At 54.4% G+C, this 69770-nt stretch overlaps 1 protein-coding gene, 2 long non-coding RNA genes and 1 other non-coding gene across 5 annotated transcripts; 2 read left to right on the top strand and 2 right to left on the bottom strand.

Annotated features, from left to right (window-relative positions):
* The first annotated feature begins 9154 nt into the window (after window positions 1-9154).
* LOC123361267 (protein FAM170B-like) lies at window positions 9155-11891 on the top strand. Its single transcript, XM_045001349.1, has 2 exons — window positions 9155-9454; window positions 10187-11891. The coding sequence occupies exons 1-2, from the start codon at window positions 9385-9387 to the stop codon at window positions 11080-11082; spliced, it is 966 nt and encodes a 321-aa protein (XP_044857284.1). The 5' UTR covers window positions 9155-9384; the 3' UTR covers window positions 11083-11891.
* A 1163-nt stretch (window positions 11892-13054) lies between these two features.
* Window positions 13055-24603, top strand: LOC123361268. The gene is made up of 3 exons (XR_006576132.1): window positions 13055-14029; window positions 21949-22059; window positions 23501-24603. It is a non-coding gene; the product is annotated as an uncharacterized LOC123361268 (long non-coding RNA).
* A 2193-nt stretch (window positions 24604-26796) lies between these two features.
* LOC123361269 lies at window positions 26797-33321 on the bottom strand. Of its 2 annotated transcripts, XR_006576134.1 has the most exons (5): window positions 33198-33321; window positions 32661-32782; window positions 30849-31038; window positions 29343-29410; window positions 26797-26931 (listed from the first exon to the last, which is right to left on the bottom strand). It is a non-coding gene; the product is annotated as an uncharacterized LOC123361269 (long non-coding RNA). The 2 variants fall into 2 exon arrangements; XR_006576133.1 differs by lacking the exon at window positions 33198-33321 and having other exon boundaries at window positions 32661-32955.
* A 20206-nt stretch (window positions 33322-53527) lies between these two features.
* LOC123361274 lies at window positions 53528-53713 on the bottom strand. The gene has a single exon (XR_006576136.1). It is a non-coding gene; the product is annotated as a U2 spliceosomal RNA (small nuclear RNA).
* Between the last annotated feature and the right edge of the window lie 16057 nt (window positions 53714-69770).

Below are 69770 nucleotides of genomic sequence, written 5' to 3' on the forward strand. Positions count from 1 at the left end.
GCGAACATCTGTTCTCACTTTCAGGTGACATTGTAAACAAGAAGCGGGCAGCATCGTCTCCCATAAATGTAAATAACTTGTTTGTCTGAGCGATTGGCTGAACAAGAAGTAGGACTGAGTGGACTTTCTAGGCTCTAAAGTTTTACATTGTTTTATGTTTGTGTCCAGTTATGTAGCAAAAAAAAATCTACATTTGTAAGTTGCACTTTCACAGTAAAGAGATTGCACTATGGTACTTGAATGAGGTGAATTGAAAAATATTATTTCTTTTATCATTTTTACAGTGCAAAGATTTGTAATAAAAATAATATCAAGTGAGTACTTTACACTTTGTATCCTGTGTTGTAATTGAAATCAATATATTTGAAAATGTAGAAAACCATCCAAAATATTGAATACATTTCAATTGGTTTCTATTGTTTAACAATCTGATTAAAACTGATTAAGCATGATTAATTTTTTTAATCGGAATTAATTTTTTTTTAGTTAATCGTGTGAGTTCACTGCAATTACTTGACATCCCCAGTGATTCGTTTTCAAATGATACCTCTTGAGGCGTGTTTTGTACGAAGATGATCACAGTAGCAGGGCAGGTCTGAATACAAGGCTGCATTCGGGCACAAAGAGCCTCCCATGGGAAGCCCCATATCCAATGCAGAGGGCAAAATGTAACCGCTGCCAATCGCTCCAGTAGCAACAAGGGCCGGGTCCTTATTTTAGGGGACTTCCTACAATTTCTTCCTTTTTTGGCTCAAGACCCCACCCCATAATGTGAGAACCTATAAGCCGGGTGCCTGTGCTAGGCAACTCCATCCCCTCTTGCAAGCACAGAGGTTTAAACAAACAAACTTTATGGAGGGGACCGGAGAAAAGGGACAGGCCAGGCTGACCTGAGACAAATAGTTACACTTTAACGCCTCGCACCCCCGGTTACCTCACGGTGCACAAGTCACCGAACCAAACAATTGGACCCTGAGTGGCTGGTGCCGTTTTTGGCCTCCCCCTCTCAGTTCAGGGCCCCCCGATTTCCTCACTCACAGTCTGGGCTTCCAAGAGTCCAGGACAATCAGGGGCCCGGTTTGGTAGCCAGCTGGGGCTCCACCCCCTGCCCTGCTATAATGATGTTGGCGGGTAGGCCAGTGTGGCCTCACCAGAGTCACTAGGCTGATGTAGCCGGTCGCTGTGAATTCCTCTGCTCCCGCTGGCGGCACCCACCTGCCCTCACTCTGACGCGCCATCTGCTGGAGGCTGTGGCCTGAGGCTGAATCCAGCCGCGCTTTGTGCTGCCTTCTGGGGGCTGTGGCTGGGCCTAGGGCTGCCTGGCTCTGCCTGCTGCTCAGGGGAGCAGAACTGCCAGACACCTGGCCCCTCTGGTGAGCTCTGCCCGCATGCAGCAGGGACGGCTCATGGCTCAGATCTCTCAGATAACGGGATCAGTGGCCTGGGGAACCCATCAGGGTCCCTGTCAGCCCCCAGAGAGGTGTTCCCAGCAACAAGCCTCTCTCCCCCTTCCCTATATGTCTTGCCCCGTTATTTTATCCCTTCCTTTCCCTTTCCCTCTGCTCCCATCTCTTCCACTCCACTCTCCTTGTCTGAGCGTCTGTGTGCGACAGTTATGGGTGCTCCCGAGATCCCTCAGATCCCCTCCCTTCAGCCAGGGCGGAGGGCCTTGTGGCCAAGGTGCTCAGCTGGACGCGAGGAATCTATTTAGCTCCCCGAAGAGAGGGGTTAAGTGGCCACTTGATCTCGGTCTATAAGTACCTACACAGGGAGAAGTTACCTGATCCTACGAGGGGGCTTTTTAGTCTAGCAGACCAAGGCAGAATGAGATCCGATGGCTGAAGGAAGCTAATGTGGGGCCAAGATTTTAAAAGAGTTAACAGGCTGACCCGGGTAATTATAGGCCTGTCAGTCTGACATCGATCCCAGGCAAGAAAACGGAGCAGCTGATACGGGACTCGATTGCTAAAGAATTCAAGCAGGGCAGTATAATTAATGCCAATCAACATGGGTTTATGGAAAATAGATGCTGTCAAACTACCTGGATATTTTTTTTTGATGAGATGACAAGTTTGGTTGCTAAAGGTAACAGTGTTGATGTAATATCCTTAGACTTCACTAAGGAGTCAGGCTTGGCAACATGTGAAATTTTGATTGAAAACACTGGCTCACGGATAGGTCTCAAAATGAAATGGTAAATGGGGGATCATCATTGTACAGGTGTGTTTCCAGTCGGGGTCCACAGAAATTGGTGCTTGGCCCTGTGCTATTGAACATTTTTATTAATAACCTGGAAGAAAACATGAAATCATCACTGATAAAGTCTACAGAGGACGCAAAAACTGAGGGTTGGTCCAAGAGGACAGGTCACTGACGCGAGCGAGCTGGATCATTTGGGAAACTGGGCACAGTTTTAATATGGCTAAATGTAAACGTGTCTATCTTGGAACAATGAATGTCAGACACCCTTACAGGATGGGGGACTCTATCCTGGGAAGCAGGGATTCTGAAATAGACCAGGGAGGGGGATGAATAATCAGCTAAACATGAGCTCCAAGGGAGACATTTCAACTGCCAGCCATTTACCTTTCTCCGCTAGACTGAAGAACCCATTAGTAAATATTTTTTCCCCATGATTAAGTCACTCCTTGAGTCTCTCGCTATACGGCATGTTTTTTAGTCCTTTCATCGTTCTTGTGGCTCTCATCCGAACTCTCTGCAATTTATCAACATCCTTCTTGAATTGCAGACACCAGAACTGGACACAGGATTCCAACGGCAGTCGCACTAGTGCCAAATAAAGAGATGAAATAACCTCTCTGATCCTGTTCAAGATTCCACTGTTTATGCCTCCAAGGATTGTATTTGCCCTTTGGCCACAGTTAGAATAATTAACCATGGGAACAGTTTACCAAGAACTGTGGTGGATTCCCCATCCCTGATAATTTTTCAATCAAGATGGGAGGTTTTTTTCTAAAAGATCTGCTCTAGGAATTATTTGGGGGCAGTTCTCCGGCCTGGGTTATGCAGATGGTCAGACTAGATGATAGAATGGTCTCTCCTGGCCTGAAAATCTACTAACAGGACCCATATCTTGGATGGGGCCTCAAACGATAAAATAGAGTGATCGCCTTTTTCCCCTTCCCACCATTGTTCTCTTTTCCTCGGCGTGAAAACCTTCACCCAGCCAGCTGTGAGAGGTTTCACGTGTGTGGTAGAAACTACAAGTGTGAAACTGGAGCGGGTTGCTCATGTCACTGGAGCTGGGAGAGGCCAGGGCAGCTGTTAGATGCATGCAGAGCAGGAGGGCCTGTGGGGTAGCAATGAGAGTGCTGCAGAACCCAGATCGCTAGAAATGGAAGCAATCTCCCCATGTCTGTCTTTCCACCACTGTCACTCCCTGCCTGAAAGTCCTCGAGCTTCCCTGATCAAACAGCACGCTGGGTGCTCTCTGGGGATGGCTGCCAATCCATGTCCAGCCTGAGACAGGTGAGGCATCCTGGGAGTCAGATGACTGCAGTGCATCAAGGGAGATGTAGTCCAGCCAGGGAGCTGAGCCCTTGGGGAAGAATAAGGGAATGAGGCACCCAAATTACGAGTCCTAGGAGGCCTGGTGGCAACTGGGGCAGATGCAGTTTTGTGTCAACCTGCCCCAAGAGGAATGCTTCGGGACTTTTTGTTCCATGAATAATTTCCATATTTTGACTTTTCGTCCTGATCTGGGACAGGAACAAAGGTCGAATATTGGGATTGACCATGGGACAGAAATTCAGATTTCTCTCAGCTCTGGTCCCTCCCTCAGGAATTCCATTCCAATGTCTTCAGCCCTGTTTAAAGGCTCGTTCCGGGCCACACGGGACCACGTCTGGGCCTTGTTTGTCACCACGATGCTCGTGGCTGATCTGCACTGGCCAGGCAGACTATACTGCAACACCTGGCCAGCAGGAACTGCCCTGAAAGCCAGCTCAGGTCACGTGTTTAATTTCTGGTGCGATGGGCCCCGGCATGCCTGGCCTGCTGGGCCTGGGGCCGGCAGAGAGAAGAAGCACAAAGATCTCAATGGTTCTGTATGGCACAGAAATGGGGTGGGAGAAGGGGGAGCCGGGGGGTGGGGAAGAGCCCCCAGATCAAGACATGACAGCCCTGGGCTCCTGTGTGCATCTCCAGGAGCTTGGGGCAGGAGGGCGACACAGGCAGGATGTGGTAGTTTCTGATCGCTCAGAGGAACCGCAAGAGAGGAGCCAAGAGCAGAATCGCTCCTTTGATCTTGGAAACCCACAAACAGAAAAGACACCAGAGTGAGACTCCCCCACCCCAACCCCTCAGGGTGCCAGAAGGAGGGAGGGGGAGGGAAGGTGCTGGTTGAGTCACTCCTTCAGGTGACCTTCGGCAAGTCACACAGGATACGATGACTCTGCACACAAACACTCACAGCTGGCCCCTGCCAGCTGACTTGGGCTCGTGGGGCTTGGGTGGAATTGTGGGCTCCTAGACCTCCATGTCTACAGTGCAGTTAAACAGCCCCTTAGCCCGAGCACAAGTCAGCTGTCAGGAGCCGGCCGCAGGTGTCTACCTGCAGAGTAGACATACCCTCAGCCGCTCCGTGCCTCAGTTTCCCATCTGCAAAGTGGAGATAATGGCACAGCCATGCTTCAGGAAGGGGGAAATTCATTAATGACAGAGAATTGCTATGGCGATGGGGCCCACAGATGGAGCTAGGAGGTTGCATGGCTAGTCTATAAGGACATAGGAACAGGGGCTGCTGCTCCGTCCAGAGCTCAGTATCCCAGCACATACGGCGGGTCCCTGCTCCTGCTCAGCGACCCAGCAGTACGGCCAGCTAAGGATGGGGAGTATTGTTACAAGTGTGCACACAGTGCTGTAAATGTGCACAGCCCTCTGCCAGACACAGCCCCTGCCCCAGAGAGCTCAGAGTATAAAGCCCCAGGCCAGTTCCCAGGGACGTCAGTGGGCATCTTGCTGTTGACTTGACTGGGGTTAGAACGGGCTCTTCCAGAGCATCCAGCCTCGCAGTGTCGGGTTCCCTAATTCCTAGGAGGGCAGGTTTGCTGGATCAGCACAGATCTGCTCTGCAGCTGGTCTGGCATCCCAGCTCCTGCTGTACACAACACTCCACTGGCTATCACCGCCTTCTCTGACAGCATCGCAGGCTCCTGGTCTCACCAGCCCACTATCATCCCTCCTCAGAGCCCAGGGACAGCTGCAGGCCCCAGGAGAGATCAGGGCCCCATGTGCCTGGTGCTGCACGTACACAAGGAGAGGCAGCCCCTGCTCTGAAGAGCTTCACTCTAAGCCAGGGGCGGGCAAACTTTTTGGCCTGAGGGCCGCATCGGGTTTCGTAAATTGTATGGAGGGCCGGTTAGGGGAGGGGGTCATGGTCCAGCCCCCACCTCCTATCTACCACCCCCCCCCGGCCAGGACTCCTGCCCCATCCAACTGCCCCATTCCCTGATGGTCCCTCTGGGACCCCTGCCCCATCCACACACACCTGCTCCCTGTCCCCTGACTGCCCCTGGGCCCCTGCCGCCCCATCCAACCCCTCCTCTCATTCCTGACGGCCCTCCCGGGACCCCTGCCCCATCCACACCCCTTCTCCCTGTCCCCGACTGCCCCCAGAACCCCTGCCCCTCACTGCCCCCTGCCACCCCACCCAACCCCCCTCCTTCCTGACTATCCCCCGGGACCCCTGCCCCCATTCAACCCCCTGTTCCCCCCAACCCCTATCCACACCCCCGCCCCCTGACCACCACCCCGGACTCTCCTGCCCTCTATCCAACCCACCCTGCTCCCTGCCTCCTTACCGTGCTGCCTGGAGCACCAGTGGCTGGCAGTGTTACAGCCGCGCCACCCGGCTGGAGCCGGGACATGCCACCACCGCCACCGCGCAGAGCACTGGGTCAGGCCGGGCTCTGCAGCTGCACTGCCCAAGGAGCTCACAGCAGAGCCTTGTGCCGGCTCCGGCAGTGGAGCGAGCGAGCGAGCTGAGGCTGTGGGCGAGGGGGAACAGTGTGGGAGGGGCCGGGGGCGAGCGTCTCGGGCTAGAAGCTCGGGGGCTCAGCAGGACGGTCCCGCGGGTCGGATGTGGCCTGCAGGCCATAGTTTGCCCACCCCTGTTCTACACTCACTTGCTATCTTGCGTTTCTTCGGTGCTGCCATTTCTGGTGACTCGTGGTAACTATTTTTCTTTGCTTAATTTTGTTTAGTGGAGAAGCACCTTTTCTGTGACTGGCTCCATCTAGTGTTGAAACTGAGAAGTGCAACAGAGTTGAGCTCAAGCGCCATGTGCGGGCCATATTCAATTATATTTTCAGAATTTGCTTCGGGCCAATAAAAACTGACCCGCGGGCCGCAGTTGGCCCGCGGGCCGTAGTTTGGACACCCCTGCTCTAAGCGATCAGGCAAGGAGTGAGGGAAAGGACGTGTCATTAATGCCATTTCACAGCAGGGACCTGAGGCCAGAGAGACTAAGGGACTGGCCCAAGGTCATGCAGGGAGTCACTGGCAGAGCAGGGAATTCACCCACAGCGCAGGGCTCCCCCTCCAGAACTGCCGTCTCCAGCTCCTGCTGTACCCAGATAGGCCCATATCCCCCTGCTACCGACCCAGCTGATACTAGCCCAGACGCAGAAGAGATTGATCCTGCTCGTCCGGCATCCACTGATCCAGAACCGCACAGGGGCCGACAGCCCCAGGAGTGTTCCTTGGGCTGGTGTGTCTGCGATGCTGTTCTCAGCTCGACACGCAGGGGGCTGGGAGAAGAGATGCAGCACAGAGCTCACAGCCCAGGGGATGGGGAGGAGGGGGGCTTTACACCACCTTTGCACCCTCCCCAGCCTCAGCTGCTCCACAGGCTGGGGCAGCCCTTGCTTTACCAGCCAGCCCTGGGAGCCTGGCTAAGTTACAGCAGCCTCCTGGGGTGCCCTAAGGGTCACAGAACTGCTCAGAATCTGCCCCATGACATGCCCGTCCCACCCCAACCTTCCCCCAGCACACCCCCTACAAGCGTGCAGCGAGCGTCGGCTGCCCCATGGCTGTGTAGGAGGAATTGGCTCCGGCTGGATGTGGGACTTCACACTGCTCCAGCCCTCTCGTGCAACGGGAAGGGGCTCCGGGGGGGGGGGGAGAATCTCCCCCTTAATCCTTTTTTGAGACCTCTCAGGCCCTTTGCCTCAATAATTGCTAGTGGCAGTGAGTTCCACGGGTTTGTTCTGTGTTGTGTACCAAGGTGCTTCCTCTTGCCTGGTTTAAATAAGTTGCCTTTTAATGTCCTTGGGGCCCCTCTTGTTCTCGAACTGTGGGAAAGGGGAAATTGGCCACCACTGCACCTACCCTTCAGAAACTGTACCCAGCCATCACCTGACACTTCTCCTTTCCAGACGAAACAGTCCCAGATCTTAACTCTCTTCTCTCAGGGGAGTTCCCCACCCTGACTGTCTGGGGCCATGATTCATTTCCCTCCCTCTTCTCTGACCCACTGACATCCTGGCAGCAGATGCACTTCTCTCCCTTCCAGCCGCTGCCGTGACTCAGAACTCCTTCGCTTGTGGCGATGGTCAGAGCGGGTGGCGAGATCAGGACGGCCACCCCCAGCGGTCCAAACTCAGGAGCCGGCCCCAACATCATGAGATTGCCCTATAAACACGGAGACCTTTTTAATGTATAAACGTTGATGTGAGGGGGTGTAGAGGGGGTGTACTCTGAGCAGGAAGGGGTTAATGGAAGCCTGTGCCCCTATCAGCCCCCCCCCATTACACCTGTATAAGGTGTCAAGGTTGTAGGGAAGGTTTAAAAGAGGGGAAACACTGTTCTGCTTCCTACAGAGGCTCTGGGCAGTGTCCCCTTATGAGCCCACCTACGATGGAGGCCTGAGAACCCCAGAGCCAAGGACTGGAAGCAGGGGCGGCTCTAGCACCAGCAAAGCAAGCACCTGCTTGGGGCAGCCCATTTGCAGGGGCGGCAGGGATCCAGCATGGGAGCTGAGAACCAACAGGTGGCTCCGGGAGCTGTAGTTCCTTGGTGAGCTCCCTGCCTATAGAGCCAGCCCTGGAGCAGGGAAAGAACTACTTTTCCCAGCATTCCCTTGGCCACTACCAACTGGAAAGGAAGGAGGGGACCTCATGCAGCAGCGTGCTGTGAGTGCTGTGGATGGCAGGGAGACCAGATTGGAACATTCACTAAACAGGACACTCCAGGGGGAGGGACGCCCCACCCTGCACCATCCACTCCCTCCGACTGGGTGGGGTTGGGTGCAGGTGGCAGTGACACGGCACTGGCTGGGGTGTGTCCCTTTGAACAGACAGCAGCGAACCTTGGCATGAGTTCAGCCTTGAGAGGCCTTGGTTGATTTGGGGTCTCCTTGGGGGGCAGCTAGATCCTGGTGGGGGTCTGAGAGGCCTCCAGGGGGAGGAAGAAAAGCAGCCAGGAGCCACCACTGGACACTCCTGAGCAGGGGACACGTGCCCCCCATCTCCCCCTCCCCACCTGGAGCCTGCAGCGCTAGTTGTGGGGTCAGGGTGGGGTGAACGGCAGCACAGCGAGCAGGCCTGCCTGGGGCCCGTGGGCAGAGGGGAGTGGTGGTTTGGGGAATTCAAACGGGGGCTGGGGGAGGCATCTCAAGGGAGCTCTGTGCTGGGGCCGCTGCCGACAGTGTGCTGGGCTCGGACTCGCTGTCTGTCTGTTTCTGTTTGTCCATTTAGACTGGCAGCTCATCGGGAGAGGGACCGTCTCTCAGTCTGGCGTGGGCAGCGCCCGGCAATGGCCCTGGTCCTGCCTGGGCCTCTCGGCCCCACCGTCACCCAAATCAACACTAATATGAATGGTCCTGCTCTTCGGTCTGTGCCAGCACAAAGCCAGAGGCTGATATGGCTCCACCCTCCCTGATCGGAGCCCGGATGGGCCCTCCCGGGGCTTGTGCAGCATAGACCCAGCTGAGTGGTTTGGCTGGGACGTCATGAACTCGGGCCTCCCTGGATGGGACTCGAGGAGGCTCTGCCGGACCCAAGGGCAGGTCGCCCGGAACTCGGCGTTGTCATCCCAGCTGGCAATGACCTCACCCAGCTCAGAACTTCTGAGCCATTCGGAGCCAAACAGCCGGATGCCGTTTGGAGCAGAACATTCCAGGGCTAATCAGACCACAACATTCTGGTGCCCCTTGGATCAAACCGTTGGCTCAGGTCAGTCGTGCTCCTGTCTCTGCTGCCTGCACTGTGAGAGTTGGAGATTTAGCTGGAGAATTGGACCAGAACCGCCATCCCTTCCCCGCAGAGACCCGGACTTTCTGGCTAGTGCTGGGACAGAGACCCCAGCAGCTTTCGAGGACTGTGACAAGCACCAGCCTTGGCCTGAGTCCCCAGAGCCAGGACCATGGTGCACAACCAAGGGCTTCCTGCCGAGGCCCCAGAGACGAACCTTGGAGCTGCCCAGGACGGGTCAGGTGAGCAGGACATTCCCTGGGCCCACAGGACACTCGGGGTCCCCAGTCAAGGAGGAACTCGAACTCTCTCTGCCTCCCCAGGGAGGTAAGGGGGAGGGGGAAAGAAACAGAGACCCCCCCCCACCAGGGCACAGTGGGGGAAACAGACTCCCCAAGTGAGGAGAGACAGAGCCCTCGAAATGGTTCAATGGAAAAGAGGAAGAGGGACACACACACACACACACACACACACACACACACACACACACACACACACACACACAGGAGATCATATCTGGGGGCACGAAATGGCTCTTCCATGTAGAAACGCCAGTGCAAAGAGTCCTGTGCCCTTGGGGTAAGGAGCCTAAGCCAGGGGCCTTGGAGATGGGCACAGCCCGGTCGCAGGCTGCCAGGGTGACAGATGTCAGGGCTGAGGCAGCCCAATGGGGCAGAGTGTCCATCCCCCCAGGGCCAGGGCAGCATGGGCACCGACAGGACGTTGTCTAGGGCTCTGTCCAGCCTAGTTTCCAGTGTGCCCAGCGAGGGGGCTCTGGCCCTTCCCTGGGGGCAGCGTGTCGGACCCCTGACCGGGCGCTCCCCTGATAGTCGCACTCAGTGAGTCCCCTTCCCCACCCCCTCCCCCTGCCCGCGGGGGGCCCCTTTGGGCCTGGGACACAGGGCTGGGAGCGGGTGGGGCACTCACCGCAGGGGGCGATGGCCGCAGGACCTGGGCTTTCATTCTGCTTTCAGAGTCGCAGAGATCAAGGGAGTCGCCCCCTCATCAGGGCGTCTCTGCTGGGAGCCCTGGTCCTGAGGACACAGCGGAGCAGGGGGTCTCTGCCGCAAGCCCAGTTCATGAGGAAACAGCAGTGGAGGGGGTCTCTGCCGGAAAGCCTGGTCCTGAGAAAACAGCAGAGGAGGGGGGCTCTGCCCCTGCTGGCCCCAGGGACCAAAGCCAGCATCCCTCTGTGGTCACATCTGTCACCAGCCACTCCTCCATCCGCGGCGTGGAACCCGTGGCCTCCAACCTCCCGTGTGTGCAGCCGCCATGTGAGCCCCCTGGCTCGGGCGAGAAGAGAAAGCGCTCGGCAGGTGGCAGAGAGGCCGAGGAGGAGGCAGAAGAAAAGGCCCTTTATTATATGAAGGTCCAGGCCGTGAATGGCGTCTCGGTGGCCTGGGAGACCGGGGCCGGCTTTGAAGCCATTCGGAAGCGGCCTCGGATCTTTAAGACCAAGTACATCGGCGGAGAAAGCTTTGCCGGCTCGGACCTGAGCAGCTCCCACACCAAGTCCGAGCTGGGGGACGTGGACTCGGAGGCAGAGTGCGGCGTTGAGGGACCGGCAGAGGAGGCGCCGCAGCAGCCGACGGGAGCGCCCCCGGAGTGGCTCCTCACCATTGAGCAGGGCGTGCGGTGCCTGGCCTGCTGCCGAGTCTTTCCCAGCCTGGAGGCCCTGACCCAGCATGTTAAGCAGGGGCTGCGCGAAGGCTTCAGCTGCCGCGTGTACTACCGGGTGCTGGGGCAGCTGAGGGCGAGAGACAGGTCCCAGCGGAGACGGCAATGCGGGGGCCGGGGACGCCAGCCACGCGTCCGGGAGTGCAGCAAGTGTGGGGGACAGATACGGCGCCCACGCAAGGCTGCCAAATAGGCCTGGCTAGGCCGTGCCGGGGGGGAGCCCAGCTGCTGACTGAGACCGGAAACGACTCTGCCAGAGGACCCCTGAAGCCACAGGGTGGCGAGTGCTGCCAGCAGCGGGTCCGGGGCACACACACTAGTCGCTGCCCCCGGCTAGGAAGCCCTGCCCGCTCCCGGCTTGCCAGCCAGACCCGATCTCCACCTGAGGCCAGGACAACGAGCTCTGGGACTCGCCGTGATACGCCCGGGTCCCTGCTTGGGAAAGACCAGCGCTATGAGCATCAGGGCTGAGAACTGGCAGCTCCAGCAGCGCCAGGCCAACTGCATCCCAGCCCAGCACTCCAGACCCGCACCGGGCTCCCCCGCCCCGGGGCCAACAGGCCGAACCGGAGCTGCCAGGCTCCCCCAGCCCGGCCGGAAGAGCCACCCGCAGCTCCCGCAGCAAGGCCCTGCGGATGCCAGCAGAGCCCCAGACAGCAACGCCGGGCCCCACCCCTCCATAGGGCTCTGGCCGACCCGGACCAGCCACCAGCGACGGCTAAAGAACTGACGGCATCAGCCAGCCCTCCCCCTGCCAAGCCCCAGCCTAAAGCCTTGGCCGCCGGCCGCCCAGAGGGATGGAGGGTCGGTAGCAGATCCACGTCCTTAGAGACGCACACGGACTCCAGCCCATCGACGGGAGGAAGGTGATGGGAAGACGTCTCTCTGCAGCATCCCCAGAGATGGACGCACGGGGTGGCTACAACACACAGCCCCTGAAGGCTGAGCCCTGGCCTCTGCCCCACCGAGCAGCGAGCTGGGAGGCGCCCGCCGGCACAGACATCAGCTAAGTGACTTACTTTGGGGGTTCCCGTCTGGGGGGGGGATGCCCTGGGGTCACGGAGCGTCTCAGGGGCTTGTGAGCTAGGGCAGGGAGCTCAATGGTCTGGGCAAGTGGCTGTAGGTCAGGAAGGTGAATGTGGGCAAGGGCTGGGTGAGAGAAAGGGGGGTGTGGGCAGAGGGCTGGAAGGGGGGATGGATGGGGTTCAGGGGGCTGGATGGGAGGAAGGGGGGTGTGGGTGGGGTTCAGGGGGCTGGATGGGAGGAAGTGGGGATGGGTGGGGTTCAGGGGGCTGGATGGGAGGAAGTGGGGATGGGTGGGGGTCAGGGGGCTGGGTGGGAGGAAGAGGGGATTGGTGGGTTCAGGGGGATGGATGGGAAGAAGGGGGGATGGGTGGGGGTCAGGGGGCTGGATGGGTGGAAGGGGGGTGTGGGTGGGGGTCAGGGGGCTGGATGGGAGGAAGGGGGGATGGGTGGGGGTCATGGGGCTGGATGGGAGGAAGTGGGGATGGGTGGGGGTCAGGGGGCTGGGTGGGAGGAAGGGGGGTGTGGGTGGGGGTCAGGGAGCTGGAAGGGTGGAAGGGGGGATGGGTGGGGTCAGGGGGCTGGATGGGAGGAAGGGGGGTGTGGGTGGGGGTCAGGGGGCTGGATGGGTGGAAGGGGGGTGTGGGTGGGGTTCAGGGGGCTGGATGGGAGGAAGGGGGGATGGGTGGGGTTCAGGGGGCTGGATGGGAGGAAGGGGGGATGGGTGGGGTTCAGGTTGCTGGATGGGAGGAAGGGGGGATGGGTGGGGGTCAGGGGGCTGGATGGGAGGAAGAGGGGATGGGTAGGGGTCAGGGGGCTGGATGGGTGGAAGGGGGTGTGGGTGGGGGACAGGGGGCTGCATGGGTGGAAGGGGGGATGGGTGGGGGTCAGGGGGCTGGATGGGAGGAAGGGGGGTGTGGTTGGGGTTCAGGGGGCTGGATGGGAGGAAGGGGGGTGTGGGTGGGGGACAGGGGGCTGGATGGGAGGAAGGGGGGTGTGGGTGGGGGACAGGGGGCTGGATGGGAGGAAGGGGGGTGTGGGTGGGGGACAGGGGGCTGGATGGGAGGAAGGGGGGTGTGGGTGGTGACTGGATGGACCCAGCCCATCCCCCCCACCCCACAAAATTCCCCTCAGTCCCTCCCCTGCCATAACCCCTCCCTCCCTTCTCCCCACCACACAATCAACGTCCTCAGCCTCCCCCCACAGCCAAACCCCTCGCTCCTCTAGGACCCCATCTGGCTCTCACTACCTGCCCCTCCCCCCAGCCCATCCAGCCACCTCCTCCCCAGTCCCCAAATACCCCTCTCCCCGTCACTGTGCCACAGAGCCCAGCTCCTGTCCTGCTCTCACCCCCAAACGCCCTTCCTCCCTCCCCACAACTCCGCTCCTCTTCCCCCACCCGTTTCCTCTGCACCCCACCCGTGGGCTGGATTCACCTGTCCCAGGTCCGGCCTTGGCTTCTGGCCACACCACAACTCCACCAGCCACAATGGAGCTAAAGCTCTGACCTGCATCTTCACTAGGAGCAGGTTGAGCTGAGCCACATTAGATCCACCTGACCTGAACCCCAGCCCGTGTCTTAGTTCAGGCAAAGGGCCCGTGTCCTCCTCAGCGCCTGGCCCAGCTCGGTCAGGTGCTCAATTGAGCGAGAGGGACATAAAAATCTGCTAGGCAGCTTTGACATGCTCAGATCCCAGCTGTAGAGCAGGGAAAACATTCCCCACCGTGCACCACACGCCACAGCCGCCCGCCCGCCCTTCAGCTGAGGGGACGAAAGGCTTTCACCAACATTCATTAATGCAGCTTCACGCCCCTTGGCAGGAGAGGTATCAGGTAGTAATTAACTCGCTCGTATTCATCACCATGCACTTTTGACAGGTTTCCACTCCCCTTTTAGGGCTCATGTCCCACCTTCCCATCCTGTTTCCATTAGCGCCAGAATGTGGTGCCATCAGCCATTTTGAAAAAAATGTGTGTGTGTGTGTTTGACTAGGGGAAGTGTTCTCTATGTTTGTGCTTGGGTACATGGAGAGAAAAAGGTTGAAAGAAGAGTGTGAAGAGGAAAAAAGAAAGTGAGTGAGGTTTAGTGGAAAAAAAGGAAATTTGAAAGAAGAGAGGTAAGTTATTGAAGAAAAGAGGCTGCTTATGAAAGAATAGAAGGATTTTTGTTTTTAAAGGGTTAGTTAGTTTGAAAGAAGAGAGATTTTTAGTGAGTTTGAGTAAGGAGAGATGATGGTAAAGGCTGAGTTTGGAGAATAGAAAATTTGGAGATAAATGTAAAAGGTGTATTAAATGTCAGGCTGGGTTAAGAAAAACAATAAATAATATTGAAAACTAGGTTTAAAAAGGGAATTTACTACGGCAAAACCTGTTTGGTAAGCACAGGATAAAAAAGTGACTAAAGAAAGCATTGAAACTATTCAATACCAGTGTAGGTTTTAAAAAACAGGTTAAAAGAAAGAACAGGGCAAGAAAAGGGAAAGAGAGCCCCCTTGGCAAAGGGCAAAGATAGACAGCACATGATGGGATCAAAAAGACGGAGAGAGAGAAAATGACGTTGGCGCCAAAGTTTGGCGCCATCAACCATTTTGACAAAAAATGGTGTGTGTTTGAATAGGGGATGTGTTGTGTGTGTTTGTGCTTGGTTACATGGAGAGAAAAAGGCTGAAAGAAGTGAGTGAAAATATGAAAAAAGAAAGTTTGAGTAAAGTTTAGAGAAAAAAGGGAAGAAAGGTTATTGGATGTGATTGAGTAAGGAGAGGGGCTGGTAAAAGCAAGTTATTCAAGAATAGAAAGATAGAACTTGAAGAAAAAAAAGAAATATTTGTTTTTAAAAGATTAGTTTAAGAAAAGAGTTAAATAATATTGAAAACTAGGTTTAAAAAGGGAAAGGCAGAGCCTGTTTGGTAAGCACAGGGTAAAAAAGTGAATAAAAAAAGCATTTAAACTATTCAATACCAGTGTAGGTTAAGAAAGAAAGAGAGAAGTAAAAAGAAAGAACAGGAGAAGAAAAGAGAGCCCTCTGTGCAAAGAGCAAAGATAGAGCACAGGGTGAAATCAGAATGAGAGAGAGAGAAGCAGGCAGAGCCCGTTTGCTGAGCACAGGGTAAGACAGTAACTAGAAAAGCATTCAGTATCAGGGTAGGTTAAGAAAAGAAGAGAGAGGTTACAAGAAAGAAGAGGGCAAGAAAGAGAGCTCCCTCTGCAAAGGGCAAAGCTAGAGAGCACGTGGTGGAATCAGAAAGAGAGCGAGAATTCCCACCTTTTCAGTCTTTCTGTAGAATGAGGCAACTCTTCTGGTTCAGACCCTCTCAGACTCGTTATCCCCGCCTTTGGATCGGCCCAGTCAGAGGTGGTTTTACAGCAGCGTCATAGAATTCATTTTCCTGAACCAATCCTAGAGTCCCAAGATTTTAAACAAGAGCCAACTCCCACCTTTCCCCCTCCCCTTTAACTGTTTTATTCTTATCTAAAGAAACGGACCCCCACCCCTGCATTTTCCCACCATGTAGCCCTTTTACAGAGGAGTTTTTATAGAAGTTAAAACCATAAGCTTTTAGTAACACACCGTTTTAAACAGTTTTTTTCCTAGGTTTTAGACTAACAGGTGTTATTTTTTAGTAAGCACAATGTAGCTGCAGCAAAGCTCCTGTTAGCAAAGCAGCCTCTGTGGGTCAGTGGATCAGAGATAAGAAGGCTGCTTCTTTCCCAACATTTTTAACAAACACAGGTTAAAGTTACATTAAGTTTTGCAAAGGGAGAATGACTTGAAAAGACAAACCTAAGACACATCCCTTTTGTAGGTGTTGTAATAAAAAAAGAGCAGGCAGAAGCACCCTAGGCTTAAAACCCCAGGATTTTAGTAACAGACAGTTTATAAACCCCTTATTTTGTAAACCATTGAATTAGAAAGAAGAAGATTGCTTCTTCCCCCACTTTTTACCAAAGAGAGGTGAAAGGCTTTCAAGGGAATAAGCACTTGAAAAGACATGCCTAAAGGAAGACACTTTTTTTTATTTAACCCGCTTGGCATAAGTGTTTCAATGAAAAAGAACAGGCAGAAACACCTTAGGTTTAAACCCCAGGTTTTTAGTAACAGACAGTTTATACACCCCTTATTTTGTAAACCAGTGGATTAGAAAGACAAAGAAGCAAAGCTCCTCTTAGCAAAGCAGCCTCTGTGAGTCAGTGGATCAGAGATAAGAAGGCTGCTTCTTTCCCAAACTTTTGAACAAACACAAGTTAAAGTTACTTTGAAAAGACAAACCTAAGACACATCCCTTTTGTAGGTGTTGTAATAAAAAAATATGCAGAACCACCCTAGGTTTAAAACCCCAGGTTTTTAGTGACAGTTTATATTCCCCTTATTTTGTAATCCAGTGGATCAGAGATAAGAAGATTGCGTCTTTACCCGTTTTTTAACAAAAGAGGGAGGAAAGGCTTGTAAAGGAATAAACAATTGAAAAGACAAGCCTATTTCAAGACCCATAACCTTCATTTAGCCCCTTAGCCATAGGGGTTTCAATAACATGCAAGTCCGCAGAAACAACCCAGGCTTAAAAACACAGAAAGCCTGTTTATAAACGTTTTTCCCTATGTTTAGGCTAGCACTGGTCATTTTTTTTAGTAAGGACAGCAGGCTTTTGCAGGAAAGCAGCTATCAGCAACAACAGCCTCTGTAAACCAGTAGGTCAGAGATAAGAAGGCTGCTTCTTTGCCTGCAATTTAACACATACAAGTGAAAGTTATCAAGTTTTGTAGAGGAATAAACACTTTAAAAGACAAGGCTATATGAATACAGAGCTCTTTATTTAACATTTTTACATGCGTGTTTTAATTAAAAAAGGAGAGCACGCAGAAAACACGCCAGAGTGAAAGCAACAGAACCTTAGTAAGAGCTAGTTTATATCCCCCTTATTTTGTAATCCAGTGGATTAGAGAGAAGTTTCTTTTCCTCCCCATATATTTGAAGCATTATGGTTTTTTTAAAGTTTATTTTGAAAAAGCAGTATCGCCTGAGCTGTAACAAAGCAAGGCCCCTCTTAGGGATATTTTGTGGAAGTTTAGTGAACTAATAAGGCTTAAGATACTAGCCTGTTCTTTTAAAATAGTTTTTTTAAAATACCAAAACAACAACTGGGTAAGACTATGGAAACTGGCAACTGAGGGGCGTTACACATGTATTTTAATAAAAAAAAACCCAATATTGCTTTTTAAAGTTTGATTTATACAAAAAACACAAGAAAGAATAGCTTCTGTAAAAAAAGTTAGCTGTTTTTTACAGGACCGGCTCTAGGTTTTTTGCCGCCCCAAGCAAAAAAAATTTTGGCTGCCCCCCCCATCTCAGCCCTGGGCTCCCCCCGCCCCCCTCTGCTGCCACAGCCCTGGGCTCCCCCACCCACACCCCCTGCTGCCCCAGTGCTGGGCTTCCCATTTCCCCCCCCAACTAGTGTCCTCCCCCCACCCTGCTGCTGCCCCAGCCCTGGGCTCCAACGTTTCCCCCCCACCAGTGCCCCACAGACACACCTCCTTCCGCCACAGCCCTAGGTCACTGGTAATTCGCTCCCAGGGCGGGTCATTGAGCAGGAATATTGGATGTGCACAAAACACTGACAGGATTGGTTCCCATATGGTTACAGAGCCGCAGTAAAGTGGAACAATTTTCAGCTGGTGTGATTGGAGGATATCTGGATGCATATTATAAGACTCTCCTCCATAAATGAGGAAAAGTTGAGCTGCCTTTATTATTCTTTTGTTCCACTCTTTCTTTCTATGGGGAATTTGCCAATGCAATATCACTGTCTTCCTTTTAAACAAACAAACAAAAGGCAATGGCTGTTGAAAATAGCAATTCCAGTCCTGATAACCACTGGGAAGCATTTCTTGCTCAATTTTATCCTACTTTTTCTACAGCAAGTTACAGTGGATCAGTATATTTGATTTGGGAGAAATGAAGTAACAGCTGCCCAAACTGAGCTGGAGCAGTCCTGAATTTTGAGGTGTTCAAATCTGGAGGGCAGGTGCTGGGGTGGGGGTGGGGCTGTGGGCTCCGTGGGGGAGCACAGCAGGATGTATGCAGCAGCGTGTCTGGAGCTGCACGGAGCCAGACACGCTGGTCTGAGTGGCACGGTAAGGGGGCTGTGGGATTGGAGAAGGGGTAGGGCGTTCCGGGGGGGCAGTCAGGGGACAGGCAGCGGTTGGACAGGCATGGGAGTCCCAGGGGTGTGTCAGGGGACAGGTAGGGGGTGGGGTCCTGGGGGGCAGTTAGGGGCAGGGGTCCTGGGAGGGGGTGATCAGGGCGCGGGGGGGGAGTTGGATGGGTTGGGGTTTCTGTGGGGGGCAGTCGGAGGGAGTGGATGGTGGCAGGGTGGGGCGTCCCTCCCCCTGGAGTGTCCTGTTTTGTGAATGTTCAAATCTGGTCTCCCTGCCATCCACAGCACTCGCAGCATGCTGCCGCATGAGGTCCCCCTCCTTCCTTTCCAGTTGGTAGTGGCCAAGAGAACACTGGGAATTGTAGTTCTTTCCCTGCTCCAGGGCTGGCTCTATAGGCAGGGAGCTAACCAAGGAACTACAGCTCCCAGGGCCCCCTGTTGGTTCTCAGCTCCCATGCCGCCCCTGCAAATGGGCTGCCCCAAGCAGGTGCTTGCTTTGCTGGTGCCTAGAGCTGCCCCATGGTTTTTTTACCAGAAATATGGAGCCTTCCTCACGCCTGCACTACCCACACACACACACACACACTTTTCTCCCCCTCCTTCCCTCTTTTTTTTCTTCTTTTTTAAAAATGTTTTTTAAAATCTAAACCAAGGACAAACTTTTTTAAAAAAAGCCAGAGCCACAGAGATCAGGCCAAGGGGTAAGAAAGCTGTCCCGAGTTTTAGGGGGCATGTTGCTAACTCTTTTAGTGAAACGGTTTTGTAGGCAGCCTGGCTGTGTACGTTGTTATGCTTTAGCATGGGCAAGCGTTTATTATTTGAAAACACTTTTCCATTTTATGAGGTATTCTCTCCCCCCATCTTACGACCTATCAGAAAAATTAACAAAAACACGCTAAAAGATACATTGTAGCAAGGACTGCAAAGGAATAGTTACAATATTGCTGATTATTACCTTGTCTAAGCGCCTGGAGAATGTATTTTGTTTTGTTTTTATAAAACACTTTTATGCAAACTGTAACCCTAGGTGATGTACAGCATTAAATAATATGAAACAGTGGATGAGAGACGTGAGACATTGTTGAAATCAGAGGGGCTATGATTAAGTCCCAATGCAGAGGGCCTTCGGGTGGAAAATGAAAAGGTACAGCCGAAGCGGAAGATGGTATGGTTTAAGAGGGGTTCTGGGGCTGCTTTGCAATGGTGCATAGGGAGCCTATAACCCTCATGCACAAACACCAGGGCTGGGTGAGGTGGTTGGGCCTTTGTTAGAGGAACAGGCCGTTTGGACACCTTTTGTTGTTGTTGTTGACAAACTGTAACCTAACTGTGCGTATACTACGGGGGCAACCTACCGCCCTTTTGACAAACCCCACATCCCTGGAACTCCATAAAAACATGCTTTACACAGTTATTTTCAACTGACATTTTATTTTACACCACGGCCTGTTTTATTCCCAAAACACCCTCTAACATCATACCATCTTCCGCTTCGGCTGTACCTTTTCATTTTCCACCCCAAGGCCCTCTGCATTGGGACTTACTCATAGTCCCTCTGATTTCAGGGTTACAGTTTGCATAGAAGTGTTTTATAAAAACAAAACTAAATACATTCTCTAGGCGCTTAGACAAGGTAATAATCAGCAATATTGTAACTATTCCTTTGCAGTCCTTGCTACAATGTATCTTTTGGCTTGTTTTTGTTAATAGGTCGTAAGATGGGGGCAGATAATACCTCATCAAATGGAAAAGGGTTTTCAAATAATAAACGCTTGCCCATGCTAAAGCATAACAACTTACACAGCCAGGCCGCCTACAAACCGTTTCACTAAAAGAGTTAGCAACATGCCCCCTAAAACTCGGGACAGCTTTCTTACCCCATGGCCTGATCTCTGTGGCTCTGGCTTTTTTAAAAAAATGTTTGTCCTTGGTTTAGATTTTAAAAAAACGTTTTAAAAGAAGAGGAATAAAAAGAGGGAAGGAGGGGAGAAAAGTGTGTGTGTGTGCGTGTAGGTTGAGCGGGGGTGAGGAAGGCTCCATATTTCTGGTAAAAAACCAGGGGCGGCTCTAGGCACCAGCAAAGCAAGCACCTGCTTGGGGCAGCCCATTTGCAGGGGCGGCATGGAAGCTGAGAACCAACAGGGGGCCCTGGGAGCTGTAGTTCCCTGGTGAGCTCCCTGCCTATAGAGCAAGCCCTGGAGCAGGGAAAGAACTACATTTCCCAGCGTTCCCTTGGCCACTACCAACTGGAAAGGAAGGAGGGGGACCTCATGCGGCAGCGTGCTGTGAGTGCTGTGGATGGCAGGGAGACCAGATTTGAACATTCACAAAACAGGACACTCCAGGGGGAGGGAAGCCCCACCCTGCACCATCCACTCCCTCCGACTGCCCCCCACAGAACCCCCAACCCATCCAACTCCCCCCCCCGCTCCCTGATCACTCCCTCCCGGGACCCCTGCCCCTAACTGCCCCCCAGGACCCCACCCCCTACCTGTCCCCTGACACACCCCTGGGACTCCCATGCCTGTCCAACCGCTGCCTGTCCCCTGACTGCTCCCCCGCACCCCTGACCCATCTAACTCCCCCTCCCTGCCGCTGACTGCACCCCCGAACCTCTACCCCATCCAACCCCCCCTGCTCCCTGTCCCTTGACTGCCCTCCCGGAACCTCCTACCCCCTCTCCAAGCCCCCAGTCCTCTTACCGTGCCACTCAGACCAGCGTGTCTGGCTCCGCGCAGCTCCAGACACGCTGCTGCACACATCCTGCCATGCTCCCCCACGGCGCCCACAGCCCCGCCCCCACCCCAGCACCTGCCCTCCAGATTTGAACACCTCAAAATTCAGGAGTGCTCCCGCTCATTTTGGGCAGCTCTTACTTCATTTCTTCCAAATCAAATATACTGATCCACTGTAACTTGCTGTAGAAAAAGTAGGATAAAATTGAGCAAGAAATGCTTCCCAGTGGTTATCAGGACTGGAATTGCTATTTTCAACAGCCACTGCCTTTTGTTTGTTTGTTTGTTTAAAAGGAAGACAGTGAAATTGCATTGGCAAATTCCCCATAGAAAGAAAGAGTGGAACAAAAGAATAATAAAGGCAGCTCAACTTTTCCTCATTTATGGAGGAGAGTCTTATAATATGCATCCAGATATCCTCCAATCACACCAGCTGAAAATTGTTCCACTTTACTGCGGCTCTGTAACCATATGGGAACCAATCCTGTCAGTGTTTTGTGCGCATCCAAAATTCCTGCTGAATGACCCGCCCTGGGAGCGAGTTACCAGTGACCCAGGGTTGCAGCGGAAGGAGGGTGCGGGGGGGGGGAGGGAAGAGCCCAGGGCTGGGGTGGCAGGAGGTGTGTGTGTGGGGCACTGGTGGTGGGGGGGAAAGGGGGAGCCCAGGGCTGGTGCGGCAGCGGGGTGGGGGGAGGACACAGGTAGGGGGGAAAGGGGGAAGACCAGCGCTGGGGCGGCAGGGGGTGTGGGTGGGAGAGCCCAGGGCTGTGGCAGTAGGGGATGCGTGGGGGAGCCCAGGGCTGGGACGGGGGGCAGCCAAAATTTTTTTTGCTTGGGGCGGCAAAAAACCGAGAGCCGGTCCTGATATGTTCTTTTGATATGTTCAGTTCCATGCAGCTATCCATTGTTATCGAGGGCACTATGCCCTGTTGGAGGCAGTGTGACCTAGTGGATGCAGCCCTGGGTTCTAGTCCTGGCACTAGCCAGCTGTGTGACTTTGGACAAGTCACTTCACTGCTGTGTGCCTTAGTTTCCCTGTTTGTACAAAGGGGATTCTGATCTCCACGATAAAGCGCTTAGTGATCTGTGGCTGAAACGTGCCATATCACAGCGAGGTGTTAGTATTCATTCCCTTTCTCTTCCTCCCAGCCGGGAGCCGCAACTACTGCCATAAAGACCACTGTGTTCCAGAAAGAACGTCAACCCAATGCTTCCGAAGTGACCTACTCAGGGTGCCGCTTGCCCCCATCCGGCCAGGAGGTAAATATCCGTGTGACCGACATAGCAGATGACCAAAACCATCGCTTGCCCTTATTCCACAAGCCTGATGATTCTCAGACCCAGTTTTTCATCTCCGCCAACCCTCCCGCTTGGTAACAGAGTTTTAGTAGCAGAGGCTGTAGTGAGGACTCGCAGGGCTAAGATCATACTAAAAATGCTGTGGAGCATTCATATATCAAGCTAAAGGAGCAGCGTGCATTGCGGGATATGGTGTTCTCACCAGGGCCGGCTACAGGCACCAGCTTAGCAAGCAGGTGCTTGGGGCAGCCACTCTGGAGCAGGGCGGCAGGTCCAGCTATTCGGTGGCAATTCAGTGGAAGGTCCCTCACTCCTGATGGGAGCGAAGGACCTCCCGCTGAAATGCCACAGATCGCAATTGTGGCTTTTGTTGCGGGGGGGGGCTGCTTGGGGCGGCAAAATCCCTGGAGCCGGCCCTGGTTCTCACCTATCTTTATCATGTGTGCAGCTTGCTGGGGGATAGGGTGACCAGACAGCAAATGTGAAAAATCAGGATGGGGGTGGGGGGGGTAATAGGAGCCTATATAAGAAAAAGACCCCACAATCGGGACTGTCCCTATAAAATCAGGACATCTGGTCACCCCACTGGGGGAGGGAGCAGGGGTTGTTTCAGGGCTGCCGTGGGGGGGGCGGGGGCGGGCAAGTGGGGCAATTTGCCCCGGGCCCCACAGGGGCCCCATGGAATACAGTATTCTATAGTATTGCAACTTTTTTTATGGAAGGGGCCCCTGAAATTGCTGTGCCCCAGGCCCCCTGAGTCCTCTGGGCAGCCCTGGGTTGTTTGCAAATGAGCAAATAACCAAACAATAGTCGCTCCCCGAATGAAGGAGGTTTGGCTGGACAGTTACTAAGGGGCAGCTGGCGCTAGGGGGCGCTGTTGGCTAATGGCAATATCTGTTTCTGCCCATCCACAGCGCTGGGCGAGCAGGGACTGGGCCCTGCAGGCAGGTGCTTTGGCAGAGCTGGGGCAGGGAGCAGAACCGGACTGGCAGGGGATACTCCAGCCTAGGGCAGCAGTGCATTGGCAGAGCGGGTGGGAGCTGTGCTGGGGTAGCTGGGAGCACGGCAGGCCAAGATCGTGGTGTATTGACCGGGCTGCATGGGGAGGCCACAGATTGCAATAGCGCAGGATGTTGCAGGTCCGGATCGAGGTGTGTGTCAAAGCTGGGGGAGGCAAGTGCCCACAGCAGCAGCCCCACAGCACCGTGCCTGGGCCCGGGCAGCTCTGTCAGCCTCCTGCGTTGAAGAGAACCGGTTTCACTCCAAAGAGGAGGCATTTTCGGGACAAGCGCCTTCGCTCACAGTAACTGCCCTGGCCGCATGGCTGCCGGCCGCGATCAGCAGCTGTGTGTGACGTTGCGTTTCTCAAGGGAACCTGGCTCACAGCTCTCTCTGTTCACAGGGGAGGTCGTTGGTACGGTTTGCGTCCAGACTGCAGGGCAGACCCAGCAGTAGCTGACCACATCCCCGTTCCTGTAGCATCACTGGGTCCTTTGTTAAGGGCAGACAGCAGCAGCGGAAAAGGAGCTTTACATCTTGTGCCACAAGAATCTCATTCAAGCAGGAGGACCACAGAAGGCAGAAGGCAAACGCTGAGCCCCCTCTGAATTCTCCCTGGCGCTCTGAAGCAAAGCAGTCACGCTGAAGGCAACTATTCTCCAGTCTTCACTAGGGGCCCGATCCTGGGACGTGCTGAGGTCACTTAACGGCACTCAGGACCCTTCCAGGATCAGGCCCCATAATTCCATATGCCAGGCTATTATTATCACATCGCATTTATACTGCACTGGTGCCTAGACGCCAGCCAGGCTTGGGGCCAGCTGTGCTGGGGACTCCAGCAGACAGAGCTCGTGTCTTCCTGTATGCAAACCACACATGCCATGTGCTGAAATCAGAGCACAGGGAAAAGCTAACCTTAGCGTGGTATCAACGCACCACGCCAGCTCTCAGAGACACGGTGTCTGGTGCCCCTTTGTGACACGCTGCAGGCACAGAAGGGTCTGTGGGACTGTGAAGAACAGAGGAGACATGGGGATTTTTTTCAGGAATTGTCTCTCTGATTGCAATCGTGCTGCCTGCCCCAGGCTGCAAAGGGTTAACTCAGTCCTCGGTGGCTTTGTTCTGCAGGAACTGGCGTCAGGGCTCTAGACAGCCCCAGCCCCAGTGCATAACACACAGGACAGGGGCCAAGGCCTGGGACGTGTGGTCTCCATCCAAACTGGACACCACGTGCTGGTGGCTTGTGGCAAGAAGTGGGGCAATGGGTAGATGCAGCCCAAAGGGCCTGGCTGGTTTTAGAGACGCTCCCTGCAGCTCCCAGAGAAGCAGGGTCTGCAGAGAAAGAGCCTGTCAGCTGCCCCAGAAGAGCAGGGGGACCAGGGTGAAGTCGGGCCTAGCTAATTCTGGAGAGAAATTCTAAACGTAGATCAGACAGTGTGTGTGCTGGGAGGGGGAGGGGGAGACCTTTTGCTACTTGAACCCCTTTGCCATAAGTGGCAAGTTCACAGAAATTTTGGTGGTGCCCAGAACCCGCCCTCCCAACTCTGACCCCCCCAAATCCCACCCCCACCTGCCTAAGGCTCTGGGAGGGAGGTTGGGGGGGAGGTCTGGGGTGCAGGAGGGTTGCAGGGTGCAGGCTTTGGGATGGAGTTTGGCTCCAGGCTGGGGCAGGGGGTGGGTGTGCAGGAGGGGGTGAGGGGTGCAGGCTTTGGGACGGAGTTTGGGTGCAGGTTCTTGGCTGAGGGGAGGAGTGCAGGAGGGGGTGAGGGGTGCATGCTCTGGGAGGGGGCGGGATAGGAGGGACTGCAGGGGTGAGGGTTGTTGGGCTGAGGATGAGGGGTTCATGATGCAGGGGGGGCTCCTGGCTGGAGCAGAGGATTAGGGTGCGGGGGGATGAGGGTTGGGGCTGAGGATGGGGGGGTTCATGATGCAGGAGGGGGCTCAGGGCTGGGGCAGAGGATTAGGGTGCGGGGGGATGAGGGTTGGGGCTGAGGATGAGGGGTTCATGATGCAGGGGGGGCTCAGGGCTGGGACTGAGGATTAGGGTGCAGGGGGATGAGGGCTCTGGCTGGGGCTGTGGGGTTTGGGGCATTGGAGAGGCTCAGGGCTGGGGCAGAGGATTAGGGTGCAGGGGGATGAGGGTTGGGGCTGAGGATGAGGGGTTCATGATGCAGGGGGGGCTCAGGGCTGGAGCAGAGGATTAGGGTGCAGGGGGATGAGGGATCTGGCTGGGGCTGAGGGGTTTGGGGCGTTGGAGAGGCTCAGGGCTAGGGCGGAAGGGCAGGGTAAGGGCAGCCTGCCTCGCCATTAGGGGATGGGGGGTGCTAGGACCCTGGGGCAGCAGACAGCAGTTCTGCCGGGAGCCGCTCCGCACAGGAATGTGCTACACCGGCAGCACAAGCAGGCCCGGGAGAGGCAGGCGCTGCTTTCTTTCAGGCAGGGAATTGGCGGGGCGGGGGGAGACCCGCGGGGGCCGGGGCCCGATCCAGGCATGGCCGGGGGAGAGACCCAGCTCCAAATATTGCTGGAGCAGGGCCCCCAGCCCTGAATATTCCTGGTGCTCGGGCACCTCGAGCCCATATGACCTGCCGCCTGTGCCCTTCGCTTCCCGTTTGCCATGTTCCTGTGCAGAACTAATCCTTGGCTGTGACGCAGCTGTTGGGTGTCGCTGTGTTTATCAGCTGCTGGCAGCTTCCCGGGGGAGTCTATAGACGGGGCCAAACCTGCTGGAGCTGCTGAGGGGAACAATGGTGCTGTGGGCTGGAGAGCCAGGGTCACAGTGGGGTGGAAGGCGAATTTCCCTCGCACAGAAGGGCCGGCGCCGCCTCATCGCTGGGAAGGGAGCCCCGGAGAGACGGACGTTTTGTCTCCCTGGTACATTCGTGCGCAGCAAGTTCGAATGCGACAGCTTCACCCCCTGGCTTGCTGTGCACTAACTCGCCCTGTGGACAAGCCCTGAGAGAGGTGCAGCTCAGCCCTGACCTGCGACAGGAACAGAGTTTGGTTACAGAAACTATCAACTTCCACCCTTTCAGTTTACCAACGCTGGTCCAACATTTTCCATTGCAAGATTATTTTTGGGGGGCAGTTGGGGAGGGGGGTTTGCCAAAAACCAAAATTTTGGGTTTCCAGCAACTGAGAGCTCAACATTTTGGGGGTTTGGGAGTTCCTGTTTTTCAACAAAAGCCCCTGAAAACATCAAAGAAAGCAAAAAAAAAAAGTTTGTCTAGGTTGTTGCCATTTCCTGAGAAGCTCTACAGATTAATCTTTGCTCTGAATGTCCTGGGTTTCTTAATGGGAGGTTTCCTCTTTACCGTTCCTGGAGGTAACATACCCATTGCTGCAGGCCTGCAATCTAACATCACCTGTAGGTACCCCACTGTCATCAGGTGATGGCCTAGTAACCCCCCTTGGACACCCCACTGTCATCACTCAAGTGCGAATTTGGTGAAGGATACACAAGACCCCAGCTCCCCCTCTATCGGCACCTTGGCTCTGTAACAGGCAGTACAACAGGGTTTTAGACGCCGCGCAGCTGTGCCGCAGATCCACGCAGGACATTTAGCTGTGCAGCATTGACAGACACGTCTCAGAAGAAAACTGTACTCAGATCTAATTTTCCGTGGGGGTTTCTCTGCTGCTATGGACTGCACAGACCTACAATGCCCAACAGCCATGAAATCCCTGGGGAGCTGGTCTTCTGGCAAAATAGCAATTTGTATCCACTCTGTGTGTTCTGGGGGGCAACCCCTTGCTCCGGCAGGGCTGGGATGTTACAGAGAGGAGCAGCAGCAGGGAAACCCCGGGGGTCCACAGCTCTTCCCAGCACTGGTGCTGTGAAAGAAAAGAGAGAGAGATTGCAGCGAACCCCCCAGGGAGCGTTCTCACCCAGCGTTATCTGCTTCCCCAGGGGATTCCATTTGCAGACAAGGCTGAGGGGGGCAGGCCATGTCTGCTACGGCCCTGCACACATTTTCTCATCCCAGCTCTGGCTTCTCTTGGGAGCCTGCTGCTCTCGGCAGGTGCCGCGTGAGACTGTGACGCTGGCAGAGCAGGTGCCCACTCATGCCAAGGTCCCTGTCTCCGCTGAACACTGCCAAATACAGAGCTGGAAACAGTCTTACTCCCTTGTGTATTAGTGTTGTTAAAATAGGTATTTGAATTATAAGAATGTGTTTAGCATTTAGACTGCATTAAATGCATGTGAGTTGCTGCAGCTTTAATCTAATGTAAATCTCTGTATACTATCTGGCAAAGTAGTATTTGGGCAGTTATATTGTAAGCCTCTGTAATTGTATAAATCACCCGACTGGAGAGAAAGATTAACTAGTGTGACGTATGGATCTGCAACGTCCTGCTTAGCAGGACAGGCCCATCGACACCAGGTGGACGATTGTGGAACGTTAAAAAGGACAAAAGACTTCGTTGCTTTGCTCCCCCCCCCAATGAAGATGCATCCTGCAATTGGATTCCTCACAGCCCTTGAGTTTGAAGCTCAGCGCACGTGAGAGGAGGGGGATAAAACCCCTAACAAGGAGGCACTGATTATCTTTGTGCTGCTTGGAGTCTGGGAGGGGGAGGGGGGGCAAGATTTCTTAGGCATAAGCAAGAGATCCCCAGTTGCTTAGTCTTAAAAGACACATAGAGCTTGTTTATTATAGACTTCTGTTACCTTCTGAAACTTAAGATTGTAACTCATTTGTGTGTGTATGTTCACCTGCTTTAACCATGTCAATACCGCCCTAGTTTCTTTTTCCTGTTAATAAATCCCTATCGAGTTTATTGTAGGATTGTCTACAAACATTGTCTTTGGTGTGAGATTTAAGGTGCCATTGACCTGGGGTAAGTGACTGGTCCTTTGGGACTGGGAATAACCTGAATCTTGCCGTGACTCTTGGTGTAAGGGACCATCCACCAGAGGGGTAGCTCCCCTGGGTGGCGAGACAGATTGGAGTACCCACGGGGACTGGCTGTGTCTCCGTGGTTAGGCTCTTTTAGTGCCTGAGGCGTTTGCACTGGATGATTGGTTGGTGAAATCTAAGTGTAGAACTCACAGCCAGTGTGGGGTTTGTGCCCTGGGGTTGGTACACACGCTCCTGGGTCCCGGCAGGCAGCGGGACAGAGTTTAGCTGTAGGGGTAACAGTTTGCAGAGGTGCCCAGACAGGGTTTATTAACCTTAGCAGTAGATGGGGCTGTGGCCACAGCATTGCTCAGCCCAGGCATTCCAGGACCACTAGTCAGCCTGGCTTCACAACCCTGAGCTTTTTTCTTAAAGTTACCCCAGTCTCTCATCCCCGTAGTGTTTGGGCATCCCCCAGTCAGCACCTCGTGAGGCAGGGCTGTTATCCCCACCGGGCAGCTGGGGAGATGAGGCTGAGACAGACTAAGGCCCAGAAGCTCAAAGGTGTCAGACTCAGTGGAAGTGAGGTCACACAGGGAGCCTGCGGCAGCGCGGGGCCTGAAGCCAGTCTCCTGTGTCCCAGGCCTGAGCGCCGACCTTCTGGTGTTTGAACCTCGAGGGGTCACGCTTCAAAGAAAAACGAAAGCTGGGAGTCCCCTGGGATCACAGGAGTCTGGGAGCTGGGGCTTTAAGCAAAAACACCAAAATCATGAGCTGCCCGTGCTGTGACACTGGGTTTGTAACGAATAGACCCTCTGGTGACGTCTGCATAAGGACCACAAAGGCAGCAGGCCCGGAAAGAGTTTGTACCATTGGTGTCAGGGGTCATTGCACCTGGGAGGCAGCAGTGCCCGCAGACGTGCTGTATTTACATGTGCAGTCACTAGAGGGCGCTGGCGCCACTGTATTGTTGCCTTGCACCTGTTGCCCAAGCACCTTAGGCTTAGGCTGAGATTCATTTCTCCATTGCCACAGGCTGGGTCCTGCTATCTGGGCCCTGCGCTGCGTCGGGGCTGTGATGATTGTGACGCTGGAAGCAAACCCCTCCCAAGCAGCCTGGCACGCAGCACGCTCCCTGCACCACCCAGCTGCCCACCCTGCCCCTCTGCAGACCAGCGGGTACAGCCAGGACCCGGTCCCTTCCCCACACTGGCTGGGGGCTGTCTACTTGGTCCATGTGCCTCTAGCCGAACAATCTGCTGCCCTAAGCCATCGTTCCTGGCAGCCTCCTCCTCCCTCTCCCCTCAATCCAGCCCCTAATTAGCAGCCATAAATCAGTCCCCTTTCTAGCAGACAGCTCCACTGGTGCTCCCGGAGGGGTCTGCGGCACACCGAGGGGATCACCTGAGCGGGCGACGCCGTTCTCACTCCTTCTGGCGTCGCTCACGCTGGGAGAGCTCGTGGGGACATTTCTGTAACACACAACAGCCCATCCCTTAGTCCAGTAGCAACCCACGGGAAGCTAACGCCGCCGGGCCGCTCTTCAGCCCCAAAGATTTGAAAGGGACGTCCCGAACCCTTGAAAACCGCGACTGGGTCGCGTTAACCAACCGCTGGCAAAAGGCCAGTGAGAGGAACCGCGGGGAAGCTGGATTACATACGAATCAGCATGTCTGGCCGTGGCATCCCGGCATGTTTAGAGATTAGCTACTGACTTTATCAACCCAATGGCACGTGGCTTTGAAAAGCCAGAGGGGAAGTGAAGTCCTACAGCTTGTCTGCAGGGGGAGATTTACTGGATCAGGATGTGAATTGAACTAAACTTGAATTAAGGCCAATTTTATTCCAAATGACAGTGTGAACATAGGGGATTAATCCAGTTTAACTAATCCAGTTTTAATTCACACCTTTACTGGATCCAGATTAATTTTCCTGTGTAGACAAGGCCCAAGATAGAAGCAAATGAGCTGCCACTCTTCAAATACAGTAATGAGAGATCCTTAAAGTCCCTCCTGGAAAATCTAGCTTTGATTTCGAGTAAGATAATGGCAGAAATAATGCGTGGGGGCCTCAGGGATGATGGGACCGTGAGCAAAGAACAGTGCTGGGGGTTAGGTGAGGCAGGCTGTGCCTGCAGCTGAGGAAATGGTCAAGATTTCCTACAGTGACGAGTGATTTTGAGGGTCCATCTTCAGACACATGCAAGAGGCCTTATTTTCAGTGCTTATTCTCACCCTCTGAAAATCGGGCCTCTTTAAACTGTGTCGAGTTGGGGCCCAAAAATCGAGGGACCCAAAATCGCTGGGCACTTTTGAAAGTCTTGGCTGGGTGTCTGAGCCAGTCGTGCCCAGGGCTCTGGTCCCTGCACTAATGGTGCCACAGCAGGGCGTGGCATCGAGGGAACCTCTGAACCGCGGGGAAGTGCCACATTGTGACTTGCTCTCCCGCTCAGACACCAGTGGCAACATTAACCATCCCGAGCGAGTTCACAGGGTTCTATAGGGATGTGTATTGTCCAGCGCCGGGGCCCATCTCTTTCACCTCCCCCAGTGACACAGCGCAGGGGATAAACGGCAGGACGCCACAGCAGCAGCGGGGGCCAAGCTGGGAGTGCTGGGTAGCCCCAGGGAGGAGAGAGCGGAAGGAGAGCTGGAGCCACGGGCAGAGAACTGAGATCCCGCCTGAGACAGTGAGCTCCGGCCAGCAGGGAATGCAGGGCGCGCTCTCAGGAGCTGCCCTGTCTCTCGAGGGACATCCACGCCTTGGCAGCTGTACAGCCGCCTTCTGCCAAAGCAGGTGAGCCGGTGGGTGCCAGGGAGAGCCCGGACGGCAGAGGTGGGAGAGGTGAGCGCTGGTGGGGGAGGGAGGTTGCATTGCAATAAACCACCAGAGAATGACGGGCTCACAGACCTGTAGGTAGCAGAGCCAGGGACCGGGGCAGCGAAGGGTCTTCACTTGCGGGGACGGGAAAGTCTGGCTCTCGGGGTGAGTGTGGTGGGTCCTGGCCTCCTGCCTCTGGCAGACGCACCGACGCTGCCCCTGGTTCCACACGCAGCCTGGCTGGTTGCTGGTCTCCCCGGGGCGGAGAGCTGGCGGGATGCTGGAATCAGAGGCAGATGGGTGACCGTCACCGGTGTGCAGTCCCCAGCAGAGCCCAGGAAAGGCAGCAGTGCCCAGCACTAGGCCAGGAGAGGCCAGTGGGCAGCTAGTGGCCCTGTGCCGGAGGAGCTGAGCTGAGCCGCAGTGTAGCAAACACCCGATGGCTGGCCGGTCGTGGCAATGCTGCGGAGAGGCAGCGATGGGGCTCTCAGAGTCTGCTGCTCTGCCAGTCAGTCTCTCCAGGGGAGTAGAGCCGTGGATGGGGACCTGGGTGGCACTTTCTGGCCAACATGGGGTCACTCATACCCCCCCCCCACTTCTCCACAGGGGCAGGCACCTCTGTGCATGGGGTTTCCCCTCCCCCGTGCAGCGCTATCTTCCCACAAAGTCCTGTAAAGGGGCGCTGAAGACAGGCTTCTGTGGCAGTGGGGGCGCAGAGCCCAAGGCAGGTGACCCCCGTGTCCCACAGGCGCCCATGACCTGCTGGGACTGTCCCATGGAGGTGCTAACCCCGCCCCGACAGAGCAGGTCAGGAGTTGCTCCTCATGGGTGTGGTGCTGGGCTGTCTCCCCTCGGGGAGCGGGGTGATCCGGCCCAACGCTGCCCACTCCCCATGGCCACGTTGCTAATGGGACCCCTCAGGCGGGCGGCTGGGCACGTGTGTGCCCAGGTCTGTGCACACGCCATCTCCAGGCTGGCCGACAGCAATCGACAGAACAGCCAATGGGCCCCCTAGAAAGGGACGGCTGAGGTTTTGGGCGGTGCTGCCGGCTGCGCTGCTGGGCGTGTTCTTCCGGCTCGGCCAGGGTGTCCCCGTGCCACCCGGCTGCCTTCGCCGCAGCCGGCACCGCCCAGTGCGCGCCTGGGAGCCCTGCGGCCCCCCCACGCCATTTCAAAGGGCCCAGGGCCATGGGCGGTGGGTATCAACGGCAGGGGGAGGATTCACCTCCCCAAACAGCCTTGCGTGGCCCTGCCCACACTCAGGCCCCTTCCTGCTTCCTAGGCTGCGCTGCTGGGGGCTCTTCCCCCCAGGCTGGGGGCTAATGGGGGCTGGCCTGTGCTCCGGGGAGGGGGGTGGGGCGCGTCTCCCACTCACCCTCCCTCCTGGCGTTCCGGGGCTGGCGGCACTCGGGCGGCCTGGGGGTGTGTACGGGGGGCTGGCTGCCACGCCGGGTGGGGGGCTCTGGCAGTTAAGGCGGGGCCTCAGGCAGAAGGGGGGTCTGGGCCGAGGGCGGCTTCCCCAAACCCGGGGTTCACCGGCCCCCATGCCCAGGGGGCCCCCGGGCCCTTGGGCAATTCCCCCTTTACCACCCCCTGTTGGTGGGCCTGGGGCCAGTCCCACGCTCCCAGGGGTTACAGAGCCCCCCACGGGGGAGGCGGCTCAGGGCCGGCCCAGGATTTAGCCCTTAGGAGCCAGCGTCCAGCCAGGTATCTTGCCAGCCCCGATCCCAAGGCCAGTGATGGACTCCCCTCGACTGCAATGGGCCTTGGGCCAGGCCCTCCCAGCACGGCGCCTTCTCCTCCCCGATGCCCAGCGAGGGAAAGGGCCACAGTCGCCAGCCCTGAGCTCCCGCCAGACAAACCCAGGGCCCAGCACTTCCTTGCGTTCCAGAGGCGCCTTACCCGCCCCTGCGGGCTCCGCGCAGTCCTCACACTCCCACGGGCCCCTGGTGGCCCCCAGCGAGGAGCAGCGGCGGTGGGTCCCCTGGGAGCCACACGAGCTGCACAGCAGCAGCTGCCACGGGCTGGGAAAGCAAAGAGGTTGGTGTCGGCGCCTCCCATCTGGAGGGCCGGGAATGGCCGGAGCGAAGGTGGGATGGTGGCCCAGATCCTCTGAGGTTCCCCAGGCTCCTAACTCCCTTGGGTTTCAGTGGCTCTTAGGAGCCTAGATACATCTGAGGATCTGGGCTGCAGCCCCGGCTCCTCCCTGCAATGAGATGGCAAAGACCAGAACAAAGGCACCCGCCTCCCTTCACGCCAGCGGGCCGGCACACCCCATCCGCCAATAGCCGACCATTGCCGTGCGACGCCTGCTGGGCTACGGCTGAGCTGCCAATGGCCAGCAAGGGGCAGGACCTAGACTGAATCCAACCCCAACCCCTCCCCGGCGCAGCATGGACCATGCGCCCGGGGCAAAGCCCTGGGAGGTTAACTGCCTACCCGTCGTCTGCGGATTGCTATCTGCCGCCCACGTACAGGCAGCAGCCGGCATCACAGCGGCTGTGTCTGTGATACTGGTCGCTGAACGCGCCGTCTTCCTCCCAGGCGGCGTCCCTGAGGGAGCAATGGGGGGAATTAGCATTCCTCTAGCAGGCATCCACAGGGTGCTGGTACTTCAAATGCTGGGTACCAGGCTGCAAGCTCCCTGGGGCAAGGACCATGTCTTTCATCTGTGTTTGTACAGCACCTAGCGTAATGGACTCCCGGTCCAGGACTGGGGCTCTGATGCTGGAAGCAGGGGCGGCTCTAGAAATTCCACCGCCCCAAGCAGGGCGGCACGCCGCAGGGGCGTGCTGCCAGTCGCTGGTCCCGCGGCTCCGGGGGACCTCTTGCAGACGTGCCTGCGCAGGGTCCGCTGGTCCCGTGCCTGCGGGAGGTCCACCCGAGCCACGGGACCAACGGACCCTCCGCAGTCATGCCTGCGGAAGGTCCGCCGGAGCCGCCTGCCGCCCTTCAGGCAAAATGCCGCCCCACACACGCGCTTGGCGCGCTGGGGTCTGGAGCGGGCCCTGGCTGGCAGGCCAGGTGCCAGTTCATGCCAGGTCCCCGTGTCCCAGCTGGGCACTGACAGTTACAGAGCTGGAATCTGTCTGGCTCACTTGTGGGTTAAAGTTGATAAAATAGGTATAAGAACGGCCATACTGGGTCAGACCAAAGGTCCATCTAGCCCAGTATCCTGTCTTCTGATAGTGGCCAATGCCAGGTGCCTCAGAGGAAATGAACAGAACAGGGAATCACCAAGTGATCCATCCCCTGTCGCCCATTCCCAGCTTCTGGCAAACAGAGGCTAGGGACACCATCCCTGCCCAGCCTGGCTAATAGCCATTGATGGACCTGTCCTCCATGAACTTATCTAGTTTGAACGATAAGAAAGCGGTTAGTGTTCGGAGTCTTTCGGATGCTTATGCGTTGCTGCCTGCATTAATCTGATTTGTGAGATCTGTGTTCCACACTGCAGTGTAACATTTGAGCGGGTGTCGTGTGAGCCTCTGCGAGTGTCTGAATCGCTAGACACAGGGCCGGCTCCAGACCCCAGCGCGCTAAGCGCATGCTTGGGGTGGCGTGCTGCGGGAGGGCGGCAGACGGCTCCGATGGACCTCCCGCAGGCATGACTGCGGAGGGTCCGCTGGTCCCGCGGCTCTCGTGGAGCATCCGCAGGCATGCCTGCGGGAGGTCCACCAGAGCCGCGGGACCAGCGGACCCTCTGCAGGCATGTCTGCAGGAGGTCCACCGGAGCCACGGGACCGGTGACCGCCAGAGTGCCCCCTGCAGTGCGCCGCCCTGCTTGGGGCGGCACAATTCCTAGAGCTGCCCCTGGCTAGACAGGAGAGGGACACTAAGTAGACTGGAGAACTGCTCTTCTACAGAAATTGTTACACGTCTCCCAAAAGAAGAGACCCATCCGTCCCACAACACCCCACTGCATCAGTCTCTCATGTTTCAAACTTGTAAGTAATAGCCAGGCAAGGCGTGTTAGTCTTATTTTTGTTTTCTCAGCTTGTAAATGTTCCTTTTGGCTGAGAGGATTTGACCTCTGTTTGCTGTAACTGTGAACCTAAGGCTAGAGGGGGTCCTCTGGGCTATATGAATCTGCTTACCCTGTGTTGGGATTTTGTGGTTCCCAGTGAGTCTGATGCTGGGTAGAATCAAGGGACTTCGATTCCATGCGATTCAATTCAACAAGGCTTTATTCAATATGTGCACAAGGAGAGCCCCTGGGACAAAGAATCAGGCAGAGTCCCTCCAGCCAGGAGCCCCTCCCCTTGCTAGTGTATAGCACATGGCACTTATAGAACAAGTTATAGAACAACTTACAGAACAGGAAGCTCTAACCAATCACAGTGAAACAAACCCATGTTTATAACATGCTCATAGCGCTCCATGCCACCTGCTGAGCTCACCCCCTCCCCCTGGCTTTCTCTAGAATGTTCCGAGGCTGGTGAGCCACAGCGGGCTTCCCTAGGCACAAGTACCCTGCAAAACACATTGTATCCAAAATGAACACAAGCATCCCCTTCAGCTCCCCCATTTGGTTTTGGGGTAAGAACAATTCTTAGACCCCACTAACACCACTTCCTTGTATTTATTAGGAGCAATAATTAATTTTATCAATAATTAACTATGATTTTGAGAACAGAATGAAATAATACATCATAATATTTGCAATCAAAATAATAAGTCCACATACCACTGTGAGAACACAACCCAAATCCATTCCCCATGGAATTTTTGTTTCCACAATAGCAAACCCTTCTATCCACTGAATCACTGTAATTGCCCTACCACTTTTTTCATAATATTTTTAAAAAGCTTAACACAATAGGAAGAACGAGATATTTAAGCAAGGCTTGCCTGCCACAGTTAACCACCCACATCCACACCAGATAATGGCGTCCTTCCTCACTGCTGTATCAAACATTAAATTACATTACATGCACCATTAAGTCAGGTCCCAACATTTGAGATAAGGCTTGTCCTGACTTCAGGTTTTCCATACACAAAACCCATCCTCCAGGATGGAACATTGGTCCTGTGGGAAAGCCATATAGTTATCTCCGGCCCTTATTCTATACAGGTGTCTGTGACATGCAAATGGGAGTGGGTGCACTGGCTGAGCCTCCAGTTCAGGAATTAACACCTCTCCAAGGATGCAATGACCATCTCAACATACCCCTATTATCGATAGGGACCACTCCCCTGCCACCATCCAAGGTGAAGACATTCAGTCTCTGAGAACTGCAGTTCTCACTCAACATGGCACCTGTGGCACAAGTGAGTCTCCTATCAGGGCTGCAACTTTCATGTTGAACACCAGGAAGATACCATGCCAGGAAGATAACACAATTTTTCCACATGCCTAGACCAATGCTTGCTTATACATTTGAGTAGTTGTTAAGAGATGGCTGAGTACAACAGTGAGGACCTAACCAACTGTTGCTGAGTTAAGGGAATAGCTAACTTGATGAGACGTGAGCCCCACTCTCACCACAATGAACTGTCATTCCTGCTACAGACAAATTTTAACCCAGTCCCTATGATTAGATTTCAGTAATGGCATTTACAACTGATCCAGTGGCTCCTCCCCAGGTGATTACATCAGTAAAACACTGAAAGCCACTGCAGCATTATTAAGATGAAACTTTCAAAACCACTCAAAACAATTAGTAGACTACAAAAATTCCTACATCAATTTTAAACTGGGAATATCAGCTGCAAACACTTAACAATATTACGAGCGGCTTTCCAGGAGTCCATAGAGTAAACAGGGATTGTTGTGCCCCACGTTGGGTCTCACCCTTGAATACTTTTACACGTGACAGGTGCACCCGAACTGGAATTCCAGTGACTCGGGCTGCTGAAGGAGTTACTAAGAGAACCGTGTGAGGCCCAGTCCAGGCTGGTTCAAAGGTTCGTTTTCTATAGGCTTTCACCATCACCTGGTCACCAGGCTGCACCTCACATATGTCCTCTTTGCAGCCTTTGAGTCTGGTTCAGTTTGGGGGTCCTGTGAGACACACTGCGATAACAATTTGCAATATTCAATAGGCTGGTCACCCATGACATACAATTCCCCCCCTACAATGCACAGATTTCCTGGCGTCCTCATCGCCCGCCCTGCCAGCGTTTCAAAAGGAGATAAGGAATGTGGATTAGTAGGAAGCATGGAAATCCCCATCGGGGAATTATTTCAGTCATCAATAGTTTAACTACATCAGATGCAGTGGCCTTGGCCACTGGGGAAGCTTCTACTCACTTAGTAAAGTGATCCATGATCACCAGAACATATTCTTTCCCTCTGCACCTTGGCAGGGGACCAATTCAATCTATTTGTAACTGCGTGAAGGGCTGTGTTGGTCTTGGCTGATGTTGCATTTTCATTTTCACTGTGGGAGCAGAATTATATTGAGCACATGTTACACGCCTTCTCACATAATCATGCACGTCTGCATTAAGCTTAGGATGCCACCAGGTGTTTGACATACGGTGGATCACCCTCCGTGCTCCATCATGTCCCAACATGTGATACACTTGTATCATAGTTCCCATTAGCACATTTGGTAACACTAATGTGTTCCCTGGCCCTCTCCAAGTGTTATCATCACACAGATTGCCCCCATTATCCATCCATAACCACTTCTCTGCCCCTGGGGCAGTGTGCTGAATGTCCTGTAATTCAAAAAAGTTTGGGGGTTTATGAGAGGCTGTGTTGCAGCAACCAATTGGGTCTCTTTACCTTCCACTGCTGCTTGTTTAGCTAGTTCATCTGCCCTTCGGTTCCCCTCGCTATGAGAGTCTGTCCCTTTTGTGTGGGCCTTCACTTTTACCACTGCTATGTCGGTAGGTTTCTGCATGGCTGCATGAAGTTTCTGCACTATCCCCCCATTTTGTATTGGGATCCTGTACTTGTCAGGAATCCCCGATTTACCCACGAGTTAATGTAATTATGTACAACCCCAAACACATATCTAGAATTAGTATAGATGTTTATAGCATGACCTTCCGCGGCTTCACATGCTGCAACTAACACCTGCAGTTCTGTTACTTGTGCTGATGCCCCAAGTAAACTGCCAGGTGTCACCAGCTGCCCATCTTGCATACAAACCGCCCATCCTGTGTGTCACTTGCCATCCATGTAGGAGGAAGAACCATCCACGTATAGGCAAGGGGCACCAGGTATTTCAGTTTCTTTTTCCAATGGAAGGTCCATGGGCTCTTCCTTAAGGCAACACCGATGCGGGTGTCCCTCATCTGGGCTAGGCGTGAGGGTGGCAGGGTTTAGCGATGACGCTCGTTGCAGACGTACTGAAGGCATTAGCAAGCTCGTTTCCCACCGAGTCCATCTTGCCACCTGGACTGCCAAAGATTTCTTTCCTGATAAAATAGCAAGGACAGCATGAGGCACGACAATAATTACATCCTGCACACCAATTAGTGGTGAGGCTTGATTGAGGGCCATAGAAGCTCCTTCCACCGCCTGGAGGCACGGTGGCATTGCTTGAGTGACAGCATCTAGTTTAGAAGAGTAGTGTGCTACTGGGCACTGTTTGTCCCCATGTTTTTGCATGAACACTGCTGTCATATGTCCCTCTCTGACATGCGTGTACAATGTAAAAGGCATTAATGGATTAGGAAGTCCCAACCCTAGGGCAGTACTTAGCCTCTCTTTCAGTGTGGTAAATGCCTGTTCACATTCAAATATCCATTCAATTTCATCATGTGGTCCACCAGCACCCTTCAGGAGATTATTAAGGGGCTGGACAATCCTTGAATAATTTGGGATTTGAGTTGGGCAGAAATTAAATAGCCCCAACTCTTTCCTAACTCCCCTGACCGTAATTGGTTGTGGGCATGCATTAATAGCCTCAATGCGGTCAACAGTTAAACACTTGTACCCCTTGGATATGAGATACCCCAGATAGGGATACTTCCTCCTTTGCGATCTGAGCCTTTCTAGCATTACATTTACCCCACTGTCTGCCAAGCGCTGCAGGATCACTTCTAAGCCTTTCATGTGCGTTTGGCCATCTGGTGAGGAGACAAGAAGATCATCAACATACTGTACAACACAAGAAGCCACGTCTGGCAGCTTTGCCAGCACATCAGCTAACACTCTATGAAACAAAGTAGGTGAGTTATAGAAACCCTGGCTGAGGCGAGTGAAGGTATATTGCTTCCCTTTAACAGTGAATGCAAACCAAAACTGACTGTCAGGGTGCCCAGGAATAGACCAAAAGCCATTGCTAATGTCCAAGGCTGAAAACACTATGTGATCATCAAAAGCATGTAAGCCTCCCTCTACCATCCACTCCTGTACCTTTTCCCAGAAGGGTAGGTTTGGGTTATTAAGCTGCAAAGATGACAATTCTTTTAACATGCTCCGCAAGTCAGATGGATTTATAGGAGTGTGCTCTAGGCGACTAACAGTAGCAGGGCCCCCTTCCCCTGGGTTAGGATTAGGGACCGTGGGCACTCTCACCGGAGCCATGAAACTAGACTGATATCCCCATGTTACACAGGTAGGGTCCAAAGGTGCTGAGGGACAAGATTTCTTTCCCTGCAAGTCTGCTTCTTTATACTTTTTTGCTTCTGCTTGCAGTTTTCCCATCTCTGCTTCTAACTCTCCCACCCTTCCTTTTAGCACATCACTCTTTCTAACCAGCTGTTCATAATCAACAGTTAAACACATACCAGCCATTTTGTCCTTCTTTATTTCAATCATACAGCCAAAATGTTTTCACAAGAAAACTAATAAACTTACTGCTACAAGTTATAAAAACACTAATCATATACTCTTCATATTGTGGATCATTATATCCCTTCATCTTTCCCTTTTTTTTAAGCTAAATATCATCCAATCTCCAAATTTTTAAACACAATTCTGTTTACAGACTAATAACAATGTATTCAAATCAAACACCCCAGACTAAAATGACCAATCAGCAGATTAATCCTTTTTCCAATTTATTTGAGCTGCACAATTACAATGTCCAATTAGGAGATCAGGGCCAGCCAACACATTAGCTAGAGGTACTTAGGGATATACCTGCCCCTACCCTAACTGTTGCTCCTTACAGCCTCTTTGATTTCCCACTTCAACAGCACTTAGGGTATGGCTACACTGGCGAGTTGCAGCACCGGAAAGCCTCCACCAGCGCTGCAATTAGTAAGTGGCCACACCTGCAGGGCACTTCCAGCGCTGCAACTCCCTGGCTGCAGCGCTGGCCGTACACCTCACTCAGCATGGGGAATAAGGATTCCAGCGCTGGTCATCAAGTGTGGCCACACACCAGCGCTGTGATTGGCCTCCAGGGTATAAGGATGTATCCCAGAATGCTTTTATAAATTACTCTCTTTGTTTTGTTATGAATGAGCTCCACGCGGAGCTCCGTTGCCGCTGCTGCTTATCTAAAAAAACAAACAAAGCTCCTGTTTGCTGTGATCATCTGTACCTGGCTGTAAACAATCAGATGAGAGGCAGGCAGGCAGTGAATGAAACAGCGGGGGAGTCGTGTTGGCTGCAGGCTGTTTGCAATTAAGAGTTAAGACTAAGGGGTCGGAAACATGTTCTGATTTTTCAAGGCAGGAAGCTAAACACACAGTGTTGGCTCCAAAAATCCCTTCTCTCTCTCCCCCCGCTCCCTGTCACACTAGACCCCACTCCACTCCCCTCTTTTGAAAAGCACGTTGCGGCCACTTGAACGCTGGGATAGCTGCCCATAATGCATCACTCCCAAAAGTGCTGCAAATGCGGCCACACACCAGCGCTGGTAGCTGTGAGTGTGGCCACACACCAGCGCTGGCCCTGCACAGCTGGATGACCAGCGCTGCAAACTACCAGTGCTGCAAACCGTAAGTGTAGCCATACCCTTAGTCAGAGGAACTTACAGCTTAGCCAGCCCCCACACTAAGTACAATATCTTAAGACTGCAACAAACTCCCTGAATTCCCCAGCACCAAGACTTGCTTACCACAAAAGTTATGAGAGTCACCAGTCAGGTCAGAGACACACAACCAAATAAAAAATGAACAAACGCACCCTCTAATTTGATTGTAGGTCGTGATCCAGAAGGATATTTCTCACCCTGCTCGCTGCGCCAAGAAACTGGTGGGATTTTGTGGTTCCCAGTGAGTCTGATGCTGGGTAGAATCAAGGGACTTCGATTCCATGCGATTCAATTCAACAAGGCTTTATTCAATATGTGCACAAGGAGAGCCCCTGGGACAAAGAATCGGGCCAGGAGCCCCTCCCCTTGCTAGTGTATAGCACATGGCACTTATAGAACAAGTTATAGAACAACTTACAGAACAGGAAGCTCTAACCAACCAGAGTTAAACAAACCCATATATCGGTTTGTTTATCACATGCTCATAGTGCTCCATGCCACATGCTGAGCTCACCCCCTCCCCCTGGCTTTCTCTAGAATGTTCCGAGGCTGGTGATCCGCAGCGGGCTTCCCTAGGCACAAGTATCCTGCAAAGCACATTTTATCCAGAATGAACACAAGCATCCCCTTCAGCTCCCCCATTTGGTTTTGGGGTAAGAACAATTCTTAGACCCCACTAACACCACTTCCTTGTATTTATTAGGAGCAACTGATCCAGTGGCTCCGACCCAGGGGTCTCTGCCGGAAACCCTGGTCATGAGGAAACAACAGAGGAGGGGGTGTCTGCCCCTGCTGGCCCCAGGGACCCAGCATCCCTCTGCGGCCACATCCGTCATCAGCCACTCCTCCACCCGCGGCGTGGAACCCGTGGCCTCCAACCGCCTGTGTGCGCAGCCGCCATGTGAGCCCCCCGGCGCGGGCGAGAAGAGAAAGCGCTCGGCACGTGGCAGAGAGGCCGAGGAGGAGGCAGAAGAAAAGTCCCTTTTCTACATGAAGGTCCAGGCTGTGAACGGCGTCTCGGTGGCCTGGGAGACCGGGGCCGGCTTTGGAGCCATTAGGAAGTGGCCTCGGATCTTTAAGGCCAAGTACAGCGGAGGAGAAAGCTTTGCCGGCTCGGACCTGAGCAGCTCCCACACCAAGTCCGAGCTGGGGGACGTGGAACTAGGGGCAGAGTGCGGCGCCGGGGGGGCAGCAGAGCAGGCGCCGCAGCAGCCGACGGGAGCGCCCCCGGAGTGGCTCCTCACCATCGAGCAGGGCCTGCGGTGCCTGGCCTGCTGCCGAGTCTTTCCCAGCCTGGAGGCCCTGACCCACCATGTGAAGCAGGGGCTGCGCGAAGGCTTCAGCTGCCGCATGTACTACCGGGTGCTGGGGCAGCTGAGGGCGAGAGGGAGGTCCCAGAGGAGAAGAGTCCTGTGCCCTTGGGGTAAGGAGCCTAAGCCAGGGGCCTTGGAGATGGGCACAGCCAGGTCTCAGGCTGCTCCTAGTAACCATGCCAGGGTGACAGATGTCAGGGCTGAGGCAGCCCAGTGGGGCAGAGTGTCCATCCCCCCAGGGCCAGGGCAGCATGGGCACCGACAGGACGTTGTCTAGGGCTCTGTCCAGCCTAGTTTCCAGTGTGCCCAGCGAGGGGGCTCTGGCCCTTCCCTGGGGGCAGCGTGTCGGACCCCTGACCGGGCGCTCCCCTGATAGTCGCACTCAGTGAGTCCCCTTCCCCACCCCCTCCCCCTGCCCGCGGGGGGCCCCTTTGGGCCTGGGACACAGGGCTGGGAGCGGGTGGGGCACTCACCGCAGGGGGCGATGGCCACAGGACCTGGACTTTCATTCTGCTTTCAGAGTCGCAGAGATCAAGGGAGTCGCCCCCTCATCAGGGCGTCTCTGCCGGGAGCCCTGGTCCTGAGGACACAGCGGAGGAGGGGGGTCTCTCCAGGAGCCAGGTTCCTCAGGACACAGAGGAGGGGGGCTCTGCCCCTGCTGGCCCCAGGGACCCAAGCCATCACCCCTCTGCGGCCACATCCGTCACCAGCCACTCCTCCACCCGCGGCGTGGAACCCGTGGCCTCCAACTGCCTGTGTACGGAGCCGCCATGTGAGCCCCCCGGCGCGGGCATGAAGAGAAAGCGCTCGGCACGTGGCAGAGAGGCCGAGGAGGAGGCAGAAGAAAAGTGGATTTGTTTCAAAGATATTGTCATCTGTGTAGAAGGTAAGAAAAAATATAGGCTCTAAATACAAGATAGGGGACTCTAGCCTAGCAGTCTTGGAGTGGAAAGAGGGTTAGGAGTGCAAGCTCCTGACCCTGACATTTACCTGCAGGGGAAATGGTGCCCTGGGCAAAACTTGTCAAATCGTGAGCGTGCCCTGTAGGGGCAGGGAGATATTGGGGGCAGGGGAGGGGATGGAGGGAGGAGAGACCCAGCCCCATAGACCCCTAGAGGCAGCGGGATATGGGGGGTAGGAGAGGGGATGGCAGAGGAGACACCCATCTCCATAGACCCCCAGAGGCAGGAAATGAGGGGAGAAGGGGGGAGGGAGGGATCCAGCCCTATAGACCTGTAGGGGCCGGGAGATATTGGGGGCAGGAAGGGAGAAGGGGGGTTGGCAGAGACCCAGCCCGGGGTACAGGGAAATGGGGTGGTTTGGAGGGAACTGGGGAGGAGAAGAGACACAGGGCAGGACACACCTTGGGACAGGGAAACTGACTCACTCCGAATACATGCAGAGCAGGGCAGGGCGGAGGCAGATCATACTGGTCCCAGGGTAATTTCGGGGGGTTCTGATTCCCCACTCAGCCGGGGGGCTCCCCTCTGGGCTGAGGAGCCCTGGGGTGGGGCGGGTGCAGGGGCTGGGTGTGTGTGTCAGGCTGGGGGAGCTGCCTGGGCAGAGGGGCTGGAACCAGGGGCGGCTCCAGGCACCAGCACACCCAGCGCCTGGTTGGGGTGACAAGCTGCCGGGGGGGGGGGGGGCTCTGCTGTTCACCGCGAGGGCAGCAGGCACCCCAGCCCCTCCCCCACTCTACCTCCCTCCCCTCCCAGAGCTGGGGGAGAACCCAGGAGTCCTGGCTCCCAGCCCTGCCCCTCCCCCGTATTTCCATATGGCTCCATCCAACAGCCCCCCCCCCCCCCGGGTGGGGAGAGACGAGGCCAAGGGAGAAGCAGGCGGGGGGGGGGCAGGGCCGGGCGAAACTCCGGGACAGGCGAGTTCGCGTCAGGAACCGGAGGGGGGCGGGGCGGGGCTGAGGAGTTGCGCTGGGGGGGAGGCGGGGGGAGGTGTCAGGTTGACCCAGGGACCCGCCCTCACCCGGACTGGAGAGGACGGAGGCGCCCCGGGGCAGGCTGGGAGTTGTAGTTCCTGGCTCGTCTCAGAGCGGAAGTGACGGACCGGTTGCTCAGACAACGCGCCCCCTTCCGGTGCACACTGGGAAGTGTAGTTCTCTCTCTCTCACACACACGCGGCCTCTATTGGAGGAGGGGCCGTAACTCGTCACTTCGCCGCGCCCCTCCCCGCTCTCTGATTGGCGGAGAGAGCGCGGGACGGAGACACGGCGCGTGGGGGGAGGTCCCGGTTCCCTCGGCCCCCCCCTCCCCGGGCTCGCGCTGCGGCCGTTGGGATTTGAATCCCGCTCGCGGCCAGGGGCTGCGCGGCTCAGTCCCGCGGGCGGCACCAGTGGGACCCGCCCCGGCGCTGCTGGGGGGTCCCGGAGCGGGGGACGCGGCTTGGGGGCAGCCGGCGGGCGCGGGGGGCGGGGCCGGTCCGAGGGGCGCTGGGGCGGGACGGTGAGTGGCGGCTCCGCACCCCGGGGCCGGGGGCTCAGACCCCCAGTTCCAGGCACCAGCCCCTGCCCCAGGAGCAGCCCCGGGCCCGTGGGATCCGGGCTGGGGGGGGGGCACAGGGCAGAGGCAGCGCGGAGTGAAAGGGCTTCACCCCCCCCAGCTGGGCCTGGGGGGCAGCAGTGGGGGGGCTGAGCTGCCTGGGAGCAGCCCCACAAACGGCAGCCGGGGGTCGCAGGGCCTTCAACCCCCCCCAACCTGCCCCTGCAGTGTCCCCCCCTCCTGCCAGCCCCACCCTCTCCTCTCCCTCTGTAGGGCCCCAACAGCCCCTTTAAGGCCCCCCCAACTTGCCCCCCGTGTCCCCCCGTCTGCTGTGACTCTCCTGCCAGCCTCACCCCCATCTGTGGGGATCCCTCAGCCCCCAGCGTCCCTTCCCCCACCCTGTCCGCTCTGCCTGGCCTTTCCCTTTGCCCCCGACATCCTCCTCCCCCCACATCCTCAGCACCCCAACCCCCCCTTCCTCCATCCCTGTCCTCAGCGCCCTGCCCCTAATTGATTCCAACCCATTTCTCCATTGCTGGGCCCCACTTTCCCATCCCCCCACTCCCCCAGTCCATCCCCAGGGTGTGAGGTTCCTCATCTCCAATCTCTGCTATCCCCAAACCTGCCAGGTTCCCCTTTTCAGCCACTGTGGGGTCCTCCAACCCATCCCCGCCTATCCTTCCTGGGCTCTATAAACCCACATTCACACAATGCACCTCAATATCCCTACCCTCTTCTATCCCTAATCTCCCTAGTCCCTTCCCTTGGGTCCTCCTGGACACCCCAACCCACAGTCCGGCCCCCACATACATCCCAGTCACTCATTCACACGCTGAGCTAGTTCTTCAGGGACCCCCACAGCCCACCAAACTCCTCCACCCATGAGCCCCGTGGACCTGTGGCCGGGAAGGTGGGGAAGCTCCCACTTTGGCTGGGCTGGTTGTGGGTGTTAATCTTTTCCTGGCTTGTGTGTACTGAGCTCACAAAGGCTTTTTGCTCCCTCGGGGCGGGGGGTGGTTTTTGGCCGAAGGTGACGTGGTTTGGTAGCCCGGTGGATGCTGCGTGATGTCTGGAATGGGGCGTGTGTGTTCCCATCATGCCCCTTCCCCTCTGCCTGCAGAGCTGAGGACAGACAGGTCTGAGGAGCAGAGCAGGAGCTCTGGGAAGGAGAAGAGCAATGTGAAGATGGAGTCTAAGACGAGGCCAGGTGACTTCTGTGGAGGGAGACATGCTGGACAGCGCCAAGGATTGGGGAGACAACCAGGTGTGAGCCCCGGGCTCAGATTTCTAATTGTAGCTGTGATGGCAGAATGGGAGGAGGGTTGAAGCCGGAGCCCTGGGGTGCGGGAGTAGCGAGAAGAGGAGCCTCGCCACCATTGACTTTTCTTTTCCTCTTGTGTTGTGTTTCATACCAAGGGAAAAGAAGTCGCGGGGACGGAGTCCAGCCCCGAGGTGAGATGGAAAGTGAGCGAGAGCAGTGACAGGGTGAATCCTGTTGATGCCAGGCAAGACCTGCCCAGCTGGGATGAGAGTAGCTGTCTCTGTCGGTGAGATAAGTATCTGGTTTGGGAAGGGCTCTGGTCACAGCCCGCCTGGCTCCAGGCAGGGACGTCCCGTTACCTGGGTGTGGGTTTCCAGACTAGCTGTGGCTTCAAGGGAGATGATGTTGCCATTTGCGGGGGCTGATCCACTCTCTGGCCAGGAGTGGTGTGTGCTCCCTAGCAGAAGGTTGGATCCATGAGGGTGACTCCCTGTTCTGAGTTTCTTTCTTCCTCCGAGGTTTCTCTCTCTGTGTTGGCCAACTTACACTCAAACTCTCTCTCTCTCCTTTCATGGACACCTGTCATGTTCAGTTGCCTGCATCCTCTTCCTCTGCTCCCCCTCCCGCAGTCTCCTATGGGCTCAGCTGGGTCTATCTGCCCACGGGCAAGGTCTCTGCCATACTGGGAAGGATGTGTCCTGCCTGCCAGGATAAGGGGGTTGCTCCTCCCACCCCCTATCTTCGGGGAGACCTCATTGCTGTCACTGGGTCACAGCGTGAGTGGCCAGTCATGTCTTTGGGGCTGTGGGGGCTGAGACTGAGAGGGGTGGGCTCGCGGTCATGGCTTTGGGCGCAGGAGAATCGGGGCAGGGATCAGAGATGCCCAGAACCCCCCTTATCACCCACTAGCTCCATTACTGCATCACCCAAAAGCCTCGCTCAGGGTCCACTATGCCTCCTTGTGCTGGACACTGCAGGGACAATCAGAGGGACAGCAGGATGCATGAGGAAATAGATGAGTGTGTGAGGCAGATGGGTGAAGGGGGGTGTGTGGCATACATTGGGGACGGATGGGGGGTTGAGGGTTGGACGGACAGCAGGACAGATGGAGAGCTGCAGGGACGGATGGTGACGTCACAGGCTGGACTTGTGATGGGTTCAGCTCATGGCCGCTGGCCCTGTCATCTCCTGCCCCCATCTGCCCGTCTGACTCTGCCCCGTCTCTCGCAGGCAGCACTCAGCAGAGTCTGGCCCTGTTGTTACACTGGTGCCTACATCCAGCGCACACCTGTGTGTTATGTGCTCCTGGAGAGCTCAGGCAGGGACAAGCGTGCGGCTCACGGCTGCTGAACCAGCTACTCCAAAACTGCCACAGATCTCCCCTTCCTTGGGCAGCAAGACCCTGGCCGGGGGGTTCCCTGTCCCTCCTCGCTGCCAACGCATCCTGCTCAGCACAGAGACCGAGGTCACCTGCCTTCACCCAGCCTCCAGCTGGAGCTGCTCCAGCCCTGAATTGCTGGTATCCAGCCTGGCCGGAGTTGGTGCGATGTCCTAGCGGAGTCCGTTCTTTCTCCCCGGTCGATGACGATTTTCCCCACTGCAGTTAGTTGCTCTTTCTCTGCTTCCCCATAGCCTCTCCCCAGTGATAGTGACCCCTGCTGGCCAGGCACGGGAGTGTCCTGTAGGTGCCTTCTTGTAGGAGCAGTGACTCCTGGTGGCGAGGGGCAGCAATGCCTGGCATGTATCCCCCCAGCATTGCTGCAGCACCCCCTGGTGGCCACTGAGGGCAGTTGCCTATGTGACCCCACCACTGCCATTGCACCTGTGAGTGCTGGTGGGTAGGTGAGGCAGGGCCCTGTATGTATATCAGCCATTGGGGCAGTGCCCTCTGTGTACCCCACTCTCATCTCGGTGACTCGTGTTGTCCCAGTGGGGCAGTCCCCTGTGTGTATTTACTCCCCCCAACCCCTGCATTGGGCCAGTGACCACTGGTAGCCAGAGGAGTCAGTGCCTGAGGTGTGTTCTTCACCTCCCCCAAGGTGGCAGGGTGCCTGGGTGGCCGTGTCAGGCAGTGCCCTGGGCATCTTCCAACCCCTTTGTGGCAGTGAGCCCTGCTCCTGGTGTGCATCACTCCCCCACTGGGGATGTGCACTAGTGGCTAAGTATGGCAGTGCCCTGTGTGTAGCCCCCACCCCCAGGTGACCAGATAGAAATTGTAAAGAATCGGGATGGGGTGGAGGGTAATAGGCACCTACATAAGAAAAAGCCCCGAATATCGGGACTGTCCCTATTAAATCGGGACATCTGGTCACCCTATCCCCTCTACCCCTGTGCCAGGTATGGCAGGCACTGATCCCTGGCATCCCCGTGGGGCAATACCCTCTGTATATCCCCCTATTGGGGCAGTGACCCCTGCTGGTCAGGTGGGGCAGTGCCCTGTGTGTGTGTGTCCCCTATTTAGGTAGTGACCCCTGGTGGCTAAGTGAGGCAGTGGCCTTTGATTTCCTCTTCTCTCCCCAGCCCCCTCTCTCTCTGGGGTAGGGCCCCCAGTTGGGGCACTACCCGATGAGTATCTCTACTAATTGGAGCAGTGACCTCCTCATGGTGCCCTGGTGTGGCAGTGCCCTATTGGTATCTCCCCCCCCCTCTCCCCACACCATTCTGGTAGTGGCCATTTCAGGCAGTGGCCTGTTTATCATCCCCCCCGCCCACCCCCATTGCAGCAGTGCCCCCTGGTGGCCATGTTCAGCAGTGCCCTGCATGTATCCCCCCCAACCATTGCTGCAGTGACCCCAGGTGCCCAGTTTGAGTAGTAGCCTGTGTGTACCTCACCTCTTGGGGCAGTAACGTGTGGGACCAGCTAAGACAGTGCACAGTCTGTGACGTCTGGGGGCCACGTAGGGCAGTGGCCTGTATGTACCATCTCCTCTGGAGCAGTGACCACTGGTGTCTTGGTGCTAAGATGCAGCCACCTCTGGGTTACATGGTGGAGCTGTTTACAGGACAATGGGGACAGGCCCCCCTGTTCCAGGAAGTAGGGGAATGTCTGGTGTTCGGGGCAGAGCGTTCCACCTTCTATTGAACTGTGATGCTCTGAGCACCTTTCCCCTGCATGAAGAAAACCTTGTGTGGCTCCAAAGCTGGTCCAGTAACAGGTATCACCTCACCTGCCTTGTCTCCCTGATATTCTGGGCGGTGTCCAACTTCCCCTTCGCTGTTGGTCCTCAAACCTCCTCCAAGCAACCCACCCCCAGTCTCTTAAGCTGCCAAACCTCCCCTGGAGCCCAACCCTGGGGGGGGGGGCAGCCCACCTGAAAACCCTACAGCACCATGGGAGTGGTAGTGTCCACTGCCTCCATCTCCCACCAGCCAGGACAGGCCCCACAGCACCATGGGAGTGGTCGTGTCTCCTGCTTCCATTTCCTGACAGCCGCTGCCAGGCCCGGCCCAGACTTCCCGTTTCTGGTGCGAGTCCGGAAGCAGATGCTGCCATGAGGCGGTGCTGGGAAGGGTGGTGCTGGTGTCAGGAGGAGTAGGTGGGGTCTGTGCTCCTGCGGGGAGGTGCTGCCCTTGCTGTGAAAAGGCTCCGCCCTTAGGGGAGATGTCATCTCCCTGCCCTGCCACGCTCTGCACCAGCCCCTGCTTGTCACGGGAGCAGGGCTGGCTCCAGGCACCAGTGTAGCAAGCAGGTGCTTGGAGCGGCCAATTCAAAGGGGCGGCCCGTCCGGTATCAGGGCAGCACGTCTGGGTCTTTGGCGGAAATTCGGCGGTGGGTCCCTCATTCCTTGTCTTAATCTTTCAGCTGCTGCCAAATGTCTACCGAAGAGGAAAGGAGGCAGCAGGGGCGGCTCTAGGAATCCGGCTGCCCCAAGCAGGGCGGCACGCCGCAGGGGGCGCGCTACCGGTCGCCGGTCCTGCAGCTCCGGGGAACCTCTTGCAGACGTGACTGTGGAGGGGCCGCTGGTCCCGCAGCTCCGGTGGACCTCCTGCAGGCATGACTGCGGAAGGTCCGCCGGAGCCGCCTGCCGCCCTCCCGGCAAAATGCCGCCCCACGCGCATGCTTGGCGTGCTGGGGTCTGGAGCCGGCCCTGGGAGGGAGGACTCGATGCCGAACTGCCGCAGAAGCAGCACTGTGGTTGAGCTGCCACCAAAGAGCCACAGCTTTTCTTTTTCCCCTCCTGCTTGGGGCGGCAGAAAAGCTGGAGCTGGCCCTGCACAGGAGAGTGCGTACCGGGGCAACTTAGCTTCCATTCACTGTTCCCTTTATAGACACACAGTCAGAGCTCTCACAGGCTGGCCAGCAAGGGGCTGATGCAGTTTTTCTCACCCCAGTGGATATTGCAGCCCTTAGTATAGAGGTTTGTTCTTTAAACATGGGGTCAATCTCCTGTGGGCTTGGGCTACAGGAGAGCCCCATGCCCCTTCCTGTGCTTCTAACCCTGCACTGTTCACCCTGAGTCCTCCCCCACGCCCCTAACCCTGTGCCCCCCTCTGGCATCCCTAACCACTGCACCCCTAACCCTGTGCTCCCCCCTGCACTCCCTCCAGCACCCCTAACCCCTACATCCCCAACCTCTGGTGCCCCTAACCCTGCACCCCCTCCAGCACCCTTACATCCCTCACCCCTAATCCTGTGCCCCCAAAACCCCTAACCCTGTGCCCCCAAACCCTAAACCTGTGACCTCTGGCCCCCCTGCATCCCCTCCAGCACCCTTACGTCCCTTGCCCCTAACCCTGTGCCCCCTACACTGCTAACCCTGTGCCTCCCGAACCCTAAACCTGTGACTTCTGGCACCCCTACACCCCCTCCTGCATCCCCCTCCTGCACCCCTCACCCTGCCTCCTAAACTTCACCCCTAACCCCTGTGGCCCCTCCTGTCCCCCTAACCCCTGCGCTCCCCCTCTGGCACCCAACCACTGAACCCCCTCTGGTGCCCCCAAGCTCTGCACCCCTAACCCTGTGCCCCTTCCAGTGCCCCTAACCCCTGCACCCCAACCTCTGCACCCCTAACCCCTGCCTCCTCCCACACCCCTAATCTCTGCACTGAGACCCCTTTTCCCCTAACCCCTGCCCCCCCTCCTGTGCCCACTTGGGGAAACTGACCTGGATGCACAGAGTAGCTGGCATTGCTGCTCGCTCCCCCCGCCGCCCCTGAACACTGCTCCTCCGCACATCGCTAGGGGGCTGTGAGAGGGGGAGCAAGGAGCGACATCAGGGCTCCCTGCATCCAGGTCACCTTCCCCACCTGGGCTGCATAAGGGGAGGACAGAGAGCAGCCGCCCAGGTGGGGAAGGTGATCTGAGGTTAGGGGGGCACGGAGGAACATTGGGGGGAGCAGTATCCGCTCATCACCGCTATCTCCCCCTTCTCTTCCCCTCCCTCCCACCATGTTCCTATGCCGGGAGGGAGCAGGGAGAAATCTGGGCACCACCCCAAGCAGCGCTCCCCTGCCAGCCGGGAGCAGTTTCTGACTTTACACCAGCAGCACACACCTCTCTGCTACCGTACAGCACCGCCCTTGACCATGGTACCCCTGGGCAATGCCCTGGTGGCACCCACCCCTAAGGCTGGCCCTGGCTATGGGCTTCAGAGGGAGTGACCAGACCAGGCGGCCATGGAGAGATCCAGCCCCTGTTCTCCCCTCCCAGCTTCTAGCAATCAGAGGCCAGGGACGTGCTTCCATGCTGATGACAGGTACTGCTCGATAACGAGCCAAAGTACATTCATATTCCTCATCTGAGTCAGATGCCACCCACCGAAGATTGATTTTCCTGTCTAGTGGTTCAGGTTCTGTAGTGTCTGCATCAGCGTGTTGCTCTTTGAGGACTTCTGACAACATTTCACACCTCGTCCCTCTTGGATTTTGGAAGGCTCTTCAGATTCTTAAATCTTGGCTCGAGCGCTGTAGCTGTCTCTAGAAATCTCACATTTTACCTTCTTTGCGTTTTGTCAAATTTGCAGTGAAAGTGTTCTTAAAGTGAACATGTGCTGGGTCATCACCCAAGACTGCCATAAAACAAAATATATGGCAGAATGCAGATAAAACCATGGAGCAGGAGACACACAGTTCTTCATCAAGGTCTTCAGTCACAAATTAATGCAATTTTTTTTAACGAGTGTTTTCAGCATGGAAGCACGTCCTCTGGAATGGTGGTTGAAGTATGAAGGCATATGGATGTTAGCATATCTGGCACGTTAATACCTTGCAACGCTGGTTACAAAAGTGCCATGAGAGAGCCTGTTCTCACTTTTAGGTGACGTATATAAGACAAGGGCAGCATTATCTCCAGTAAATGTAAACAAACTTGTTTGTCTTAGCGATTGGCTGAACAAGAAGCAGGACTGATTGTTTTCTTTTTGAGTGCAACAATGTAGTGTTGTAGGAGCAGCAGTGAGCCAATCCTACAAGTTTTACATTGTTTTCTTTTTGAGCACACTTATGCAACAAAAAAAAAAAATCTACATATGCAAGTTGCACTTTAATGATAAAGAGATTGCACTACAGTACTTTATATTTTACAGTGTAAATATTTGTAATAACTATATATAGTGAGCACTGTACACTTCGTATCCTGTGTTGTAATTGAAATCAATATATTTGAAAATGTAGAAAAACATCAAAAATATAATAAATTTAAATTGGTTTTCTATTGTTTAACAGTGTGATTAAAACTGAGATTAATCATGATTTTTTTAAAGTTAATTGCGTAAGTGAACTGTGATTAATGGACAACCCTAGATTTGAATTTTTCTGTCACATGCAGGACAAGCTAGAATATCTGTGTGCAGGGAAAGAGCCTGGGGGGAATTGTGCTGTGAAATTATTTCCTGTTCTGACATGTCCCCAGTTGCCCTTTTTGCCCTAACAGGCTGCAGCGCAACATCCATGTTTTGCTCCACCTCATTCCGTCCTTCCAGGGGCCGGGGAAGGGAAATGGCTGCAGTGGAGCCAGTTGAGGTAGGGATTATCAGGGAGTTGCTTGGAGGTTCCCTTTGCGGGGAGAAAGGGCAGTAAATACATAGGGGGTGGGAACTTCCAGGAAGGTTGGTCTGCGTGGGAGAGGGCAGGAAATCCCCAGGGTGGGGGAAGGGTGGGGGACGGGGTGTGACAAACCTACTGGGATTTGTTTACTATGAAGCTCCAGCATTTCTCAAATGTGGCCACCAGGGGCTTTAATTGTGGCCACAGCCTCCTGGGCTGTAATTGAGGGGGAGTCGGGGGCAGCAAAGCAGCGGCTCTTTCCCCCGGCTGCCTGCAGGGGCTGGTCCCTACCCCGTTCTGGAGTCATAAACACTGTAGGAGCAGGCAACCAGCGGGAGCTCCCCACCTTCCCACGTGCGGTGGGGCTCAGGCTTCAGGCTTCTGCTCTGGGATGGTGGGCGACAGGCTCAGTCAAGATACATGGAATGTAGGCTGGGTGGGGAGAAGTCTATGTAACTCATGCAGTTATTGATATACATGTGACCTCGAATATTACCAATCTGTGTCTCCCCCCCCCACACACACAACCCCCCCACCCCAAACCAACCATCTCCCAAACAGCCCCTCAGTCTGGAAAGCATTCATCCCTCATGTTGTTGAAAAGACTCACAGCAAATAGAAGAATCTCAGTTTTTAAAACAATCGTCTAGCAAGACAGAGAAACTCACAGCTGTAGACTCAGAAAACACTCCCAAGAAATTTTAACAATATGTTGTCATAAAGAAACTAAAGTGCTAAAGAGACCTGATTTTTCAACTACTTTAAAAAATATTCTCAAATCAGTATCTTTAGAGTGAAACTTTTTCTGCTTTTCTAACCAGACAATTCTCCTTTGAAGGAGAAGCATTGGTCCTGGAGACACTGCAATACCAGGTCAGTGCATGGGGTGGACAGAGCAAGCTCCTATTCCATCCCCTTGTTTCAAAAATCAATTTAACATACAGTCCTCAAATAAAGGACCTATCAGATATTAAACTGATAAGAACAGATTTAAAGTTTATTAGAGAATATTTAAAAATAATCGATATAAAGTGTTTGAAGCATCAGTTATTGTGTCATTGGGGGTAACATACAGGTTGTAGGGGGATGTTAGCGTTTGGTATTGGACAGCATATACATACACACAGTCTATCATGTCCCCAATGCGGGGTATACAGTAGATGAGTCCAGGGTACAGCCAGTAAACAGTGAGGGTACATCACTCATACAAACAGGTTTTGGATAGTCGTGGGCATGAATAAATGAGCAGACTGGGTAATGATGATAGGATGACCCTCACGCTTGATCTTAGCTTTAAGGAGCCAAGAAGTGATACTGAGAGTCTCGGATAGTAGGCAGCCGCTCTTCCCCCACTGCTTTCTACTTCAGCACGAGGAGCTCCCAGACACACACCAAACACCATTCACGAGGCTTTGATAACTAGGTAACTAAGTGATGATCACTTCCCCGAAATGACTCCACTGGAAGAATTCAAAGCAAGAGCCCTTAACACACAATTCTGTTCAGACAGAGAAGTCTTTCAGCCTCCTTCCTCTTGCTGGTTTCCCTGTACGCTTCTAATTTGCATAAACCCACCCACTGACCTGTGACTAACAATCTCTCACTGTTAACTCTTACAGCAAAACAGGCCAAAGAAAGTGTATGCAAGCGCTATACCGCAGCCCCAATGCTCTTTTCTGCTCCTTCCCAAACGTACAGTCATCAGGCACACATAAGAGTTTTGCTCCATACCAGTCCAGTTCCTTGTCTAACCACTGCACACATGTGGTATAACCCTACCCTGAGCTGATTCCCGACTTTTGCGCTCAATCCAGGAAAACGAGAATTGAGAGAGAAGCTGGGCAGGGAAGTCTTCCTCAACTTGCACTCCACTCCCCAATGGCCTTTCGGGCTCTTCTGTGGACTTCAGGTTACATTTGATTTCCAAGGTTTATGGTCTTATTAATTAGTCATCTCCTAATGCAAGGATGCTACATGTCAGCCTAAAGATTGATTTTACAAAAGAGCTGAGAAACAGAACTAAAGCTGAGCATGAGGTGTTACATTTCCATGAGCATCCAGAATCTGACTGTGCCCTGGCAAGTTCAATGCTTCCGAAAGAAATCAGAAAATAAGGAGCCCGTCAGGGCCCCCTGCTAGCACCCAGATCCAGTCAATCTGCTGGGAAATAAGGAAAAGGCAATGAATAAAGAAGTCAGGAAATAACAAGGAAATGAAGAGGTTTCTGTCCAGTTTACCATCTTCTCAGCTACCAATCAAAGTTAAAGACCTAAAGTCGACCTATCGGCATAAGTACAGATGGTTGAATGGAAGTTAAAAGGAGCTGCTGTGGCAAGTGTTAGGAGCCCACAAGCAGCATGCAGATCGTTTAAAAATGCTGCAATTAGAGGCTGCGACAAAGTTCCTCCTCTACCTTGGTGGGTCCTGCGCTTATTGGCAGATTTGCTCACCTCAGTGATCTTCCCCTCTGGTAGAACCCACAGTCTGGGTCAACTCCTCCTGTGACTGATCAGGAGTTGGGAGGTTTGGGGGAACCTGGGCCCGTCCTCTACTCCCAGGGCCCTGTGGATTGCAGCTGTCTATAGTGCCTCCTGTAACAGCTGCGTGACGGCTACAACTCCCTGGGCTACTTCCCCCTGGCCTCCTCCAAACACCTTCTTTATCCTCACCACAGGACCTTCCTCCTGGTGTCTGATAACGCTTGTACTCCTTAGTCCTCCAGCAGCACAGCCTCTCCCTCTCACCTCCTTGCACTTCTTGCTCCCAGCTCCTCACATGCCCACCACAAACTGAAGTGAGCTCCTTTTAAACCCAGGTGCCCTAATTAGCTCTGCCTTGATTGGCTGCAGGTGTTCTAATCAGCCTGTCAGGGGTGCTGAAAGCCTGTGAACTGTACCCAGGTGTGTTCACAAGCAGTGTGAAAATGTGCAATTCCCGCTCACACTGCACAGGGGCAGCACAGCTCCGGGATTCTCTGGAATCGCACAATAATGCTGGCTTTGTTCTCACAGCACCTGGAGTGTATCACAGTGAGACATGGGGGTGCTGCAGCCCCCGCTGCACCCCTCGGTCCCGCACCTCTGCTTCTCTGCAGGGAACTTGTTATGCCATGAGGGGGTGCAGTGTAGCCTGATTTGGGGAGGGTTAGTAGGGACAGTGGAATTTATCCACTCAATTTGGTTTTAGTTAATAATTAATTTTCTAATTAAATAAGAATGTTAATAATAAGTGATAAATATTAATAATATGGATATGGCTCGCCAATATGTGTGATCAGAAGATAAAGTTCGTCTTGAATCAGGCTTCACAGAATTTAATACAAGGAGATTGGGGTATATAACAGGAAATTACACTGAGACGAAGTTTAGTCAAACAAGACCTTTTATTTAAAATCAATAAAACAAGAAGTAAATGTAAAATGTTAAAAGCAGTTTGATTACAAAGTTACAAAATATCACAGTTCTTTAAGAGATATGAGATGATATTATACAGTTCTAAATGCACTCTGCAGCAAAGAGGGTGTTGTTCACACCTATTGATAGAGGAAGTTATAAAGAGACTGGTTATGAGTAAAACTCTCTTTTTAACCTAAATGCTCTAGCAGAAATAAGAATTTGTTCATACTCACAACTTTGAAAAGAATTAATACTACGACTTAGTATTGACAGCTTTCGTAGGAGAAAGAGGCTTCGAAGCAGGTTGAGACGACAAGGAAACAGAGAGATGGATCGCCTGCCTTAATGGTGGATTGTCACACCTTTTATAGGGAGAAATCCTTCCTCCTATGCCCAAATTTGTCTTTCCCCCATGGAAAGGTGAGGGTACCTGTTTTCATTGGCTGACCTTTTGTGTGCGTACTAATGACAGCTATATAGTAGCTTGCGGGTGTACGTGTTACATTTGTGGTCAAAAATACCCTCCTTTTACCCTAACTAGGTGAAAGGTTAGCAGACATTCAAAAAGTCCCTAGACATTTGCGTAGGTTTGTCTCCTATTATTACTTTTCTGAGTAAGGGTCTTAAAGGTTGCTTTCAGCGTCACAGAGGAAATAGGCCAGGATGTCTGGCTTAGAAGTTTCTAGGTATCTTGTGTTACAGCTATTGCAAATTCCTATTAATCTATGCAGCCTACACACTTTTATCAAAAAGACATTTTATACAGACCAACAGATTAATCCTCAGGGCTACAGCAGGGAGACTGTGCAGGAGACCCAGGCGCACACCCCGAGCACTGCAGCTCCAGTGCTGTGTTCGGGATTCATTTCTGCTCTCTGACAAAACTGCCCCAGGCTCCTATGTCCAATTAATATTCGTCCAGGCTCCCTGGCGCTGTTAGTATCTGTCCAGAGCTCTCGCCAGCCCTGCCCCAGGAGAACTGGGCGCTCGCCCTGCTCTAGGAGAGCCAGGCAGGCCCTGAGGGGGGCGGCAAAGGGCACTGGACGGTGACCCTAGGCCAGTGGTGCCAGAACAATCTGTATAGTGGGGGGTGCTGAGCCACTGAACCAATTGTAACCCCTGGGTGTGATGGAAACCACGTCAAGCCAGGGGCTGCTGCAGCCCCCCCAGTTCCAGCCCCTCTGCCCAGGCAGCTCCCCCAGCCTGACACACACACACAGCCCCTGCACCCGCCCCACCCCAGGGCTCCTCAGCCCAGAGGGGAGCCCCCCGGCTGAGTGGGGAATCAGAACCCCCCAAATTACCCTGGGACCAGCATGATCTGCCTCCGCCCTGCCCTGCTCTGCATGTATTCGGAGTGACTCAGTTTCCCTGTCCCAACAGTTCCTCCTCTACCTTGGTGGGTCCTGCACTTATTGGCAGATTTTCTCACCTCAGTGATCTTCCCCTCTGGTGGAACCCACAGTCTGGGTCACCTCCTCCTGTGTCTGATCAGGAGTTGGGAGGTTTGGGGGAACCCAGGCCTGCCCTCTACTCTGGGTTCCAGCCCAGGGCCCTGCCTCCTGTAACAGCTGCGTGACAGCTACAACTCCCTGGGCTACTTCCCCATGGCCTCCTCCAAACACCTTCTTTATCCTCACCACAGGACCTTCCTCCTGGTGTCTGATAATGCTTGTACTCCTCAGTCCTCCAGCAGCACAGCACAGCACAGCACAGCACAGCACAGCACAGCACAGCACAGCACAGCACAGCACAGCACAGCACAGCACAGCACAGCACAGCACAGCACAGCACAGCACAGCACACACTCTCCCTCTCAGCTCCTCACATGCACACCACAAACTGAAGTGAGCTCCTTTTTAAACCCAGGTGCCCTGAGTAGCTCTGCCTTGATTGGCTGCAGGTGTCTAATCAGCCTGTCAGGGGTGCGGAAAGCCCCAGGGCAGGTGCAAGGAAATTTTGCACCGTAGGTGAAACTTCCACCTTGCACCCTCCCACCCAGCTAACCCTGCCCCCCCCCCCATGGCAGCTAACTCAGCCCCCCAGCAGCAGCTACTCCACTCACTGTGACAGCTAACCCCTCTCCCCCGCGGCCCCCCCCCCCACGGCAGCTAACCCTGCCTGGGGAGCCCGCCCCAGCTCACCTCGGCTCCTCCACTGAGCACGCTGGAGGTCGCTCTAATTCTCCTCCCCTCCCAGGCTTGCGGTGCCGACTGGAGGAGAATTAGAGCTGGGCTGTGTGCTCGGCGGAGGAGGCAGAGTGGAGGTGAGCTGGGGTGGGGAGCTGTTCCCCTGTGCGCCCCCAACCCCCCATTACTGCGGGCAGCCCTCCCCGCGCATCTTCCCACCCAGCTCACCTCAGCTCCACCTCCTCGCCTGAGGGGGCTTTTAGGCGCCTCCAACCACTAGGCGCCCTAGGTGGCCGCCTAGTTTACCTAAATGGTTGCACTGGCCCTCGTATTCACAAGCAGTGTGAAAACGTGCAATTCCCGCTCACACTACACAGGGGCAGCACAGCTCAGGGGTTCTCTGGAATCGCACAATAATGCTGGCTTTGTTCCCACAGCACCTGGAGCTTTGCTCAGTGAGACATGGGGGTGCTGCAGCCCCTGCCGCAGCTCTCGTTCCCGCACCTCTGCTTCTCTGCAGGGAACTTGTTATGCCACGAGGGGGTGCAGGGAGACTGTGCAGGAGAGCCAGGCCCACGCGCTGAGCACTGCAGCTCCGGTGCTGTGTTCGGGATTCATTTCTGCTCTCTGATAAAACTGCCCCAGGCTCCTCTGTCCCACTAATATTCGTCCAGGCTCCCCGGCGCTGTTAGTATCTGTCCAGAGCTCTCGCCAGCCCTGCCCCAGGAGAGCTGGGCGCTCGCCCTGCTCTAGGAGAGCCAGCCAGGCCCTGAGCGGGGCGGCAAAGGGCACTAGACGGTGACCCTAGGCCAGTGGTGCCAGAACAATCTGTATAGTGGGGGGTGCTGAGCCACTGAACCAACTGTAACCCCTGGGTGTGATGGAAACCACGTCAAGCCAGGGGCTGCTGCAGCCCCCCCAGTTCCAGCCCCTCTGCCCAGGCAGCTCCCCCAGCCTGACACACACACACAGCCCCTGCACCCGCCCCACCCCAGGGCTCCTCAGCCCAGAGGGGAGCCCCCCGGCTGAGTGGGGAATCAGAACCCCCTGAAATTACCCTGGGACCAGCATGATCTGCCTCCGCCCTGCCCTGCTCCGCATGTATTCGGAGTGACTCAGTTTCCCTGTCCCAACATGTGTCCTGCCCTGTGTCTCTTCTCCTCCCCAGCTCCCTCCAAACCAGCCCATTTCCGCTGCACCCCGGGCTGGGTCTCTGCCAACCCCCCTTCTCCCCTCCTGGCCCCAGTATCTCCCTGCCCCTACAGGTCTATAGGGCTGGATCCAGTGGTGAGCTGCAGCCGGTTCGCACCGGTTCATGCGAACCGGTTGTTAAATTTAGAAACCCTTTTATAACCGGTTGTAAAGGGCTTTTAAATTTAACAAAGGTTCCAGCAGCGCCGCGCCCTGCCCCCAGTCCCAGCTCACCTGGCTCCAGCTTTGCCTCCCCCTCCAGGCTTCCCGCCAATCAGCTGTTAGCGCGGGAAGCCTGGGAGGGCTGAGAAGGAAGCAGCAGCTTCCTGCAGGTGAGCTGGCGGGGGGCACAAGGAGGGCTCTAGGTGCCGCGCGTCCCCGGCCAGGATACGAGCTGTTCTTTATTGACAAGTGCACGTATCAGTAAAGAACAGCTCGTATCCGAAAAGAACCAGCCCCCCCTTTACAGCTTAGTATAGCTTATATAGACAGTTTTATTACGTCATAAATCATTTACTTAAGCAATCCACCCCCTTTGTCTAACAACTAGAAATTAGACACCTTTTAATATATACGCATGCCTAATCTCTACAGCATTATATTATTAATATCTCAACAAGCGCCAAAGGTTAGGAATGTGAGGGAGTTAAAAACACACCGAACACTAAACCAGGGAGTTAGTCAGAACTGTGAGATGCTTGTGTTTCTTATCGGTCCTTCAAACACTGTGTCTTAACACAACACAGCTGGCACCAGCCCCCTCACTTATCTTGCTCTTTCCCAGGGCTTTGTGAGACAATGGTGTCTGTCAGTATTTCACTCTGGGTTTTCCCAGAAACCTCTGCTAGCCTGATTTTAGTCAGGTTGGCATAACTGGTTTTGTGCTACATCTTTATTCAGGCCTAACACCCCCATCTCCAGGCAGCAGGGTAAGGGGGACAGGGAGCAGGGAGAGGGTGTTGGATAGAGGGCGGGGGGTGGATTAGGGTCGGGACTGGGGGTGGTCAGAGGGCAGGGAACAGGGGAATTGAATGGGGGCAAGGGTCCTGGGGGGGCAGTTAGGAAGGACAAGGGGTGAGACTGGTTCTGACCTAGAGGGGTCTATCCAGCCGGGGGCAGCGTGACCCACACACAGACCCACCAGAAGCGCCTTTCTTAGCAGGTCTCCCAGGCCATCCCCCACCCTGCCCCGGGTTGGGTAACAAAGGGGCAGCACAGGACTCTGGGCTGTGTCACAACCCAGCCCCAGCCCCTCGCTCCCACACGCTGGCGAGTTGGGTAACTGCCGAGGGATTGCACAAGAGAGAGTCAGAGCCAGGGAGAGAACCCAGGAGTCCTGGCTCTCCCCCTGACACACACCCTAACCACTGGCTCCCACTCCCCTCCCAGGGCTGGAGATAGAACCCAGGAATTCTGACCACCAACCCCCCTCCCCCGTTCTGACCACCAGACCCCACACTCCCCTTTTAGATTTTAGTCCCGCTGCCTCTTCTATCCACCCACCCCACCTGTCCATCCCTTTGCTGCAGGTTTCTGGGGTGTCACCCCTGCTCTGCACTCCCCCAGTGCAGCCCAAGGCTTTTCCTCCCCCCAACCACACATCCTCACCCCCCTCATGCTGGATCGTCTGCTTGGCCCCCATGCCCCCTCTCGGGGCGCGCTGTGCGGCGTGGCTGGGGATTGTGCAGTGGCCCAGCACCAGGCAACGCAGAACGGACACCACATGCCCTGCCCCACCTCACCTGAGTTGCTCTCCAGGTGCATCGGAGCCCAGTGTCCCACACCTGGGCCCTTCTGCCCCACAGGGGGTGAGCTGCAGCCCCCACCACACTTCACAGAGGGGTTAAGTGTCAGGCCAGCCAGCCCTTGTAAGATGGGGAAATCACCACCGGGGTCGACGGTATGGGGGCTGGGACATATAGAGAAACGGTTGTTGCACCAGCAGAGGGCAGCTGAGCATTCGCACACACATACACACACACACATAATTGCAAACATACACGAACACATGCATGAATCCAGCCACACACACACACAATTGCTAATATACACAAACACCCACATAATCCAGCCAACATCAACACAACTACTAACAGATGCAAACACATGCACAAATCTAGCCACATGAACACACACACATTTGCACAGCCACAAACACAACCCCCAGATCTGTAATAACACCCCTCCCCACACAAAACCCTTGCAGAAAACCACACAAACACATGCAGAAATCAATTCATCCACCCACCCACCCACCGTCCCCATTCTGTGCACACACCTTGGGTCACTGTGACACCGAAGACTTCAGATGGATGGGGGCCCAGCACCATGTGTCTTTCCAAGCAAGGTTGAGCAATTCCCCCTGTGTGGCCTCATGCAGGTGGTGGCTGATTCCCCAACTTACAGCCAGTGGTGAGCTCCAGCCAGGTCACACCCATTCACAAGAACCGGTTGTTAAGTTTAGAAGCCTTTTTAGAACTGGTGGTTCCAGGACAACCGGCTCTAAAAAGCTTTTAAATTTAACAAAGGCTCAGGCAGCTGTCTGCCCGGCCCCAGCTCACCTCCCGCTCTCCCCTGAATGCTCCGCCCTCCTTCTCCTCTGCTTCCCGCGAATCAAATGTTCACGGGAAGCCAGAAAAAAGCAGCAGGCAGGTAAGCTGGGCACAGGGGTGGAATGGCTCCCTCTGGCCCTGGCCGAGTGCCCCAGCCCGGTCCCAGCCAAGCACCCCCAGCTCGGGCCCGGCCCGGGGAGTCGGGCCCCACGGCTCCGGCCCCGGTGCCGGCGGAGCGGCTCTGGCCCCGGTGCCGGCCCGGCCCGGGGATTCGGGCCCCGCAGGGCCGGTTGAGGTCCCGGCCCCAGACAGTGTGGTAAGGGGGCAGGGGGTATTCGCTGGGTTGTGGGGGGGTGGATAGGGGTCAGGGCGGTCAGAGGGCAGGGAACAGGGGGATTGAATGGGGGCAAGGATCCCGGGGGGCAATCAGGAAGGAGCAGGGGTTGGATGAGGTGGTGGGGGCACTCAGGGACAGAGAGAAGGGGTGGTTGGATGGGGCAGGGGTCCCGGGGGGCCATCAAGAATGAGAGGAGGGGTTGGATGGGGCTGCAAAGGGCAGTCAGGGGACAGGGAAAGGGGGGGATGGGTCAGGGGTCCTGGGGGGGGTGTAAAAAACATGGGGGGTTGGATGGGGCATGAGCTCCCGGGGGGGCACGACCCCCCTCGTGAGGTGAGAAGGAGGGAACCGGTTGTTAATATTTTGGCAGTTCATCACTGCTTACAGCATAGTGACAACCATACTACACAATTCTTATAACTTCATATGCATGAATGGGTAGAGAAATGACTTTCAGCAGATCATATCCTTTCCCCTGATACCTTACAAGTCATGCTCTATATGTAAGATCACGATATATGATGAGGTTCAACAAGGACAAGTGCAGAGTCCTGCACTTAGGACGGAAGAATCCCATGCACTGCTACAGACTAGGGACCGAATGGCTGGGTAGCAGTTCTGCAGAAAAGGACCTAGGGGTTACGGTGGACGAAAAGCTGAATATGAGTCAACAGTGTGCCCTTGTTGCCAAGAAGGCTAATGGCATTTTGGGTTGTATAAGTAGGGGCATTTCCAGCAGATCAAGGGATGTGATCATCCCCCTCTACTCAGCACTGGTGAGGCCTCATTTGGAGTACTGTGTCCAGTTTTGGGCCCCACACTACAAGAAGGATGTGGATAAATTGGAGAGAGTCCAGCGGAGGGCAACAAAAATGATTAGGGGGCTGGAGCACATGACTTATGAGGAGAGGCTGAGGGAACTGGGATTGTTTAGTCTGCAGAAGAGAAGAATGAGGGGGGATTTGATAGCTGCTTTCAACTACCTGAAAGGGGGTTCCAAAGAGGATGGATCTAGACTGTTCTCAGTGGTAGAAGATGACAGAACAAGGAGTAATGGTCTCAAGTTGCAGAGGGGGAGGTTTAGGTTGGATATTAGGAAAAACTTTTTCACTAGTAGGGTGGTGAAGCACTGGAATGGGTTACCTAGGGAGGTAGTGGAATCTCCTTCCTTAGAGGTTTTTAAGGTCAGGATTGACAAAGCCCTGGCTGGGATGATTTAGTTGGGTTTGGTCCTGCTTTGAGCAGGGGGTTGGACTAGATGACCTCCTGAGGTCCCTTCCAACCCTGAGATTCTATGATTCTATGATTATATGAAAATGAGGAATATGGGGGTTACAGCCGCTCCCCCAAAGGTCTAGAATGTCACACTAAGATTCTATTTTCATTTACGTAACCAGCTTTGACCTCTCTGCCTAACACTTATAATCACTTACAATCTATCTTTCTGTAGTTAATAAACTTATTTTAATGTTTTATACTTACTTGTGAAATTGTCCAAAGTGCTTGGGAAAGCTGCTCAAATTAAAAAGGCTGGTGCATGTTCACTTTCTTTTTGAGGAAGTGGTGAATTAATTAATGAGCTTGCACTTTTCAAGAGGTTTTGAGCAGTGTAAGAGGGTACATTTCTGAGGTGCAAGGCTGAGGGCTGGGGAGATATGCTGGTGTCTCGCTATGTATAATTGAGGAGTGGCATATAGAGCATTCATGCCACTTAGTTGGGTGCATTGCTGCATGTTGTTGGCTGAGTGATCACAGCACATGGAGGGGGTTTTGCTGCTTGTCACTAGTGCAGCATTGTAAGACACAGCCCAGGCTGGAGAGATAAGAGGACAGAGCAGTTCCACAGTTTAGGATTGTACCCCACGGATCTCACCACACAGAGATCCTGCTGTGACCAGCCGTGGTAATACTGTGCTTAGTGCTCTGCCTTGTAGCTTCAACAACTGCACATGCAAGATGAGTTACAGTGACCTTGACCTTGTTTCCATGTTTATCCAAAGCCTCCTTTTGACAGTTGTAAGCAAAAAGACCTGTTTCTTTTGCAAGCATTTGTATAGCTAGCCAGAGTCGAGCTTCTCCGTTAACAAAAAAGATTGACCAAAAGGTGACAAGAGGAGGCACGTTCAGCAAGGCAGCACTGGATGCTGGATCCTGAATCTGCTCTTTATCCAGCAGCTCTCTTGGCAAGCTCTGCCATGGTGCCACGCTCTGGGACTTCTCCCCTAATTGCTCCATTTTTCATCAACACTAACATGAAAGGTGAAAGGACAGTAATTCTCCATTTCCTGCAAGCCCTGCAGAGAACCCTCTAGAAGGGGCTCTGTGCACAGATATCCCCAGCGAATCGCATCGGCGCATGACACAGGGTCTCCTGTCACAGCAAATTGCAGCCGGAGCAACCTCCTTGCCAATGCCAATAGCCTTTTGATCAACTCCAGACTGAGGATTTGATTCTCTCCAACGCTCTGCTGGAAAGAAGCCTTTTCCTTCACAAGCAATTACTTGGATTGTCAAGGGAGGTCTCTTTTGTTTCCTAGGAAGGCACAGGAAAATGTGAGCAGAGGAGACAACAGCTATAGAACAAGGCACCACTGGGAGTTGAACCCAGGATCTCCTGTTTACTAGAGAGGGGCTTTAGCCTACTAAGCCATGGTGCCTTCCCCAAGAAGACATTTGCAACCATTCTACTTGATGGTCCAAGACTAAACCTTCAAATTCCAAAGTAAAAATGTTCCCCATTTCCCTCAAGATTTGCAGACCTTGAGCAGGCTGGCTCAGTGCACAGAAAGCCACAGCTGAGCTGACAGAGGGCTTCTAACATGTGCTTCTCCAAGCAGCTGCTGTGATCAGATACTGATTAGTGCTCTGTGTTTCAGTCACAGCAGCTTCAGCTCAACTCTGAGTCATGGTAACCTTTCCATCAGCTCCAGATTTACCACTTAACACTTTCCAAGACTTAGCTGCAAGGGAGGGTCTCTGTGTCTTGAACAAGCACTTACAAGGATTGTGCAGTGAGGTCTTTTCTTTTCATGAGAAGAAATAAAAGAAAGGAGCCTGACAGAAAAGCCAGGTTCAGCAAGGAAGAACTGTCAGGCCAAGCCAGGATCTCCTGGTGAGTAGGAAGGCTCTTCAGCCAGCTCTGCCCAAAGATCACTATCCAGAGGCCACTTCCCACAGAGTCCATTTATGGTTACAGACCCATCCTGAAATTAGAGCAGGATATTTTAAAGCTTATTCTCACAGTAAAGTAACACAATTCAGCCATGTCGGCACAGAGGACAAAGCACTTCTTCATTTCATAGTTATTGCTACTGATCTCACTGACAAACTTCCTTTTCTCAGGGCTGCTCCCAGCACTTTAGGGAGTTTTTCCTCTTCTCCCTTCCAGCTGTGGTGACGGGACTGCAGCAGCTCCCCGGATGGCCGGCTTTGCTCTTTCACTTACACCTTCACTGCTTTGGCTGAAGCTGTGTTTGCCACCAGTTTAATCCATGGCTGAGACCTCAGGTACCAGCAGCTAGTTACAAAGGCTCAATTCCCATCACCATCAGTGGGAGGTTATCCAGGGCTGCCAAGGCTGCAGGATTTGGCCCATGGACAGTCAAGGTGCTACAGCAGCTACATTCTTATGTCGTGAGTCCTGCAGCCTATTACCAAACTGCTCTGCCATAGTCTGCAGGGCAGCTGGACTTTTTGAGACTCTGGCAGAAGGGAGACCCTGGAGGAGAGAAGGAAAATGTCCTCAGCAGTCACAGCCGACAGGAGCAGCAAAGACTGAGTATCAGACACACTTTTTCACCAGGACAGTAAATATGCACGACCCCCTGATATATTCTCAGTTCACTCCCCCTCCAAGGAAGCCCTATGCTGCTCTATTACACTCTCATGGGATGAGAGGGAAGGTCCTCTCATGGGTAAATAACTGGTTACAAGGTAGGAATAAATGGTCAGTTTTCAAAATGGAGAGAGGTCAATAGTGGTGTTCCCCAGGGGGTCTGAGACAAGTGCTATTCAACATATTCATAAATGATCTGGAAAAAGGGGTAAACAGCGAGGTGGCTAAATTTGCAGATGATCCAAAACTACTCAGGAAAGTTAAGTCCAAAGCAGCCTGCGAAGAGTTACTAAAAGAGCTCACAAAACTGGGTGAAAGGGCAACAAAATGACAGATTTGTTGATAAATGCAAAGTGGAAAACATAATCCCAACTATACATATAAAATGACGAGGCCAAAAATAGTTGTTGCCACTCAAGTGAGGGATTTTGGAGTCACTGCGGATAGTTCTCTGAGAACATCCACTCAGTGTGCAACGACGGGCAAAAAAGCAAAGAGAATCTTGGGAATCATTAATAAAGGGATAGAGAATAAGACAGAAAATATCATATTGCTTATGGCCGACCACATGCGTTGGCCTCCCCTCAGGCAGGGGACTTATAGGCCCTTCTGCCAGTTGATGTTGGCAGCAGCAAGGGCTGGGTTCAATGTCTAGGGGAGGAGAGCAGCAGAGAGGGAGGAGGAGAGAGAGTCCCAAGAGCAGAGTGCAAACCGACCAGCTGAGGGTCTCACAGGAGTCCTGAAATAATAGTAGCTCCAGGTCCCATCGGGGCCACCCAGATGGTGGAGTAAGTGGGGTAATTTGCCCTGGTCCCCGCAGGGGCCCCCACAAGAGTTTTTTGGGGCTCCTGGAGCGGGGTCCTTCACTAACTCCGGGAGCTCTGGAAAACTCTCGTGGGGTCCGGGCCTCCGGAGATTCTTCCACTCTGGGTCTTCGGCGGCAATTCGGCGGCGGGCGGTCCTTCATGAATGAAAAGTGACTTCATTGAAGTGTTGAAGTGCCTTAATGGAGAGAAAAGATTGGGTATGGAAGGGTTCTTTAATCTCGCAGAGAAAGGCATAACAAGACCCAATGGCTGGAAGGTGAAAAGAGACAAATTCATATTACAACTAAGGCACAAATATTCAACAGCGAGGATGATTCACCACAGGAACAAGCTACCAAGGAAAGTGGTGGATTCTCCATCTCTTGATGTCATTCAATGAAGACTAGCTGCCTTTCTGGAATGTGTTGCCCCCAAAAGTAGCTATTGTGTCATACAGGAGGCCTGTGATATGCAGGGGGTCAGATTAGATGCTCTAATGGTCTCTTCTGGCCATAAAGTCGACTAATTTCAGAAAAAGTGAGTGTAGCATTGGGAGCAGCGTCTGATGTTTCCCTGTCTAGCCAGCTTGCTGCCTAGAACGAACGCTCCTTGAGTGGGGTGATCCACAGGGAGTAGCTCAAACCTCCAAAGTGCCTGGCCAGGGGCAGGACATTAGCCCAGCAAGGGAGGGGTGTGGCAGTGACATCACAAAGGCCTTTTGCAGGACCTCAGACTATTGGTCAAAGGTGGTGGGGAGGTGGTGACCTCACAGAGAGATGCTGACATCAGCCAGGCAGGACAGGGGTGAGGGGCCAGGGAAACCTCAGAGACCCCTGTGGCTTTGCTTCAGCAAGTCTCCTTCTCCAGGTCTCTCTTTGAGGCCTGAGAGAGTATTCGGGTTCACGTACGTGAGCGCCAGGAGGAACCTCTTTCGAGTTTTCTCCTTCCCTTTTAGTGATTTTACTAGAAAACAGACGTCCCTGTTTAGAAGGTAAGAGCCTCCTTGATGGAAGGGGTGTCATGGGGGCATCACAGTTCGAATGCCGGTGCCCACCCCCCCCAATGTAAGGAAGTTCCCAGCACCCTGCTCTGTGTTCGCAGGGCAGGAGAGAGCAGCATCCACAGCAGTGATTTGCTCCTGGCTGCCGGAGCAGAGCAGCAGGCTCAGCTGTCAGAACTTCCCAGAGCGATGAAAGGGGAGGGGCCCATGGCTCTGTAGCAGGAATGCAGGGCAGGCGAGTTCACGGCGGGTATTGTGGGATACTGGAGGAGGCCAGTTATGGTGATATAATGAACAGCAGCATCTCCTCTGTCACTTTAAGTTTGCTGCAAAAAGCTCTAGCCCTCTCATCGAAGTCGTTTTATTTTGTCAGCAAAACAGGGCAGTTTTGTCGCCAGACGTGACATTGCACGGTGTGTACACCGGCCACAAGCTGCCGACCGAGGGAGCGTTGTGTGTTTTTCACACACCTGAGCAATATAATTCTGCTGAAACAACTTTGTAGTGCAGACCTGGCCAAAGATTGACTCACACACAACTTGCAAGGAAAACCTCACCTGCTCCTCTGCTTTGCAGAATCCAAACACAAGTAAAGCTTGTCAGGCCCGGGTAGAGATGGCAGGAGTCAGGTGTGGACAGGGCCGGCTCTGGCTTTTTTGCCGCCCCAAGCAAAAAAAAATGGGGTGGGGCCACCGGAGCAACAAAACAGGGGGGAAAAAATGGCACGGGTGGAGCGGCAAAGCGGGGGTGTGTGGGGGGATACGGCGCAGCTGGAGCGGCAAAGCGGGGGTGTGTGGGGGGATACGGCGCGGCTGAAGCGGCAAAGTGGCGGAGGACAACACAAAAACGGTGGGGCTGGAGCAGCAAAGCAGGGGCATGGGGGGGAAGACAACGGCGCGGCCGGCAAAGCAGGGGAAAAACAAAACAAAAAACCCCACAGGGCGGCCGGAGCCAGTGGACTCCCTGTGCTGCACAGTGCGCGCCCGGTCTAGTGGGGGGGAAGGGGAGGGAGCGGGGGGAGAGAGAAGGGGGGTGGCCAGCGCTTCAGCGGGGCACTCACCACGCGGCCCCGACCGCCGCGCCGCCTGGCACCCTCACTCCTTCTCTAGACTAACCAGTCCTGATATACTGTAACATGGTTATATTCCACCTCCTTCACTGGTTACACCCAACAAAATGAATTATACAGCAGACAGAAACAATCACAGACCCAGACAGAGACCATGCAAATAAACATACAAAACAATACAGAAGGGAGGATTTCACAACTACATCTATACAGACATAAGGGTTTTCCAGCTGTGTCTATTGATGAGTGAGTTCTTGCCAGACAGGATGCTACCAAACTAAGTTTCCCTTTCTCTGGAGGTGATGGAATATCAGGGCAGGACTGTATTCCTAACAGCCCAATCGCACCTTATTTCAGTGTGACTAGTTGGGAATGTGAGGTTGTGACCATACACTTCCCAGCTTATGGCTGCCTTTGCTGCTTAGCCGAAGAACCAGGCCTCAGACTGTCACAGTAAGAGAAGGCCATTACACAGACAGACAGTGATTTTTTATTCTTTCTTTTATATCTTTATAACTAGCTAAGTGATAAAAAATACACCTAAATTCTTAAAGTACAGGCCTTTGCAGACTGGCCTGCATCTTTGTATCCTAACAGTCCTCGAGGTCAGGCAGCCTCTGGGTAAGGGAGTGGGGACTCAGATCCTTCCACTGGCCAATTCCACCAGGGTCTTGTATAAACCAGGGAAGTTTGCCCCAATAGCCAGACCAGATGCCCCCTTTACACTTGTGCTCTGTCCTCATTGCTTCTCTGTCTCTCTTCCCC

The sequence above is a fragment of the Mauremys mutica genome, unplaced genomic scaffold (assembly GCF_020497125.1).
Source record: "Mauremys mutica isolate MM-2020 ecotype Southern unplaced genomic scaffold, ASM2049712v1 Super-Scaffold_100434, whole genome shotgun sequence".
Lineage (NCBI taxonomy): Eukaryota > Metazoa > Chordata > Testudines > Geoemydidae > Mauremys > Mauremys mutica.

Coding starts and splice junctions, on each gene's coding strand:
- LOC123361267 (XM_045001349.1), top strand. CDS start 9,385: ATGGTGCACAACCAAGGGCTTCCTGCCGAGGCCCCAGAGACGAACCTT. Junction 9,455..10,186: donor AGCTGCCCAGGACGGGTCAG/GTGAGCAGGACA, acceptor TTCTGCTTTCAG/AGTCGCAGAGATCAAGGGAG.